The following is a 71641-nucleotide window of genomic DNA, read 5'->3' on the forward strand; positions in this document are numbered from 1 at the left end:
GCAGAGAAAAACGGGGGAAATATGCCTACTTTTTTTAATGAAACACCATTTTAAACCACCATGCTAAAGTAGCTAATGCCTAGTAATTCTAGACCCAGATGTTGGGTATAGCCTTCAGTCAATCAGGTTGCAGCAGTCTTGTTTACCCTTGGCTGCATGCATGGCACAACACCAGTTAGTAGAATGAGCTGTTATTGGTGGTGGGAAATTGTGTTTCATACAGAAAGTACACTTTTTCAGTTTTTTCTGCTTTTTTCCTCCTTCTGGCTGTTAAATTTAGTTAATGAGGAAATCGAGGCCTTGCAGCCTGAATGGAGAGTTGTTTATGTACGAACCGGTCCACAGGGGTTAGGAGTGTATTGCTTGCTGCATACAATGTGTTTTGACGGTAAGATGAAACCATCAATACCAGATCGATATCGCCATCTGCCCGCCTTTGGGCTAGCTATACCTCAAAATTGTAAGACGCGAAATCCAGTGCCGGAGTTTCCGGTATGAGAACGAAAAGGGGTGTAGGCATCTCTCGGATTCTACCATATCTGCACATAGTCGCTGTAGCAGCCTATGGAACAGGCGATGTGAAGTGCTTACGTTTTGTGATGCAAGCACCTACGCATCGCCAAGCGGTGGGACTTTTTCGGCTTTTTACGCAACCTTGAATAGCCGACCACTGCTCTGGGCAGATGAGAGATATTTTTGGTGAAAGTCAGGGCTGTCATAACGGATATCGGGAAACTGTGAGGTAAGCGGGTCTTTGGATCTATTCTACCTTCTTGAATGTTGCGCACAGCGCCTATGATAAACCGACATGTATCCAGTATAAATTATATAAAAGATAACTTAGGCTATCATAGAAGAAGGTGAATAGGAGGGGTACTGCGGAAAGACTGTCGGGCGACGGTTATGTCATCTTGCCTGGAAACCAGACGTTGAATTGTATAGATTCTATGTCGGGCAAAAATGAGCGTTTGAATCAGATAAGTTTCCTCTACATGCCATAACGTTGAATACAATTATATTTCAATATATTTTACCGGTTGTCAATGCGGTTTGCCCTTTTTGGCGGTAGGAATGTGATACAATATATCAACAGGTAAGTATAACTAGGCTACATCAACTTTTCAAAGCACTGGTAGTACATGCCGATTTGTATCACCAATACCATGCGCACAAGATGAAAAATACATGCACGCATACTTGCCTAACTCGTGTACATGTTTACTTGGTTCTGCCTCAGGTGATAGAAATCTAAATGCACTAAGAGTGCTTTTAAAATTGTATGTAATTATACTTTCCTGTGGATATATTGTCTCATATTCCTACCGCCAAGAGGACCAACTGCATGGACAACCGGTAAAGTACCTTTTTAAATGTAATTTTATGCAACATTGGTTTGTTGAGGTCATGAGAGTAAACTTTCCTGACTCAAACGTGAATTTAAATTTCTAAGTGGCCTACTTTCTAAGAAACTTAAGTGGCCTACTTTCAGTCTTACTGACAATGTTGAATCTGACCAAATGGGACTCGTATCTTATTATGAGGATTCCACACTTCTGTTAGCCCATTAGTCATCCCTTTTGGGAGTGTGTTTTGTCATACTGCAACATATCTCTATTCTAGCTAGATTAGTGGACATTTCTAACAATATAGGACATTATTAATGTGTTGGGCAGATGAAACATTGAGAATCTCGATCCTGTTCCCTTTGCTCTCTCTTCCTGGGACAGAGGTGGATATTGGGTATTGTGCTACGATCCTCAAATCAATTAGTTGTATATGTTTATGCAAATTCTGTTTCTCTATTGTTTACCAAACCTCACACTTTCACACAACTTTCGAGGGCTAGGGGAGTATTCCCTAATTTCTCCTTAATAGGTGAGGATTTTAAAAATAATTGTCGGCAGGGTTCTGTTTGTATCATGAGAAAGGAATCTAAAAATGTTACGATCCAAAAATCCTTCAGCTCCACTTTCCTTGAAAGGCTCGTGAAAGCAGATGTTTTTCACTAACGCCTCCATCACACCGACAGTGAGATGCGTTTTGGTACACCAGAAGTGCATTCGTTCCCAATGGAACGCTGCGTTTGCCTTGCAGCATTGCGTTGCAGTGCGTTCTGTGTGGTGCATACATCGAACGTCTGCATCAAATTGTATGTGTAGACGGCTTGACAGAAAAGGTAGCAGAAGGTGAATGTGGAACTTTTGTTGCACACATCCAGATGATGCTTTTGGTGTGATCAAGACATAACACCTGACTTCTTTCAAGCCACAATTCTCCTGCCCTGCAGCAGTAAAATGATTTTAAATGCAGAATGAAGTTATCCCTTCAGCTGTTGAGGCCTGTTGTCTTTCACTGGCCTCCTGTGACATAACAGTTTGAATGGTGACACTGTGAGCATTGTTCCAAAAAGCGCTTGGTTGCAGTTAACAGTATGTGCTGGGTGAACAATGTCCTTCTTAGACCTCTGACAGTGCTCTTTGTGTGAACTCGCAATGGCAGCTTGGGCCAAAAACGTTGTGACAGTATGTTCCATGCATTATCTAACAAATGAACAAGCCTTTCAAGGGCTTCACCAAGTGTTGTGCAATCTCATCTGTGGCAGTTTAAAAAAAACTGTGAAGCCTGGTAATTTTATGGATTAAGCTCACACCTTGTGTGTTGAGGAAACAAGTTGAGACTCAAGAAGCTACACTTTTGGACAATATGAAAGGGGCTTGTCAAAACAGACCCTTAAAATTCCTGCGTTTTATTTTTCCTGTTTATTTTTTAACCTGTTTGAAAGTAAAAGTGACTATTCCGTTTCTCAACTGGAACTGAATTTGAGGAAAATATAATGCATGATAAAATGGCAGAAAACAAAGATTTGTGTGTCAACATATTGTATAACGTGTGTCAAACTCATTCCACGGAGCATCGAGAGTCTGTGGGCTTTCGCTCCTGCCTTGTACTTGATTGAATTAAGGTCACTAATTAGTAAGGAACTCCCCTCACCTGGTTGTCTAGGTCTTAATTGAAAAGAGAAACAGGCAGTCACTAGGCCCTCTGTAGAATGAGTTTGACACCCATGTTGTACAATGACCCAGCTTCTGACACACACTTTTACAATGCCCCCCCACACACACACACACACACACAAAACGCACCTCTGGCTGCTTTTTTTGGAGACAACCAAGACATGTCACAAGATTGTCTCCACAACCTTGGCTCCTATCAACTTGATAAGTGGCGTCTCGCACAACTCAGATGGCCATTGTGTGTGAAGTAATGGCTCAGGGAAGCTGTCCCTTAGCCTTGACCTTAGCTGTGTTTGTTGCTGTATCTGTGATTGGGGTTTATAATGGCCAGCCTGCCCTCCAGACGGTTGCAGTTCAGCAGAACCGGAGCAAAATGACCTTATTAATATCATGTGACCAGTATCTTTAAACTCAGGGGTCTACCAAGATCTTGGCCCCTTTGTTATGTAGGCAAAGCATTCTTTAAAATATGTTTAACACTCCAGTTCGGTGAAAGACCGGCCTTGGAAACTGCTTACAATGTGCAAGAGCGCTCTCTCTGTGAATGTGCTGTTTGTTTGAGTGAATAGGCCTATATGAAAGGGGAAGAGCAAATGTGTTTTTGAGCATGTTAAATGTACATTAAGTTTAAATGCAGTATGTGTAAGTCATTATAACCTACTATGACCAGGGTTAAATACTATTGACCTCCGATAATGGTGATCTGTTAACTCTGACAAATAGATTTTATGGAGGCAAAGGCATTTCATTAGTCTGGTAGGCATATGTATAGCTGTTCCATACGAACACAACAGAGGATCTAAGACCAGGCTAGAATCTCATTACAATGTTTTGTCCAAACCTTTTAAGTGATTAGATAGTATCCTACTACATTATTGCATTCTAATCGTCCTGATGCTTTGTTTACCCTTCTCATTTTAATTAAATAGATTGATCGTGTGCTTTAGTATAGTATTCACGTACACAGTCTGGGTCCACAATGGTGCCCCTGAGAGTGGCTTCCTCACTATGGCCAAATGGAGCAGAGCACAGCTAGGAGATGAGGCGCTGCTCTCTCTTTCTCTCGGTCAGTCATTATCTTCACAGACCAGTCATTCAGTTGGCACTGCTACCCCCTCTTTCTTTCTCTCTCCCCTCCTCTCGCCTTCCTTTCCTCTTCTCTCTCTCTCTCTCTCTCTCTCTCTCTCTCTCTTCTCTCTTCTCTCTTCTCTCTTCTCCTCTCTCTCTCTCTGTGTGTGCTATTGTGAGAGGCATCTGTCACCACCCAGAATGCACTCTGTTCAGGCTCAGCAGAGCCCCGATCAAGTTGGTTGGACCAGCTCCTCTCGCTCTGCAACCCTGACGTCATGTGACATTATATTGTTCCCGCTGGTGCCTTTTGTGGCTTCAATTCGGTATCACTCTACCATTGTATACTTTGTATGCACGTTGAGGTCAGCTATTGTGTTCCGTACGCTGGCAGAAGGGAGGCGTGGTTTTGTTTTTGTTGCAGAGTGATCTATGCACAGTCGCTGACACCAAACGTTAAAGGAAATCCTCTGAGTGACTGACGCTCAGGCTCCTCCTGTGCACGCAGTGGTGCTACTGTATAGCTGTCTCATAACTAGAACCTACGAAGCTTGAGTTAATGTCAGCGGCATGCAAGTCATGCCCTCTCTCTCATTCTCCTGCTCTGCTTGGCCTTGGCCCTGTCTATCTCCTGTGCCCTCGGGGCCAAAGCCCTCACTGAGAAGCAGCACTTTAATCTGCCTCCATCAGACACCAGCTTGACACACACAGCTGCTTCACTAAAGCTCCCTAAATAGGTTTAAACCAGGTTAACCTCTCTCTCGTCCTCTAGACATGCTACTAAAAATGTCCTCCCTTATTCACACCCTCGCACATCTCCCTACCACTCCTCCGCAGTGGATCAGGATTCATTCATTCCAGGATTCCTCAAAACTAGAAAAGCCTTTATTCCCACGCTGCGTTGCCAACAACAATAGACAGAGTCATTATTTTCTGTCCTGCCCTCAAATGATACGACCGAACTATGGGTTTATCTTATCTCAACTTATTCAACTCCTTGTGTTGGGTCAGCGTAAATAACGGTTTCCGAGATGCTAGTCAAATTAGGCTTAAGGGGTCCCTGGGTTTTTACATGGTCACGGTTGTTTCATGCTAGAGGTTTTCCCCTCCTGTATCAACGCCTGAGTGTTCATAATCCCTATAGATTATGTTTCAGAACATATGAAATTAAGTTCTCTCATGGCGGAGGATTATTCCTGCATGTTTATAAAGCATGCATTTTATAACAGGTTTTGTAATAGTTTTCTGTTCTAATGGCTTTCTTCTGCTTCTTTCTGCAGTTGATTAAAACTGTGGACATAATCCTTTTACCTCACCAAGAAACCTCCTCCGCAGCCAAAGTGTCAACCCTACATCCTGCTCACTGAAGCTCTGTTCCAAGAGAGTGATCTAGGCTTTGTTTGGTACTATTCATCATTTTAAAGCTGACTGCAGAAGTAGCAGTCCTCCCTGCTCACCAGACCTGATTTGACCTGTTAATGGTTTAGCTCAGCCAGCCAGCTTGATTCCTTCTCCCTGTGTCTGATTCAGAGAGGAGCTCTGCCCGGCCTCCTCTCCCCACCACCTCCCCTCACATTGTTGCAAGAGCTGAGACTCTGCTGCCCAGGGAGGGCTCCCGACATGTCCACCAAGGCGCCCATCTATCTGAAGCGGCGGAGCAGGAAGGGGAAGAAGGAGAAGCTGCGGGACATCCTTTCCTCTGACATGATCAGTCCTCCGCTGGGGGACTTCCGCCACACCATCCATATCGGGAGCGGCGGGGGGGACGACGACCTGTTTGGGGACCTGTCCTTCCTGCAGGGGAAGTTCCACCTTCTCCCTGGGCAGCAGGGCCACAACCTGTCTCAGCGCTCCTCCATGTACGCAGAGCCCTTCCAGTTCAGCCGTACTGCCAGCGACAGCGGACACACACCCTCCTCAGAGCGCTCCCCCCTGCTGAAGAACGCCCTCTCGCTGCCCGTTATCGAAGGGGTGCAGGCCATCACCCTACCAGTCACCTCTGCACCCTCCTCGGCCCGCCCCCATCCGCCTCAGAACGCGCCCCCTCCACCCAAGCCTCCCCGACTGCACCTGGATGACGAGATCCTGATGCCCCATCACCCAGGCCTGGACTCGTCTTCTCCCTCAGCACAGGCTCCCAGCAAGACGTCCCAGTTCTGCCCGCCCTCCCCCAGGTTGTCATCAGGCGAAGATGTGTGTGTCCAGGACCCTTATCTGGATGATGGGGACCAGGAGCGCCCCTACCTGTCCCATGCAGGCTCCCTGCTCTCCCTGCACCTGGACCTGGGCCCCTCCATCCTGGACGACGTGCTGCAGATTATGGATAGCCAGCGCCTCAGTGGCCTCAACGGAACCTGTCTGCAGGGAGGGCGGCAGGAGCTCTACACCTGACCATGAGAAGCCCTCGGCCCTCTGTACTCTTACTGACCTCCTTAGCGTATAAGAGGGGGTTCTGACCTCAACCAAGCCTTGCTGGATTACAAGGCTGGATTTGTACAGTAGTACGCTCATATGAAGTGCTTTTTTTCCCCCTGGAACTTAACTTCAGTTGCTGTTAGTGTTTTAATTGGTATTGAATATCTTTCTACACTTTTCCATGCAAATTACTTAATATAGTAAGTACGAAATGAAGTGACCATGAGCCAAAAGCTGACACTGTTAAATCTCCTCTTACCCTTCCTCCAAAGAGGATATGAAGAAACCGGTGAAAGAATATACTGCTGGTCAGGAACTGAGGTCAGCATGTATCTGACTGGGATCATATTTGTCAGTGGGAGTGAAATGGTATTGTAAAACCTGAAGGTCACAGTTTGATTTTTTTTTTTTACTGCACCTGAGCTGTGGACTACTGTCCGTGCTCCTGAGATCACAGTTTGGTGTCTGTGTCACACAGATTTATCCAGCTTACAAAGCTGTTCTGGAACTGACATTCTATTCATGGTTGGATATACATTATCAAAGACACGCTTATGGAAAGATGAACTGTACAACAGGGAGGGTGTCTGCTGAGTGGCGCAGCAGTCTGAGGCACTGCATCTCAGTGCAAGAGGCATCACTACAGACCCTGGTTCGATTCCAGGCTGTATCACAACCGGCCGTGATTGGGAGTCCCATAGGGCGGCGCACAATTGGCCCAGCGTCGTCCGGGTTGGGCCGGGGGTAGGCCGTCATTGTAAATAAGAATTTATTCTTAACATACTTGCCTAGTTTAAATAAAGGTTACATATATTTGTTTTTAAATGTCTGCAAGGACAAAGATCCAGAGTGGTGGTGGAGGTCACATCCCTGAGTCAGATGTGTCATCATCCAGCTTTTGTTATTTTTAATGCAAGAATGTGAATGCTGTAACTTTGCATCAGGAGAGACGATGAGTTTTGGAGAGCTCAGTTCTATATCTTTTGACGTTTCAGCAGATCTACAGAGAGCTGCTTAAACTGGCCCTCATGCTCTGATAATTGAGATGTTGGACACGTTTGGAGATTATCTCACCGCTGTAGCCCTCCAAGTCCTTGTGTTGCTCAAACTATCTCTGTACCAACACAGTGAAGTTCTGAATCAGACTTTTACCAATGTTATTTGGAATTCTTGTTACAAGATACAGGGAGAGGGTTTTAATTTGAGCCAGTTTGCTACAGTAGGAAAATAATACTGCAGCAACAGGAAATGGGAATTATTATGTGGATCATCATTAATGGACATTCTTGTAGGGGTTGATACATTTTAAATCTGCAATTTGTGGAAATTACAAACTAATACAGTACAGGATAGAGTTGCCAGATCACCGTTTGCTTCATGGGGTATACAGTACCAATCAAAAGTTTGGACACACCTACTCATTCAAGGGTTTTTCTTTATTTTGACTATTTTATACATGGTAGAATAATAGTGAAGACATCAAAACTATGAAATAATCATGTAGTAACCCCAAAATATATTTGAGCTTCTTCAAAGTAGCCACCCTTTGCCTTGTTGACTGCTTTGCACACTCTTGGCATTCTCTCTACCAGCTTCATGAGGTAGTCACCTGGAATGCATTTCAATTAACAGGTGTGCCTTGCTAAGTTCATTTGTGGAATTTCTTTCCTTAATAAGTTTGAGCCAATCAGTTGTGTTGTGACACGGTAGGGGTCGTTTACAGAAGATAGCCATATTTGGTAAAAGACCAAGTCTATATTATGGCAAGAACAGCTCAAATAATCAAAGAGAAACGACAGTCCATCATTACTTTAAGACAGGAAGGTCAGTCAATCTGGAAGATTAAAAGAATTTAGAAAGTTTCTTCAAGTGCAGTTGCAAAAACCATCAAGCGCCATGGTGAAACTGGCTCTCATGAGGACCGCCACAGATTGCAGCCCAAATAAAATTCAAGTAACAGACATATCTCAACATCAACTGTTCAGAGGAGACTGTAAGAATCAGGCCTTCATGTTCGAAATGCTGCAAAGAAACCACTACTGAAGGACACCAATAATAAGAAGAGACTTGCTTGGGTCAAGAAACACGAGCAATGAACATTTGACCGGTGGAACTGGTCCTTTGCTATGTCCTTTGGTCTGAGTCTAAATGTGAGATTTTTGGTTCCAACCGCCGTGTCTTTGTGAGACGCAGAGTAGGTGAACGGCTGATCTCCGCATGTGTGGTTCCCACCGTGAAGCATGGAGGAGGTGTGGAGGTGCTTTGCTGGTGACACTGTTTGTGATTTATTTAGGCACACTTAACCGGCATGGCTACCACAGCATTCTGCAGCAATATGCCATACCATCTGGTTTGCGCTTAGTGAGGCTATCATTTGTTTTTCAACAGGACAATGACCCAACACACTTCCAGGCTGTGTAAGGACTATTTGACCAAGGAGAGCGATGGAGTTCTGCATCAGATGACCTGGCTTCCATAATCACCCGACCTCAACCCAATTAAGATGGTTTGGGATGAGTTGGACCACAGAGTGAAGAAAAAGCAACCAACAAGTGCTCCGTAAATGTGGGAACTCCTTCAAGACTGTTGGAAAAGCCCTCCAGATGAAGCTGGTTGAGAGAATGCCAAGTGTGTGCAAAGCTGTCATCAAGGCAGAGGGCGGCTACTTTGAAGAATCTCATATAAAATATATTTTGATTTGTTTTAACACTTTTTTTTTTGCCTACTACATATGTGTTATTTCATAGTTTTGAATTCTTCACTATTATTCTACATTGTAGATAATAGTAAAAAATAAAAGGAAAACCCTTGAATGAGTAGGTGTGTCAACTTTTGATTGGTACTGTATATATTTTTTTCAATGTAGCAATCAACTAGAAAATGATAACGGGTTATTGATTCTTCACAGGGGTGCAAGGATTCACTTTAACATTGTAGAAAATATTCTGGATGATAGATAATATAATATAGAACATACATTGGTTCTTTGATAACGGTGGACCAATGATGGTTAGGTTTATCTTGAGGATGGACAATGATGGTTAGGTTTATCTTGAGGATGGACCAATGGCACAAAACGTTGGATTCCCCATTAACACATACCAAGATATACCATGTTGTAGGAAAACAGACTACATTTGAGCCTAACGCTTTAACATTATCATTATAGTCTCAGATTACATTTCTTGATACTTTGACAAACTCACTAAAGCACTATAAACCTTTTCCTGCACAATAAAATGTTAACATTTACAACTAAACCTGTTGGCAAGCATTGTAACAGCATAGTTCCAGCATTGTTCCATGAATTACAGCTTTTAAACTGCTCTAATTTCTATGTTTACTTTTGGATCTCAACTCATCAGGCCATATCTATCAACATATAATGTTCTCTTCCATAAAATCCACCCTGTGCATGGTTTATGTGATTTCTAAATCAGCTGGAAAAGACTCCATAGCTGACATTTTGGGAAGAGGACTGCATTAGTAGACATACGCTTCAATTCAGAGAGAGAGGGAGAGAGGATGTGATAAGATGTACTGCAGCACAGTCTGTCCGTAGCCCGAGCCTGGTCCAGATACTGGAGCTGTCCTGCTGACTGTGGCCAGGCCAGGACGGTGTTACGTAAGACTGTGTCTGTTTACCCTGGAGCTCTGCTGACAGATATGCAGCCAACTCCTCAGTACAGTACACCAGCCTCCTCTGCATCGTGAAAGACTGATGGACTAATGTTGACACTAATAACCTTCACTGGCTTTTACAATCTAGTTAAAGTCGTTGTGTACAGTATACGACTATGTGAACATACTTTGGTCTTCCTTTTTTATTTTTTTTTAGCTGTGAAATATGCTATGCCTCCTACGATAATTGAACTCAAGTTATTTTGGCATGTTTCACATTGTATCTATCTACTTGTCCTGACCTCCAAGTAGCTGTTGGCTGTTTTAGAAAGGGATTGCAGCATACAGAACCAAACACATATCGGAATCACCAGATATGAGGCTACACGCAGGGAACTATAGGCACCAAACTTATCAAAGTTTTGTAGATGTCTCTTACATCATAACCTTTGCTGATCTTCCATTTTTGCACAATAATTATGTGTTTGATGATGACTTATCATGCTGCTATCAATTGGCGTATTTTACGTACTGGGACAAATTATTTACTGACGTCACAAAATTGATTTACAAGCTGTAATTGAATAAATGCAATATTATGGTTAGAAGAAAAACGATGTCCATGTTTTGTCTTTTCTGTTTGCCATGGCCCATCCAGCTTAATAGCTCTGGGAACACCACTGAGACGGGCCCTGCAGGGGGAGGCTCTCCGAGGAGACGGGGGTGAAACCGCCGGTGCAGATGAGGAGAGGGAGAGACCAAAGATATTTATTTGTAACCTTTTCTCTCATGGTGTATTTCTTATCAGAGCAAATAGTTGCAGCAAACAAGTTAAAAACAACACTGTTTCAACTGTGTTTTCAAAAAGCTTGTTGTAAATTTGTTTTCATCTTGATTTTTTTTTCTGCCCCTTTTTGAGCTTGAGTCTTCAAGGAACTTCAGCGATGGAAATATATTGGGCTCCCGAGTGGCGCAGCGGTCTAAGGCACTGCATGTCAGTGCTTGAGACATCACTACAGACAGCCTGGTTGGATTCCAGTGTCACAACCGGCCGTGATTGGGAGTTCCATAGGGCGGTGCACAGTTGCCCCAGCGTTGTCCAGGTTTGGCCGGTGTAGGCCGTCATTGTAAATAAGAATTTGTTCTTAACTGACTTGCCTGTTAAATAAAGGTTACATTTTTTTTTTAAATACAAAATAATATTCTAGTGCAGGTCACATGTTATTTGACCTTCGTTATACTGTAATAGTTTTGCAAATTAAAACCATGAGAGGAGTTGGGTTTGATGCTTGTGTGCCATTCTGGGAATGCCTGTATGTCCCTATATGCACCGATCCAGATCTTCTACACAAGCGCTTTTGTTTCTCTACAGAGAAAGCGAAAAACACAGCGATTGGTGCACCAGCAAAGACATGCCTGGAGATTTCCAAGGTGACCTCCAGAATATACTTGTGTCGATTCTTGAACCGCACAATCTATTCCTCTCTAAGTTAATAATACTCAAAACCTCACGCTACAGTATAAGTGGAATGTGTCCCCACTGGCCTGGATAAATGATGTAACTGCAAAACAAAAACACCAGTGGCATTCGAAGGAGACCGCTGGTAAGTTTCGCAATCAAACAAGTGTTGTTTTTCACCGTGTCCCTCATTGCCTAGGAACAACAGCTGTGTGTCTAGGTCTAGAAGCATGGTAGACACAGATGTGTTGAGGGGATAAGGATGATGGAAAGGCCTGCCGAGTGCCCATGCCAGCCTCTTTCTCCCTGGCCTGAGTTTGGACCTCCGCTGGGGTGGTATAGCGGGATGAGGTTGTCATGAATAGAGGAAAGGTTTTAACATGAAAGATGCAATTGTGGGGCACTGACAGGTCTGAAATTGGGTAGCATTCAGTGAGTTTGACGGTTTACATGTCAGAAGAGCTACCTGAAATCTTTGGCCAGAATGATCCTTTCCTTCCACTTGGTTACATCTCCATCTGCTGGACATTTTAGTATATCACTAGAAGTAGTACATTAATAAGTTATAATAGTAACACTGAAGTCTAAATTACATTACACAAGACATGATTTAATCATGTTGCCTGAAATTGCATAGTGCCTAAAACCCATAGCTGGCTATTGGACCCCCCTCCCGCGCAGGCGCAAACTATCCACGTCAAAGCAAACCAAGATGGCGGCTGTTGTTGAGAATGTTGTCAAACTGTAAGTACTGTTCTTTTCCACCTAGTTAAAGTACGCGAATGTGTTTTACGTTTAAATATAATACAGGTCGGTGGTAGCAGAAACATGTATATGTTATGGTAAATTGCCGAACATGTTCGTTAAAGGAACCGAGTAAACTCACTTATCAAACTGAGTAGTTGAGCTTTGCGGACTATAGGAAATGGCTAGCCTGTGGTGTAATACACCGATTATCTTGCAAAACGTTGTCTGTTGCAACAGAAACCGTTTACTCCAAACGGAAAATGCAAACGAGAGTTTATATTGGAAAAATCTAGTTAGGTCCCTCCCCGTTTTGTTTTTAAACGGCAAACGTTATCCGTAATGAATTTAACCCCAGCTAGCTAGCCATCTGTGTCAGCACAGAGTCAACACTCAGCAGGTCAGCTAGCTAACGTTTTGTCAATAGTTGTGGTTAATGAACACATTGAAAGGAACCAAATCTCAATATGTAACCAAACATCGGGTACAAGTTAGCAAATATACATGAAGAATTGCAGTCATCGTGGTAGCGATCTAATGTTGCTAGCTAAAACGATTGTAAACTAGATAGCTAGCAAGTCACTGTCCCGGTTTACTTTCACGGTGGGTGTTTTCAAACTCCCCTTGGAATTAGTCGGATTACGGATAGGGAGTTGCGGATATCCCGTTGGCAATTTGGTTGTTACGTTTAGCTTCTTAGAGTGCATAGAGGCTGTTGTTGTAGTATGTAAGGTTGGGCCTACTAGTTAGAAATTAGTCCAGGTCTTGTACCATATGTGTTCTGAATTTATCATCTGACACTGTCTGCAGATGTTGTCCTGGCATACTTTTATGTGGAATGCATGTTTTGTTGCGCTTTCCAACAGGAAATCCATGTGTCACCACAATACATTAGTCACTATAAAAGTCATGTCTTTGGGGCAGTGTTAAAATAACTTTTGCCGAAGGAGTTTGGTGATATGAATCAGATGTGGTTTTCATCAAGACAATAAAACCAATTTCAGAAAATTCCCATGAAACAAATGTAGTTTAAAACACGAGAAGAGTTATTATGTATATTCCCCTAAAGCTTTCATATCACTTTGCATAAAATAGATTTAAAATGATAGTACCATGAAGCTTTCAAGACACCCCACTGAGCATTTAGTAAAAAAAATGGGTTTCACTCATGCTGATTTGTGTTGAAAATCTGAACCAGCAGAGGCTGTGCTTCCTCTACCAGGTAGACGCTGTTGCCAAGCCAACGAAAGAGCACCTGCTGACACATTCTCACCAGTTACTAAGTCCAGGGACACAATTACATAGTTTGCTTGCCTGCTGCTCCCCTGAGGTGTCAGCATAAAAGGGACAACAAGGGTTTTAGCTGAGGCTGTGATAAAGGCTTTGAAGTTTTAATTATTTTAAGCCTATTTTACAGCATAGTAGAAAGGTTGCCTAGAATTCAGACAGCATGATTTGGCTTAAAGAGGTAGTAGGACCACATACCACACCTACCTCTATGGCAGAGAAGCGCACCAGGTACTGTCAGTTGTTGAACTGATGCATGAATGTATACTTCTTATCACAGTACACACAGGCAGTCTATTTGCTAGTGCTAACTTGTCCCTGGCTGCTGCTCTCTGTGTGTGGGTGCAGGCTCGGAGAGCAGTACTACAGAGATGCCATGGAGCAGTGCCATAACTACAACGCCCGGCTATGTGCCGAGAGGAGTGTCCGAATGCCCTTCCTGGACTCTCAGACTGGAGTGGCGCAGAGCAACTGTTACATTTGGATGGAGAAGAGACACAGGGGACCAGGTTAGAAATACTGTGCGCACACACACTAACTGAAGTCGCGTAGGAGGTTTCTTTCAGAACTACTGAGTTCACAGATTCGAGTAGTAGGCTATATCATTCACCACCTTCTCATGATCTGGAGATGAGAACAAGAGAGCGCTGTAGTTCAAGCCCTCTGGAGAACTTGGGTTGAGCTATGTGTGCTGAAACATTAAACCAAGTCCTTTAGATATGTCACAGTTAACGCCTTTTTGATAGGTCTAGAACGTATTTAGTTGTAAGTACACTTCAAATGTATTATTTTCACATGCTTCGTAAACAACTTTTGTAGACTAATACCGTACCCAAAACCGTCCGCGCCATTGTGCGCAAATTTATTTTGTCCCCCCCACACCAAACGGGATCATGACACACAGGTTAAAATATCAAAACAAACTCTGAACCAATAAAATTAATTTGGGGACAGGTCGAAAAGCATTAAACATTTATGGCAATTTAGCTAGCTAGCTTGCTGTTGCTAGCTAATTTGTCCTGGGATATAAACGGTGAGTTATTTTACCTCAAATCAAATCAAATGTATTTATATAGCCCTTCGTACATCAGCTGATATCTCAAAGTGCTGTACAGAAACCCAGCCTAAAACCCCAAACAGCAAGCAATGCAGGTGTAGAAGCACGGTGGCTAGGAAAAACTCCCTAGAAAGGCCAAAACCTAGGAAGAAACCTAGAGAGGAACCAGGCTATGTGGGGTGGCCAGTCCTCTTCTGGCTGTGCCGGGTGGAGATTATAACAGAACATGGCCAAGATGTTCAAATGTTCATAAATGACCAGCATGGTCGAATAATAATAAGGCAGAACAGTTGAAACTGGAGCAGCAGCACAGTCAGGTGGAAGTTGAAACTGGAGCAGCAGCATGGCCAGGTGGACTGGGGACAGCAAGGAGTCATCATGTCAGGTAGTCCTGGGGCATGGTCCTAGGGCTCAGGTCAGTTGAAACTGGAACAGCAGCATGGCCAGGTGGACTGGGGACAGCAAGGAGTCATCATGTCAGGTAGTCCTGGGGCATGGTCCTAGGGCTCAGGTCCTCCGAGAGAGAGAAAGAAAGAGAGAAGGAGAGAATTAGAGAATGCACACTTAGATTCACACAGGACACCGAATAGGACAGGAGAAGTACTCCAGATATAACAAACTGACCCCAGCCCCCCGACACAAACTACTGCAGCATAAATACTGGAGGCTGAGACAGGAGGGGTCAGGAGACACTGTGGCCCCATCCGAGGATGGGAAATGCCTGAAATGCACAAGATCCTCTACTCCCGACAATTAATTAAAATACAAAACGGTCAACTGAATTGTTTCTAGTCATCTCTCCTCATTCCAGACCTTTTCTTCTTTGGACTTTATATGGCAATTGGTATTTAATAGTATTACCATGACCACGACCGACCTCAGTTTGTCTTTCATTCACCCATGTGGGTATAACCAATGAGGAGATGGCATGTAGGTATCTGCTTCTATAAACCAATTGAGGAGATGGGAGAGGCAGGCCTTGCACGGCATTCAGCGTCACAAATAGAACTGACTTCTACAGTGGCTTGCCGAAGTATTCACCCCCCTTGGCAATTTTCCTGTTTTGTTGCCTTATAACCTGGAATTAAAATGTATTGTTTAGGGGGTTTGTATCATTTGATTTACACAACACTTTGAAGATGCAAAATATTTTTTCTTGTGAAACAAACAAGAAATAAGATGAAAAAAACAGTATTTGAGCGTTCATAACTATTCACCCCCCCCAAAGTCAATACTTTGTAGAGCCACCTTTTGTAGCATTTACAGCTGCAAGTGTCTTGGGGTATGTCTCTATGAGCTTGGCACATCTAGCCACCAATCTTCAAGGCAAAACTGCTCCAGCTCCTTCAAGTTGGATGGGTTCTGTTGATGTACAGCAATCTTTAAGTCATACCACAGATTCTCAATTAGATTGAGGTCTGGGTTTTGACTAGGCCATTCCAAGACATTTAAATGTTTCCCTTTAAACCACTCGAGTGTTGCTTTAGCAGTATGATTAGGGTCATTGTCCTGCTGGAAGGTAGACCTCCATCCCAGTCTCAAATCTCTGGAAGACTTAAATAGGTTTCCCTCAAGAATTTCCCTGTATTTAGCGCCATCCATCAATTCTGACCAGTTTCCCATTCCCTGCCGATGAAAAACATTCCCACAGCATGATGCTGCCACCACCATGCTTCACTGTGGGGATGGTGATGAGAGGTGCTGGGTTTGCACCAGACATAGCATCTACCTTGATGGCCAAAAAGCTCAATTTTAGTCTCATCTGACCAGAGTACCTTCTTCCGTATGTTTGGGGAGTCTCCCACATGCCTTTTGGCGACACCAAACGTGTTTGCTTATTTTTTTCTTTAAGCAATGGCATTTTTCTGGCCACTCTTCCATAAAGCCCAGCTCTATGGAGTGTACGACTTGTGGTCCTATGGACAGATATTCCAATCTCCTCTGTGTAGCTTTGCAGCTCCTTCAGGGTTTATCTTTGGTCTCTTTGTTGCCTGTCTGATCAATGCTCTCCTTGCCTGGTCTGCGTTTTGGTGGATGGACCTCTTTTGGCAGGTTTGTTGCAGTGCCATATTCTTTCATTTTTTAAATAATGGATTTAATGGTGCTCTGTAGGATGTTCAGACTCTTGTTGGTGCACGCGAGCAGTGTGGGTGCAATAATTCAATAACATGTATGTTTCAATTTATTTGCGACACGAGCGGTGTGGTCAGCATGTAAGATTGAAATGCTTACTTACGGCCCTTCCCAACAACGTAGAAAGAAAAATATAGAAAAGTAGTAAATACACAATGAGTAACGATAACATGGCTATATACAGTGCATTTGGAAAGTATTCATACCCCTTGACTTTTTCCACATTTTATTACGTTACAGCCTTATTCTAAAATGGATTAAATCGTTTTCCACCTCATCAATCTACACACAATACCCCATAAAAAACAGGTCTTTAGAAATGTTTGCAAATGTATTAAAAATGAAAACAGAAATTACATTTTATATAAGTATTTAGATCCTTTACTCAGTACTTTGTTGAAGCACCTTTGGCAGTGATTACAGCCTCGCGTCTTCTTGGGTATGACGCTACAAGCTTGGCCCACCTGTATTTCAGTTGTTTCTCCCATTCTTCTCTGCAGATCCTCTCAAGCTCTGTCATATGGTGTATTGTCTGTAGATTGACAACAATTTTTTTTATTTAATACATTTTAGAACACGGCTGTAACAAAATGTGGGGGGAAAATCAAGGTTTCTGAATACTTTCTGAAGGCACTGTATGTGCTGTCACTGTGGGGACATAGGGTGCTCACTAACATGCAACTATCTGTCATCTCCCAGGCGTGGCCCCAGGACAGTTGTACACCTACCCATCCCGCAGGTGGAGGAAGAAACGACGATCCCACCCCCCAGAGGATCCCCGACTCGTCTTCCCTCCTCTAAAGTCAGGTACGTCCTTATCATGGCATACTGCTCTGCTTAATAATACTAAAGCTGTGTTGACATGTTTGTGTGCCCCTCTGTTCATCATTTTTCTGTTTGTTCTTCACTCATTTGTAAAGGTTGTTTGTGGTTCTCCCTGTCTGTAGAGCTGGACTTGGGGTTGAAGAAGGATTCCCTGTCCTCTGATGGCAGCAGTCTGGAGGCCCTACTGAAGGGAGAACCCCTGGACAAACGGGTTCCTCCGGAGCTCCGAGGGCCTGAGGAGGAGTCCAGTCTGACAGACTACACTGGTGGGGCGGTCACCCCTGCAGCACGCGTCAGAAAGGTACCGTAGCCTGCTGTGGTTGGATGGATTGTGTGTGATACCTAGCTTGTTTACTACTCCTCCAGTGACACTAGCTACTAAAGCTACATGCTTTCCTCTGTCAACACAGAGAGTCCTGGAGCCAGATGACTTCCTGGATGACTTGGAGGATGAGGACTATGAGGAGGACACCCCAAAAAGAAGAGGAAAAGGAAAGGGAAAGGTGAGAGAAGCTATTCTAAACCAATAATTGTTAGTGATGTTAAGGGCATGTCATCTGAAATGGTGTCCAGTGTGGCAACATGACTGTAACTATGATATTGGGGATGGTGTGTTATGACGACGTGTTTGTCCGCAGGGTCGTGGGGTAAGCAGTGCCAAGAAGAAGCTGGACGCTGCGGCAGCTGCGCTGGAGGACAAGGACAAGCCCTACTCCTGTGACAGTGAGTCCCAGGGGGGTGCAGCAGAACCTGGGAGGGAAACAGTGGGAGTACAGATGGGCTTTTGCAGAGGTGGGCTACTCTCTAGGAGCTCTGTTGCTGGGAAGCAGTCAAAGTCTGTTGTTTTTAGCTCCTGAAATTGTCATCTCTTGCAGCTGAAACTCAGACACTCTGGCGCATTGCCTTTCTGATTCTCTCTGTCTGTGACCGTACTTCTGAGTCTTTCTGTCTATGCTCTCTCTTCTCTCTTTCAGACACTTTCAAACAAAAGCATATTTCAAAACCTTCTGAAAGAGGTATATTTCTCTCGCATTCCTTTTTCCTCTGCCTCCAGTCCAGTCTGCTTAATGCCTGTTTGTTTTTCTCTCTCTGTGTGTGTTGGCTCAATGTAGAACACTGAGATTAGTTGAACCCATAGACTAGGATAAATGTAGAACACTTTGAGATTAGTTGAACCCATAGACTAGGATAAATGTAGAACACTTTGAGATTAGTTGAACCCATAGACTAGGATAAATGTAGAACACTTTGAGATTAGTTGAACCCATAGACTAGGATAAATGTAGAACACTTTGAGATTAGTTGAACCCATAGACTAGGATAAATGTAGAACACTTTGAGATTAGTTGAACCCATAGACTAGGATAAATGTAGAACACTGAGATTAGTTGAACCCATAGACTAGGATAAATGTAGAACACTGAGATTAGTTGAACCCATAGACTAGGATAAATGTAGAACACTGAGATTAGTTGAACCCATAGACTAGGATAAATGTAGAACACTTTGAGATTAGTTGAACCCATAGACTAGGATAAATGTAGAACACTGAGATTAGTTGAACCCATAGACTAGGATAAATGTAGAACACTGAGATTAGTTGAACCCATAGACTAGGATAAATGTAGAACACTTTGAGATTAGTTGAACCCATAGACTAGGATAAATGTAGAACACTGAGATTAGTTGAACCCATAGACTAGGATAAATGTAGAACACTTTGAGATTAGTTGAACCCATAGACTAGGATAAATGTAGAACACTTTGAGATTAGTTGAACCCATAGACTAGGATAAATGTAGAACACTTTGAGATTAGTTGAACCCATAGACTAGGATAAATGTAGAACACTTTGAGATTAGTTGAACCCATAGACTAGGATAAATGTAGAACACTTTGAGATTAGTTGAACCCGTAGACTAGGCTAAATGTCGCTGCCTCCCCTCATCCACTAAATGGCTCTCATTTAAGGTACAATTCAATTGACTTGAAGTCAAAGTTAACTTGATATTATTGAGAGTGGATTGTAAATGTGTGTAGATGCCTTTTCTGTGCTTGGTTTCCACCACAGTTTAAGTAGCAGTGTAAATTTGTGTTATTTTATCCTAAATGACATTTAGGCTACTCCAGCAGTAGTTTGTCTTCAGGACTGTCTTGGCTCTGTATGGCACACTTATTATTACACACACTACAGCCAATCAACGGTTGGCTATATGCTTGCCATAATCTGGCTTTGTGTCTCTTAATTTAGTATGTCTCATTTGCATTTCTTTAAAAAAATAGAGGGCCGCACACTCATTTGCATTTCTTAACTCCATTTATTTTTTCTTAACTCATCTACGTTCTGTCCTGTCTCGTCCTCCTCACCCGTTTCTTTAGAGTGAAATAGTGCCTCTGCGTTTGTTTTGAACCACCAGTTTGGGGCTGTGTGGGTCCTGGTGTGAGAGCGTCTATGCAATGCCGGTGGGGGGGAGGAATGTTGTTAAGAGCCTTGTCCATCCAGAAGTATACTATCCTGGGCTCTGCACCATGGCCTTTGACTGGCAGGCTGGGACAGGGAGCTGACCTAGTCAGTTATCTTGCCCCTCTAGAAATCAGCTGAAGAAATGAGGGTGATTGAGTGAGTGGAGGGATTAAGAGAGCGTGGGAGGGAGGAAGTGTTTGGTCTGCTGGTACATCTTATGCTAGACCTGAGGCTGGGGCAAAACACTGACATCTTTGTTTCCACGACTCAGACAATCCCACCACAAATCCATCTATTTATAACCCTGGGTATTAGTCTAGTCTAGACTCCTCATGCCATTCCCAAAGCACCAGAGTTCTAGTCTGGCACAGGAAGAGTAATCTTCATTCAAATTATTAGTACTAATCTAAACTGTTTGGTCCATTCATTAAAACAGACTCCATCAGGCTAAATTCTAGAAGCTAGATTGAGATCTCTCCTATGGTTTTGTCTGCTGAAAAGATTCATTCCCACGACCGGATCTTGCCTTCTCCGCTCCAGTTGAAATTGAATTGCACAATTGTCATTCAGGGCCACAGATGGTCTCTCGCCTCCAGCTATTGAGTGCAAATTGAAACGTCTGGAAACGTAATACCACTCTTCCCAGATGAGCCAGTGCAGACTGGAGGGTAGCAGAGTTATGGACGTGCTGAAACTGTTTGACTAAGTGGGAGGATAGGCAAAACAGCAGGCCATTGCAAAGGACAGGTGTGCATGGATATGATTTTTCAGCATCAGCAAATGCCACGGCGAGGTCAGATCTGAGCGATTAGGAAACAATGTTGTACTCTGACCTCGTATGAAGGCTACTTAATAGTTTACGTATGTTTTTGTTTTCACACGTGTTGTGTTTGGGGGGTTTCTCTGGCAGTCTGTGGGAAGCGTTACAAGAATCGTCCGGGCCTGAGCTACCACTACACCCACTCCCACCTGGCTGAGGAGGAGGGAGAGGACAAGGAGGAGCCTGAGGTCCACACCCCCATTCCGCCCCAGCCTGAGGAGCCTAAGAGTAAGTGACCAGTCATTGGTGACCAGTGGGGTCATTGGTTGGCCGTGTCCGAAATCTGTCTTGCCTACTACTTACTAAAAATAAATACTGTGTATAATCGTGCTACATACTATTTAGAACGTACTGTTTAGTACAACATAATGCAGTAAGCAACAAATATCCACATCCTAGGCTTTCCAATCCTGAGAATACATCATCTAATACGCAATTGTCTTGATTCCCGCCATTCGTTCATTTGTGTACAGTGCGTCCCGTTATCTCATTATCAGCTGTAGTCAAACACACGCGAGTCTGGAAAGACGATCCTCTTCCTCAAGTGTGCAGCAAATTTTACTAGATGAAAATCGAAAATTAGTATGAATGACATCCTGGCATTTTAAAGCATACAATATTTTCCGAATTTCACATAAAATGTTATAAAATGTTTGTTTTTTCCGCATACCGAAAATGCCTTCTATATAGAACGCAAGTATAGGTATTCGGACACGGCCAATGACACTGGATCCTTGTTAATCAATAACCTTTGAATGCGTTCTTATACGTTGTTTTATTCTGTCTCTCTCCCTCACAGCACCCAAGAAAGGTCCAGATGGTTTGGCGATACCCAATAACTACTGTGACTTCTGCCTGGGAGACTCTGCCCTCAACCAGAAGACGGGCCAGTCAGAGGCGCTGCAGTCCTGCTCAGACTGTGGACGTTCAGGTAACCGCTCCACCCCTGGCCTTTACACTGAGAGACCGGGATAACCTCGGCGATTTGAGGCAATTTTGTATGGGCGTGTGTGAGTGGTAGACTTTACTTTAAGATCCGTGTTGAGTGTGTTCAGAGTCAGACGCATGATGACATAGTTACAAAGACCAGCAGTAATGACAGTGGCAGACAGGGTTTGTCCTGTGAGACCCATTCTCTGTGTCCAACCCAGGCCACCCGTCCTGCCTGCAGTTCACCCCCGTGATGATGGCTGCAGTGAAGACCTACCGCTGGCAGTGCATCGAGTGCAAGTGCTGCAACATCTGTGGCACCTCAGAGAACGACGTGAGTTGACCTGCAGGCGTCATGCTTATTACTGTGGGATAAATGAAGTGCACTGTATATTTAGAATGAAGTGGTGCACTGAAAAACTGCGTTGTATAATGAGCCTGTGGTCTTTTGTCCAGGACCAGCTTCTCTTCTGTGATGACTGTGATAGAGGCTATCATATGTACTGTCTCAGCCCCCCTATGGCTGAACCTCCAGAAGGTAAGAGCAGGATGTGAACAATATGTCCCACAATGTTGGTTTAAATGGGCTTTTTTTACACAGCCACTGCCCCATTTGCCTGTCTACTCTTGAGTCAACAGCTTTTTTGGTAACGAGTGTTTGTGGGTTTCCTCTCCGTAGGGAGACAGATTTATCTCAGTAAATTTGGCAGAGCCGAGTGTCCAAGTAGAGCTCTCAGGCAGCGTAGCCAGATAACGATAGCATGGCCAGGTGTTTTACTGATGAATCACCTCGTTCAGCACTAAGCTAGCGTTGAAATGCTTCATCAATGCAAAGTGTTAGATCACAGAATAGCCTCTACCTTGAGACCCACTGACTTCAACTGGGCTAATGACATGAGGTGGGTCCAATGAAGAAAGACGATATTTATAGGACTAAAAATTTGAGTCATTCACCTCTGTTTTCTTGTGTCCTCTAACAGGGAGCTGGAGCTGCCATCTGTGTCTGGACTTATTGAAAGACAAGGCGTCAATATACCAGACCCGTAATGTCCCTCCGTCGTGATGGACCCCCATCCTCACATACAACCCTCCCTCCACAGTGAGGTTCATTCTCTGTGGTCAGTCAAGCGGAGGGGGTGGGACAGATGACTTGTGAAAAGGGAAACGTACCCCCCCCCCCACTGAAACATGCTTAGGTTTGGTTGTTCTATGACTGTTACACAGTTCCAAGCTCAAGTGACCCATGTAGGCTTTTGTTTTCAACTATTTGTCAATATATCAAACTCAATGTGTAATATCCTGAACTTGACAATACATCAAGTATGTTTCTTTTAAAAGTGGCTTAAACCACGAACACAGCTTTTACCAGCCAAAGTACACACAATCTCACACACATACACACTTACAGTGCATTCAGAAAGTATTCAGACCCCTTCACTTTTTCCACATTTTGTTACGTTACAGCCTTATTCTAAAATTGATTTAAAAAATACATTTTCCTCATCGATCTACACACAATACCCCAGAATGACAATGCAAAAGTTTTTTTTAGACATTTTTGCACATTTTGTAAAAAAACAACTGAAATAACTTATTTACATAAGTATTCAGACCCTTTGCTATGAGACTTGAAATTGAGCTCAGGTGCGTCCTGTTTCCATTTATCATCCTTGAGCTGTTTCTACAACTTGATTGGAGTCCACCTGTGGTAAATTCAATTGATTGGACATGATTTGGGAAGGCACAGACCTGTCGATATAAGGTCCCACAGTTGATAGTGCATATCAGAGCAAAAACCAAGCCATGAGGTCGAAGGAATTGTCCATAGAGCTTCGAGACAGGATTGTGTCGAGGCACAGATCTGGGGAAGGGTACCAAAAAATGTCTGCAGCATTGAAGGTCCCCAAGAACACAGTGGCCTTCATCATTCTTAAATGGAAGAAATTTGGAACCACCAAGACTCTTTTTAGAGCTGGCCGCTCGGCAATACTGAGAAATTATGGGAGAAGGGTCTTGGTCAGGGAGGTGACCAGGAACCCGATGGTCACTCTGACAGAGCGCCTCTGTGGCGATGGGAGAACCTTCCAGAAGGACAACCATCTCTGCAGCATTCCATCAACAAGGCCTTTATGGTAGGGTGGCCAGACGGAAGTCACTCCTCAGTAAAAAGGCACATGACGGCCTGCTTGGAGTTTGCCAAAAGCACCTAAAAGGACTCGGATCATGAGAAACAAGATTTTCTGGTCTGATGAAACCAAGATTGAACTCTTTGGCCTGAATGCCAAGCATCACGTCTGGAAGAAACCAGGCAACGCTCATCACCTGGCCAATACCATCCCAACGGTGAAGCATGGTGGTAGGAGCATCGTGCTGTGGGGAAGTTTTTCAGCGGCAGGGACTCTGAGACTAGTTAGGATCGAGGGAATGATGAACGGAGCAAAGATCCTTGATGAAAAACTGTTCCAGAGCACTCAGGACCTCAGATTGGGGCGAAGGTTCACCTTGCAACAGGACAAGTCTCTGAATGTCCTTTAATGGCTCAGCCAGAGCCTGGACTTTAACCCGATCTGATATATCTGGAAAGACCTGTAAATAGCTGTGTAGCGACGCTCCCCGCTCCAACCTGACAGGGCTTGAGAGGATCTGCAGAGAAGAATGGGAGAAACTCCCCAAATACAGGTGTGCCAAGCTTGTAGCGTCATACCCAAGAAGCCTATAGGCTGTAATCGCTGCCAACAAAGTACTAAGTAAAGGGTCTGAATACTTATGTAAATATGATATTTATGTTTTTTAAAATTTTAAATACATTTGCAAACATTTCTAACAAACTGTTTTTACTTTGTCATTATGGGGTATTTGGTTGTCGATTGGTGGGTGGGGGGGATACATTTTAGAATAAGGCTGTAACGTAACAAAATGTGGGAAAAGTTAAATTGTCTGAAGAATCCGAAGGCACTGCACATGCACACGACTGCTCCGAATCCTACTTTTATTCTGCAAAATATCTGTTTTGTGTGGAGAGGAGAGAAATAGTTGAAATCAATTAGCATGCCAATGCTTGTTCATAATCAGAAAATGTTTAAGGTTTTGTATATTTATATATTTGTATAGCATATTAAAGGTGTGAAATGATTTAAAAGCTGCAATAATAGGTTGGTTCTGTAGTCTTTGTGTAGTGCCCATCTTCAATATTAATGAATAATCTTCCATCTCCTGATGTGGAGGCAACACAGAGTTGGGAAAGCATAGAGAGGGCCTTACCATTACTTAGTACCCATCCATCTCTATACCTCAGAGAGAGGAACAGGACCTTGGCGTAACTCTTTTTAAGGAATTGATATTGAGTGTTTACGGCATTGAAGGAAAGTGAGTCAAGTGGTTGCTGGTTGGTTTAAGTGAATTTGAGTGTATTCTACAGTCGTGGCCAAAAGTTTTGAGAATGACACAAATATTAATTTCCAGAAAGTTTGCTGCTTCAGTGTCTTTATGTTTTTGTCAGATGTTACTATAGATTACTGAAGTATAATTACAAGCATTTCATGTGTCAAAGGCTTTTATTGACAATTACATGAAGTTGATGCAAGCGCCAATATTTGCAGTGTTGACCCTTTTTTTCAACAAGACCTCTGCAATCCGCCCTGGCATGCTGTCATTTAACTTCTGGGCCACATCTTGACTGATGGCAGCCCATTCTTGCATAATCAATGCTTGGAGTTTGTCAGAATTTGTGAGTTTTTGTTTGTCCATCCGCCTCTTGAGGATTGACCACAAGTTCTCAATGGGTTTAAGGTCTGGGGAGTTTCCTGGCCATGGTCCCAAAATATAAATATTTTGTTACCCGTGCCACTTAGTTATCACTTTTGCCTCATGGCAAGGTGCTCCATCATGCTGGAAAAGGCATTGTTTGTCACCAAACTGTTCCTGGATGGTTGGGAGAAGTTGCTCTCGGAGGATGTGTTGGTACCATTCATTATTCATGGCTGTGTTCTTAGGCAAAATTGTGAGTGAACCCACTCCCTTGGCTGAGAAGCAACCCCACACATGAATGGTTTCAGGATGCTTTTCTGTTGGCATGACACAGGACTGATGGTAGCCCTCGCCTTCTCCAGACAAACTTTTTTTTCCGGATGCCACAAACAATCGGAAAGGGGATTCATCAGAGAAAATGACTTGACCCCAGTCCTAACCCTGTACCTTTTGCAGAATATCAGTCTGTCCCTGATGTTTTTCCTGGAGAGAAGTGGCTTCTTTGCTGCCCTTCTTGACACCAGGCCATCCTCTAAAAGTCTCTGCCTCACTGTACGTGCAGATGCATTCACACCTGCCTGCTTCCATTCCTGAGCAAGCGCTGTACTGGTGGTGCCCCGATCCCGCAGCTGAATCAACTTTAGGAGATGGTCCTGGCGCTTGCTGGACTTTCTTGGGCGCCCTGAAGCCTTCTTCACAACAATTGAACCGCTCTCCTTGAAGTTCTTGATGATCCGATAAATGGTTGATTTATGTGCAATCTTACTGGCAGCAATATCCTTGCCTGTGAAGCCCTTTTTCTGCAAAGCAATAATGACGGCACGTGTTTCCTTGCAGGTAACCATGGTTGACAGAGGAAGAACAATGATTCCAAGCACCACCCTCCTTTTGAAGCTTCCAGTCTGTTATTCAAACTCAATCAGCATGACAGAGTGATCCCCAGCCTTGTCCTCGTCAACACTCACACCTTTGTTAACGAGTGAATCACTGACATGATGTCAGCTGGTCCTTTTGTGGCAGGATTGAAATGCAATTGAAATTTTTTGATGGAGATTCGGTTCATTTTCATAGCAAAGAGGGACTTTGCATTTAATTGCAATTCATCTGATCACTCTTCATAACATTATTGGAGTATATGCAAATTGCCATCATACAAACTGAGGCAGCGGACATTGTGAAAATTAATATTTGTGTCATTTTCAAAACTTTTGGCCACGACTGTATACCTACAGCCAGCATTTTACCAACAATAGTTACATATTCCATTGGTAGGCAACACAGGTCATAGAGAGCTGCACTAGTCCTGAACCCGACCCCTTGTTATGTGTTGGGAAATGGCTACCGAGTACAGGACTTTGTTTCCCTTCCCATACCGGCTCAGAAGTCTCATCCCACCCTGCTCTAACCTGCTCCACTGGGGCCTCACGTGACTGTCATGATCTACACTCCCCTTCAGTTATAGCCACAGGAGGGCAGTAAATGAGCAACACAAGTGCTCCTTGGACTGTCAGGGGGATAATGTTATTGGAATGATGGGGAGCCATCAGAGGATCTAGTCAGACTGGTGTGTTAACACAAACTGCAGACTGGTGTGTGCACCTGCATTTGCTATACTGTAGCATTTTCCTTAGAGGAAAAATGTATTGACATTGTCATATATAGGTCTACATTTATATCATTTGTAAGATGGGCACAAAGGGATTCTAAGGTGAACCTTAAAAGGCACATTTCTGAATCAATTGCATGTCTGAGTTGTTTGTCTCATGGAAAGGGAACACCTGTTTTTTTCCCCTTGTATTTTCTCTATGCTCTTCTCCCCCAAAGCTGGGCACAATGCTCTCCACAGGTCTGGCACACAAATTACACTAATTACAATTAGCGAAGATGTTTTTACCTTAACTAGTGACAGTAAAAAACACAGGATACATTGACAGACATGGTAAAAAAAAAAATGCAAAACAGTCAAGCAAGTGCATGATGAATGTGTGCTAATGGTATGCTCAGATTTGAATTGATCAAAGTGTAAAGGGAAGTTGTGTAATATAATTTAGCTATACTATCATGTTATATCAATAGCCAACTAACAAATACTAAAGCGTTAAACAAGTATTTCTCATGACACTTTGGGGTGTTTGTTTAGAGGCGGTTTCCAGGAACAGAACAGAACGGTTTTTGTTTTGCCGTCATATTCAGCAATGATATTGATTCAGTTGATGTAGAACAGTTTTGGGACTTTATTTGAGTTGTGAATGAATATTGCCTTTATGGTAGAAAGTTTTGTCTTTTTTTTTTCCCCCAGGAAAATAAAATATTTGTCACTGGCTGTATTTGGTGCCGTGTCCTCTTTTCTCTATTGCAGCAGTGTGCATTCAGGATCACTGAAGCACTATAGTATCACTGATGGAATCTTTGTCTGTTATATTGTTACCTTTTTGTATTGCAAGTTCCTGGTGATGATTTAACATTAAGGCATATGGACCAATTCATAACCCTGTTTCAATAAACATGTCATAAACAGAAGCCATTTCATGGCTCTGGCCCGAAGTCAAAACGGGCAGACCAACAGCTCCATGGAGAGCAACTGAAGGGGAGGGTGAGGAAGGAAGGTTTGAAGACAGTCATGGGCAAAAACAGACTGCATGATTATCATAGATGTATGCAATGTAATGTTCTTAAGAAAGACTACTTTGAGGCAATACCCTGTGTAGGTTTTCTGCTATTGACTGTTATGCACGTCAATGCCCATCATACTTAGCATGTCTGTTTCTTTTTCCTTTTTACCGAACAGTCAAAAAGCAATTCCTCTGCCTTCAAAAAAATCATCCCCTTGCATGGATTGTCTTTTACTAGGGCAGGTCTGACTCTTCTTAAGCTAGAGGTTAGTGTCTAGCTTTGAAGAAGTTCAGACAGTACTGCTGGTCTTGTGTGTCCTGAAGGAGGCATGGTTGGCGTTATAAGCCATTCCCCAGTTCCTCTGTCCCGGCCTGCAGAGCAGCAGCGTCTTAAAGGTGACTCTGAAGTGCTCGTTGCAGAGGGCGTAGCAGACTGGGTTGACGGTGCTGTTGATGTAGCAGAGCCAGTAGCCAAGCTGCCACAGCTTCTCGGGCACGCAGTAGGAGACGGACACCAGCACCATGATGTTGTACGGCGTCCAGGTCAGGATGAAAGCCAGCAGGATGGCACACAGGGTCCTGGCTGCCTTCTTCTCCCTGACAATTGTGTTCCTCCTCCTCTTGGCTTTGGGCTGCTTGTGGCGTCTGGAGTCTGATGTGGAGCCCCTTAGGGGGGGCTGCCTGCCCTGTGGACCTGCTGTACTGTCCTCTGCCCTGGATGTCAGGGGTTTGATGGCCCCTACGGTGTCTCTGCCCTGGGCGTCTCTGAGTGGGATCATGGCTTTAGGGCTTGTGTTAGCGCTCGCCCCCTGCTGCGTCTGCTCTGGTTCTTCCTCTGAGGAGGAAAGGGAGACAGTAGGCTCTTCCTCATCTATGTTACAGGTGCTGTCTCTGCAGCCCTCCCTGTAGGCCCCCTTGGTGGGAGACAATGACAGTGTTGCTATTCTCCTCTCACTGCTCTGTTTAGGCTCCTCTCTCACAGGGAAGCAGCCTTGGGACACCTTGCTGGTCTGCTCCCTGCCCACAGGCACCTCTCTGGAGCTGCTCACACTGCTCTTGGTGCTGCTGGAGTAGACATCCCTTCGCGCAGACACCTGGGAGGCCCCTCCACTGCTCCCAGACCCCATTAGCCCCTCCAGACCCTGGGCTCGCTTCTCGATCTCCCAGTAGATCTTCCAGTACAGGATTCCCATGATGGTGACAGGAAGGTAGAAGGCAGCGATGGCCGTGCCGAATGTGAGAGCAGGCTCGGTCAGGAACGGGATAGAGCATTCCCCCGCGTCCTGTGCTTCCCTGCCCACTACATGGGGCCAGAACAGGATGGCTGGCCCCCACAGGATGAAGGACACGGCCCAGGCCAGGCCGATGGCTGCGGCTGCCCGGCGTGTGGTGCGCTTGGCTCGGTAGGTGAGAGGTCTGGTGATGGAGTAGAAGCGGTCGAAGCTGATGACCAGCAGGTTCATGACGGAGGCGTTGCTGGCCACATAATCCACAGCCAGCCAGACGTCACAGGCCAGGTTGCCCAGGGTCCAGCGTCCCATGATAATGTAAACAGCGTAGAGGTTCATAGAGACTGCTCCCAGGATCAGGTCCGCCACCGCCAAGCTCAGCAGAAAATAATTGCTGAAGGTGCGCAGCTGCCTGTTGACCCGGAAGGAGATCACCACCAGCAGGTTACCTATGATGGTGACCAGGGAGAGAGGCCCTGTGATGAGTACAATCACCACCACCTCCCATATCTCATGGCCCCCCAGTGGATCTGCTGTCACATTGGTGGTGTCACTGGTCTGGGAGAGACAGGAGTGGTTCATCTTTCACAGAGCGACGCAGAGTTAAGCTGTGGAGCAAAAGTCATTCTTCTTCACAACAGGGAATCGCTGATGTTGACATCTGGCATGGAGTTACCGTCTCAGGGCCAACTGGAGAACAAGAGAACAGTCATGAGATGGAGCACATTGCTAACAACCATGACCTTTATACACATATTTTGTCAATAATTTAGAGAATTTGTTTAACTGGTCCATTGATATAATTAGAAAAACGTCATCCCGGTAAATGACATTGTCATATCTCCAGTAAAGGCAGTTCTGAGAAACTCATTAAGTTTACCCACCATGTTCAGTTTACCCACCATGTTTGATATCCTGCCTTTCTGTTGACTCACAGACTAGGTGACATGCTGTAACTATGATACATTTTTCATAACTTTTAGTGCTTAATGAGTTTACTGCTGAATGCAAACAAGAGGATATACTGAACAAAAATATAAATGCAACAATTTGAAAGATTTTACTGAGTTACAGTTTATATTAGGAAATCAGTCCATTTAAATAAATAAATTAGGCCCTAATCTATGGATTTCACATGACTGGGAATACAGATATGCATCTGTTGGTCACAGATACCTTTCAAAACAAAAAGGTAGAGAAAACCAGTCAGTATCTGATCATTTCCCTCATGCAGTGTGACACATCTCATTTGGATAGAGTTGACCAGGCTGTTGATTGTGGCCTGTGGAATGTGGTCCCACTCCTCTTCAATGGCTTGCTGGAAATTGGTGGGAACTGGAATGCTCTGTCGTACACTTCAATCCAGAGTGTCCCAAACATGATCAATGGGTGATATGCCTGGTGAGTATGCAGGCCATGGAAGAACTGGGACATTTTCAGCTTCCAGGAATTGTGTACAGATCCTTGTGACATGGGGCTGTGCATTAGCATGCTGAAACATGAGGTGATGACGGCGGATGAATGACACAACAATGGGCCTCAGGATCTCGTTACGGTATCTCTGTGCATTCAAAATAGGCCATTGATAAAATACAATTGTGTTCATTGTCCATAGCTTATGCCTGCCCATACCATAACCCTACCGCCACCATGGGGCACTGGTCACAGCGTTGACATCCGCAAACCACTTGCCCACATGTGGTCTGCGGTTGTGTGGCCGGTTAGACATACTGCCAAATTCTCGAAAACCACATTCGAGGTGGCTTGTGGTAGAGAAATTAACCTTCAATTCTCTAGTACCAGCTCTGGTGGTCATTCCTGCAGTCAGCATGCCAATTGCATGCTCCCCCAACTTGAGACGTCTGTGGTCATTGTGTTGTGTGACAAAACTGCACATTTTAGAGTGGCCTTTTATTGTCCCCAGCACAAGGTGCACCTGTGGAATGACCATGCTGTTTAATCAGCTTCTTGATATGCCACACCTGTCAGGTGGATGGATTATCTTGGCAAAGGATAAATACTCACTAACAGGGACGTAAACAAATTTGTGCACAATATTTGAGAGAAATAAGCTTTTTGTTGATATAGAACATTTCTGGCATGTTTTATTTCACGTCATGAAACATGGGACCAACACTTTACATGTTGTGTTTATATTTTTGTTCATTGTAGATTAATAGGGAGAGGAATGTGTTGAAATTGAAAATCAGTTTACATCATTTTTGTAAATAGTGCAGGTATGGGGGCAGTTGTCATAGTTTTGACTACTTTGAGTTGCATTGATTGTAGGTAGAGCTACTGCAACTATCGTAGTAAAATAGATAGTGTGAAATCTCCCAGTAAGCAAAATGATGTTGAAAAGACTTTAGACGTCTTTTCCAGACAACATCATGTGTATTTCAGGTGCTGAATGAAAGTTAGAAGACGTCTTTTCCGGATGCGAAGAATACATCTTTATACGGATGTCGAAAATAGGTATTTTCCAGGCGTTGAACATACAGTACCAGTCGAAAGTTTGGACACACCTACTCATTCAAGGGTTTCTCATTATTTTACTATTTACTGCATTGTAGAATAATAGTGAAGACATCAAAACTATGAAATAACACACATGGAATCGTGTAGTAACCCAAAAAAAGTGTTAAACCTATCAAAATATATTTTATATTTGAGATTCTTCAAAGTAGCCACCCTTTGCCTTGATGATAGCTTTGTACACTCATGGCATTCTCTCAACCAGCTTCACCTGGAATGCTTTTCCAACAGTCTTGAAGGAGTTCCCACATATGCTGAGCACTTGTTGGCTGCTTTTCCTTCACTCTGTGGTCCAAATCATCCTAAACCATCTCGATTTGGTTTAGGTCGGGTGATTGTGGAGGCCAGGTCATCTGATGCAGCACTGCATCACTCTCGTTCTTGGTCAAATAGCCCTTACACAGCCTGGAGGTGTGTTGGGTCATTGTACTGTTGAAAAACAAATGATAGTCCCACTAAGCACAAACCAGAATGCTGTGGTAGCCATGCTGGTTAAGTGTGCATTGAATTCTAAATAAATCACAGTCAGTGTCACCAGCAAAGCACCCCCAAACCATCCCACCTCCTCCTCCATGCATCACGGTGGGAACCACATGCAGAGATCATCCGTTCACCTACACTGCGTCTCACAAAATCGCACATTTGGACTCATCAGACCAAAGGATAGATTTCCACTGGTCTAATGTCCATTGCTCGAGGTTCTTGCCCACAGCAAGTCTCTTCTTGTTATTGGTGTCCTTTTGTAGTCGTTTCTTTGCAGCAATTCGACCATGAAGGCCTGATTCACGCAGTCTCCTCTGAACCGTTGAGGTGTTTGTTACTTGAACTCTGTGAAGCATTTATTTGGGCTGCAGTTTCTGAGGCTGGTACTCTAATTACCTTATCCTCTGCAGCAGAGGTAACTCTGGGTCTTCCTTTCCTGTGGCGGTCCTCATGAGAGCCAGTTTCATCATAGCGCTTGATGGTTCTTGCGACTGCATTTTGAAAAAACGTTCAACGTTTTTGAAATTTTCCCTATTGACTGACCTTCATGTCTTAAAGTAATGATGGACCCATTTCCCTTTGCTTATTTGAGCTGTTCTTGCAATAATATGGACTTGGTCTTTTACCACATAGGGCTCTCTTCTGTATACCATCCCTACCTTGTCACAATACACCTGATTGGCTCAAACGTATTAAGGAAAGGAATTGCGCACATTAACTTTTAACAAGGCACACCTGTTAATTGGAATGCATTCCAGGTGACTACCTCATGAAGCTGTTTGAGAAAATGGAAAGTGTGTGCAAAGTTGTCATCAAGGCAAAAGGTGGCTCCTTTGAAGAATCTCAAATATAAAATATATTTTGATTTGTTTTACACTTTTTTTTGGTTACTACATGATTCCATATGTGTTATTTCATACTTTTGATGTCTACAGTATTATTCTATCATGTAGAAAATAGTACTGATAAAGACAAACCCTGGAATGAGTAGGTGTGTCAACTTTTGACCGGAACTGTATAGTTCAGTCATTGATTATATGGCGAAATTTCAACTGCTATACCTTCTCAACTAAGAAAGCATTATATCACAATAATAATTTGTCACACCTCTTAATAGAAAAGAGGAGCCAACTGAAGATTACAAGATGGCGCCAACAGACATTGTCACCCTGTTCCTAGCATACTGCAGTATTTGTTTTCGTGTGTAATTTCTTACATTATTTGCTCTTAATTCCTTTCTTTTTATTTTTGGGGATTTGTGTGTATTTTTGTTGTGTGTGTTGTTAAGTATTACTGCACTGTTGGAGCTAGAAACAAGCATTTCACTGCACCTGCGATAACATCTGCAAAATATGTGTACGCAACCAATACCATTTTGGTTTTAGTTAACAACAAAATATGTGTTATTGCTCCCATCTATCACATGGACTTATGTTAGCTTTTTCAAAAGCTCTAACACTGGCAGTGAGGATTTTTTAAAAGTAGTCCAACATACAGAATAAACCAATAGACCACAACTACAATAACATTCTGAGTAACTGTTACAGATATTTTCTTCTTGCTATGACTGTGATGTGTTGTTGTTTATCTACCTACATTGAATGCAGTGACTGTAAGTCACTCTGGATAACAGAAGAGTACAGTACAATATGGTAAGGTGTGGTACAATACAGTAGAGTGTCATTCAGTAGAGTACAGTACAGTACAGTAGAGTTTAATTCAGTGGAGTAGTCAGTAGAGTACACTACAGTATGGTACAGTACTGTTTAATTATAGTAATGAACAGAACAGTATAGTTTAATTCAGTAGAGTACAGTATAGTTTAATGCAGTAGAGTACACCACAGCACAGTATAGTTTAATGCAGTAGAGTACAGTCAGTAGAGTAGAGTATGGTACAGTAAAATGTAATTAATTAGAGTAGAGTACATTAGACTACAGTAAAGTACAGTATAGTTTGATTCACTAGAGGTACAGTTTAGTTCCGTAGGGTATAGTACATTAGAGTAAAGTTGAGTACAATACAGTACACTACTCTACTTTTCTTTACTGCACTGTGTACTGTAATGTACTGTACTCTACTGTCCTATATTGTACTGTACTCTGCTGTACTGTGATGTCCAAACTTGTGAAACATAGATGTCTATGATTGGTTCAGATTTGGTCCGGTGCGGCCTATGTTTGGGCCAAATATCGGCTGGTCCGGACCTGATGTCTGTTAACGTCTATGATTGGTTCAGATTTGGTCCGGTCCGCACCAAAAATCAACTCCTGTGGAAGGTGAAGTCAAGGCGGGTTCGCAACAAAAAAATGACAAAAAAAATAAGTCCAAAAGATGTCGCCTGACGTCAAATACTTCGTGGGCTGCAACTCAACTGCACGCTCTAATAATATACCCCTTTATGCAACAACACACCTTGTTAAGAAACTATTTATGGTCACGATTGCTGCCACAATAAGTAATAACATTTACGACACTGCTTGAAACAACTGTTTATAGTACATGCTTCAACACTTACCAACTAAGTCTTGGATGCTGTCCATATGCCCACAATAAAACAACAGGTTTCCCCATCCTTAACGGTACATTCTCGTGGCAATGAAAAGTCAATGCGATGGTCCATTCATGTAGCTGAAGTCGTAAAGTTACAGTAAGAAAAATAGTTACTCATCATGGTCCATCCAATGAGAGAAACTTCGGCGCTCTGGTGTCTCTTTTGTTCAAACTTACTACAGTGTCCGCTGTTCGTGCATGTAGTTTAATTTATTATGCACATTAATTATTGCTCCTCATATGGCTTGGTCATAAGGTGCGACATGGTGTGTTCTTCGAAGAGAAAAACGCAATAGGAGGACAGAAACAAATGAAACCAGGGCTCCTGCCATAACTGGCGTAAATAATGTGTCAGGCAGACTACTGTACAAACTCAAGCAGCTGACATTCGGCTACCATCTCCCCAATCATTCCTTCAACTTATTTCCTGTCCTATACTCCAGTAATTGAACACATTTAGATAAACATTTCTCAATGTTTACAGATGGCAATAAGGCGTTAATAAAGCTGAAGGGCAAAGTAATCACCCAGGACATCTTGATTGGGTTCGCACACTGACACACAACATGAGAACAAACAGAGAATTATATTTAGAATATTTAGTATATTTGGGTTAAACTGTAGGTCTACATAGTTATGTTCTCCCTCACACACAAGCACACACACTCTCTGCCTGTCCACCTGCCTGAGCATCAGTCATTCAGAATTTCATTCCAAACCACCTATTTCTCCTTGTCTTTTGCAGTGTGGTTTGCAACACCATATTTTTACAGTTGTTATACAGTATTTGAGAGCTGTGAGTGCTGGCACAGTGGGCAAGGATTATATAACTGAGCCACAGCAGGGACTGGCCCTTATGACAGATGGAATGACTTTTACAACACTTTCAGCTACTGTTTCGTACCTGCACGGGATTGTTTAGTCTTGTACTTTGATAACATTGAACAGTGAGTTGTATTGTTGTACAGTAGGCCTGTCCTACAATAGATTAACACAATATATTCTCACATTTCTCTTCAGACTTAGGAAATCTATGCTTTTCCTATTCAGACTTACACAATATATACAAAAGTATGTGGACACCCCTTCAAATTAGTGGATTCGCCTATTTCAGCCACGCCCATTGCTGATAGGTGTATAAAATTGAGCGCACAGCCACGCTATCTCCATAGACAAACACTGGCAGTAGAATGGCCTTACTGAAGAGCCCAGTGACTTTCAATGTGGCACTGTCACAGAATGCCACCTTTCCAACAAGTCAGTTCGATCAAATGTCTGCCCTGTTAGAGCTGCCCCAGTCAACTGTAACCGCTGTTATTGTGAAGTGGAAACATCTAGGAACAACATGCCACTGTGAAGTGGAAACGTCTAGGAGCAACAACGGCTCAGTTGTGAAGTGGTAGGCCACACAAGTTCACAGAATGGGACAGCTTCTGTCCTTGATTGCAACACTCAGTTCCAAACTGCCTCTGGAAACAACATCAGCACAATAACTGTTCGTCGGAAGCTTCATGAAATTAGTTTCCATGGCCAGGCAGCTGCACAAAATTCTAAAATCACCATGCCAATTGTTGGCTGGGGGGGATGTAAATCTTGCCGCCATTGGACTCTGGAGCAGTTGAAATGCGTTTTCTGGAGTGATGAATCACCCTTCACCATCTGGCAGTCCGATGGACAAATCTGGATTTGGCAGATGCCCCAATGCATAGTGGCAACTGTAAAGTTTGGTGGATGAGGAATAATGGTCTGGGGCTGTTTTTCATGGTTTGGGCTAGGCTGAATGGAAGCAAGTCCCCGCAGCAATGTTCCAGTATCTAGAGGAAAGCCTTCCCAGAAGAGTGGAGGCTGTTATAGCAGCAGAGGCAGGACCAACTCCACATTAATGCCCATGAGCAGGTGTCAACATACTTTTGGTCATGTAGTGTACCTTATGCTAGTGCATTACAGGCTTTGCAGGCATGGTTCCCTTGCATGCTCTGAATAAATTGAATTCAACCACTGAAAACCCTCCCTCTTGCTGGCCAACATAATTCCTCGTGGAGTTTTCATTCAATAGTGTTTTCAGTACATTTATCTAAAGCCATCCCTTTTCATTTGGTGTACCTTTTAAATAGAAATTTCTCGACAGACCAAAATATATAAAAAGAACGTTCATAATATTAGGGACCAGTGACAGAAGCCATGTAAATACACATTTATTCGTCTCCTTTTCATCACCAATTGGTGGAATTAAAAATACTCTGATCTTGTATATTATTTAGGGTTAGGAAAGTACAGTGCCTTTAGAAGGTATTCATGCCCCTTGACTTTTTCCACATTTTGTTGTGCTACAGCCTGAATTCAAGATAGATCACCCATCTACAGACAATACCCTATAATGTGAAAACATGTTTTTAGAAATGTTTGCAAATGTATTGAAAATTAAATACAGAAATAGAAACATGTACATAAGTAGTCACACCCCTGAGTAAATACTTTGTAGAATCACCTTTGGCAGCGATTAAATCTGTTAGTCTTTCTGGGTAAGTCTCTAAGAGCTTTCCACACCTGGAGTGTGCAACATTTGTCCGTTATTCTGTTCAAAATTCTTCAAGCTCTGTCAATTCGGTTGATGACCATTGCTAGACATCCATTTTCAGGTCTTGCCATAGATTTTCAAGAAGATTTATTAAGTCAAAACTGTAACTCGACCACTGAGGAACGTTCACTGTCTTCTTGGTAAGCAACTCCAGTGTAGATTTGGCCTTGTGTTTTAGGTTATTGTCCTGCTGAAGGTAAATTCATCTCACGGTGTCTGGTGAATACAACCAGGTTTTTCTCTAGGATTTTGCCTGTGCTTAGCTCTATTGCGTTTATTTTTTATCCTTAAAAACTCCCCAGTCCTTAACGATTACAAGCATACCCATAACATGATGCAGCCATCACTATGCTTGGAAATACTGTATGCAGGACAAAAAGTGAATTCCTTTGCCACTTTTTTGCAAATACATTAAACTCAGTTTTTCACAATTCCTGACATTTAATCCTAGTAAAAATTCCCTGTCTTAGGTCAGTTAGGAGCACCATTTTACTTTAAGAATGTGAAATGTCAGAATAATAGTAGAGAGAATGATTTATTTCAGCTTTTATTTCTTTCATCACATTCTCAGTGGGTCAGAAGTTTACATACACTCAATTAGTATTTGGTAGCATTGCCTTTAAATTGTTTAACTTGGGTCAAACATTTCGGGTAGCCTTCCACAAGCTTCCCACAATAATTTGGGTGAATTCTGGCCCATTCCTCCTGACAGAGCTGGTGTAACTGAGTCAGGTTTGTAGGCCTCCTTGCTCACACACGCTTTTTCACTTCTGCCCACAAATGTTCTATAGGATTGAGGTCAAGGCTTTGTGATGGCCACTCCAATACTTTTACTTTGTTGTCCTTAAGCCATTTTGCCACAACTTTGGAAGTATGCTTGGGGTCATTGTCCATTTGGAAGACCCATTTGTGACCAAGCTTTAACTTCCTGGCTGATGTCTTGAGATGTTGCTTCAATATATCCACATCATTTTCCTTCCTCGTAATGCCATCTATTTTGTGAAGTGCACCAGTCCCTCCTGCAGCAAAGCACCCCCGCAACATTTTATTTTATTTTTATTTCACCTTTATTTAACCAGGTAGGCAAGTTGAGAACAAGTTCTCATTTACAATTGCGACCTGGCCAAGATAAAGCAAAGCAGTTCGACACATACAATGACACGAGTTACACATGGAGTAAAACAAACATACAGTCAATAATACAGTATAAACAAGTCTAAATACGATGTGAGCAAATGAGGTGAGATAAGGGAGGTAAAGGCAAAAAAAGGCCATGGTGGCAAAGTAAATACAATATAGCAAGTAAAACACTGGAATGGTAGATTTGCAGTGGAAGAATGTGCAAAGTAGAAATAAAAATAATGGGGTGCAAAGGAGCAAAATAAATAAATAAATAAAATAAATAAATACAGTAGGGAAAGAGGTAGTTGTTTGGGCTAAATTATAGGTGGGCTATGTACAGGTGCAGTAATCTGTGAGCTGCTCTGACAGTTGGTGCTTAAAGCTAGTGAGGGAGATAAGTGTTTCCAGTTTCAGAGATTTTTGTAGTTCGTTCCAGTCATTGGCAGCAGAGAACTGGAAGGAGAGGTGGCCAAAGAAAGAATTGGTTTTGGGGGTGACCAGAGAGATATACCTGCTGGAGCGCGTGCTACAGGTGGGTGATGCTATGGTGACCAGCGAGCTGAGATAAGGGGGGACTTTACCTAGCAGGGTCTTGTAGATGACATGGAGCCAGTGGGTTTGGCGACGAGTATGAAGCGAGGGCCAGCCAACGAGAGCGTACAGGTCGCAATGGTGGGTAGTATATGGGGCTTTGGTGACAAAACGGATTGCACTGTGATAGACTGCATCCAATTTGTTGAGTAGGGTATTGGAGGCTATTTTGTAAATGACATCGCCGAAGTCGAGGATTGGTTGGATGGTCAGTTTTACAAGGGTATGTTTGGCAGCATGAGTGAAGGATGCTTTGTTGCGAAATAGGAAGCCAATTCTAGATTTAACTTTGGATTGGAGATGTTTGATGTGAGTCTGGAAGGAGAGTTTACAGTCTAACCATTTGTAGTTGTCCACGTATTCTAAGTCAGAGCCGTCCAGAGTAGTGATGTTGGACAGGCGGGCAGGTGCAGGCAGCGATCGGTTGAAGAGCATGCATTTAGTTTTACTTGTATTTAAAAGCAATTGGAGGCCACAGAAGGAGAGTTGTATGGCATTGAAGCTTGCCTGGAGGGTTGTTAACACAGTGTCCAAAGAAGGGCCAGAAGTATACAGAATGGTGTCGTCTGCATAGAGGTGGATCAGAGACTCACCAGCAGCAAGAGCGACATCATTGATGTATACAGAGAAGAGAGTCGGTCCAAGAATTGAACCCTGTGCCACCCCCATAGAGACTGTCAGAGGTCCAGACAACAGGCCCTCCGATTTGACACACTGAACTCTATCAGAGAAGTAGTTGGTGAACCAGGCGAGGCAATCATTTGAGAAACCAAGGCTGTCGAGTCTGCCGATGAGGATGTGGTGATTGACAGAGTCGAAAGCCTTGGCCATATCAATGAATACGGCTGCACAGTAATGTTTCTTATCGATGGCGGTTAAGATATCGTTTAGGACCTTGAGTGTGGCTGAGGTGCACCCATGACCAGCTCTGAAACCAGATTGCATAGCAGAGAAGGTATGGTGAGATTCGAAATGGTCGGTAATCTGTTTGTTGACTTGGCTTTCGAAGACCTTAGAAAGGCAGGGTAGGATAGATATAGGTCTGTAGCAGTTTGGGTCTAGAGTGTCCCCCCCTTTGAAGAGGGGGATGACCGCAGCTGCTTTCCAATCTTTGGGAATCTCATACTTATTTTCCACCATAATTTGCAAATAAATTCATTACAAATCCTACAATGTGATTTTCTGGATTTTTTTTCTCATTTTGTCTGTCATAGTTGAAGTGTACCTATGCTGAAAATTACAGGCCTCTCTCATCTTTGTTAAGTGGGAGAAATTGCACAATTGGTGGCTGACTAAATACTTTTTTGCCTCACTGTATATAAAAAGGTATGCGAAGAAAGTTGTAAATATATATATATACGGGACACGACAAGACGAGGACAAAAGACGTCTGAACTGCTATGCCATCTTGGAGCGAAGTGTATGAAGGCTGTGTGGTCCAATGGTGTTTATACTTGCGTACTATTGTTTGTACAGATGAACGTGGAACCTTCAGGCATTTGGAAATGTCTCCCAAGGATGAACCAGACTTGTGGAGGTCTACAATTCTTTTTCTGCGGTCTTGGCTGATTTCTTTTGATTTTCCCATGATGTCAAGTAAAGAGGCACTGAGTTTGAAGTTAGGCCTTGAAATACATCCACAAGTGCACCTCCAATTGACTCAAATGATGTCAATTAGCCTATCAGAAGCTTCTAAAGCCATGATATCATTTTCTGGAATTTTCCAAGCTGTTTAATGGCACTGTCAACTTAGTGTATGTACACTTCTGACCCACTGGAATTGTGATACAGTGAATTATAAGTGAAAGATTACTTGGGTCATACACAAGCAAGATGTCCTAACCGACTTGCCAAAACTGTAGTTTGTTAACAAGACATTTGTGAAGTGGTTGAAAAACAAGTTTTAATGACTCCAACCTAAGTGTATGCAAACTTCCAACTTCAACTGTAGCTACTTCACTAAACAATGGAAGGTGCACAATCCATAGCTGGCTAGTTAGCTGTAGCTACACTGTAAACTACCTTGACGTAATAGATAGTAATATAAACAAGTTGAGAAAAAGGGAAAAGACCCTTAAAACAATTCCTTTAGGTAAGGGGAAATGATTCCTTAAGGGAAAGACTGAAGATGCTTTAAGGTAAAGACTGAAGATGCTTTATGCAATCGGGTCTGGGTTTCACCAAATTATTTACCCAACACTTCCCTGGCTGCCACTGCTCTTGCTCAACAAAACATGTTTTCTGTGTCATCACAACTTTTGTAGATATTTAAACAAAACAATTATGTGTTAAATTGATTTTTTTTAAAAATAATAATAATAATTTGTTTTTAAATATACAAGTAGGAATGCCTTAAGATAAATAATCAACTTGTTTAGAGAGAAACATTTAGATAGTTTTGTCGTAAAGGTGTAATATGTTGGATGACTGACTAATTAGTTGAGTTACTGTTATTAAATGTTAATACATTTTGAGGTATTTTACCTCCTTTTTCATGAGACCCAATTTCGATCTTGTCTCATCACTGAGGGGTGAAGGTCAAGCCATGCATCCTCCGAAACATGACCCACCAAACCACGCTCCTTAACAACACCCGCCAGCTGCATCAACATGTGGGAGGAAACACCTTTCAACTCACCACCGAAGTCAGCCTGCAGGCGCCCGGCCTCCACAAGGATTTGCTAGAGCGCAGTGAGTCATGAAATAACTACAAAAGTATAAACTGTAGCCATTTATTTATCTTTATGCTTTATTCACCTAAGCATGACCTTCATCCACATACCAATTTTTTCCCAAACATTGCTTTTTTGTGTCAGCGATTAGACATTGCTAGTTACCACCTAGTACCCTATAACTGATGGTGGCTATCGATAGTGGCTAATATTTAACAACATACAAATTGTAAAAAATACTGTGAAAAGTCCAGGCATATAATTACAACATTATAGAAATCATAAATCAACTCTGTAAGTTTGGCGCTAAACTGTCATTTGTGCTTGGCACATTTCATATCTGCAAGGCCAGCATTTCATAAACTTCACTGGGGAAAAGGTGATATGTTGATATGCTTCGGTTTGCTGCCATGTGACTGGTTTCACATTTGTCTCCAGGGATCATAAGGTAATATACATATAAAACACAATCCCCTTATCCAAAGGACTTACTCATTTACCTAGCTGTTACATAGCCGAGGGAAGTTGTGGAGCTGAGGGTGATAAAATAAATAAAAAATATTTAAAAAATAAAAAAAATAAAAATATATATATATATATATATACACACTGTATATAACTAGGCCGTTATTGTTCCGGTATCAGCGGCCAAAAATATTCCTCAGCAGTTCAAGGTCAGAATATGCGAGAGAGAGAAAGGCGCATAGGGAATTACGTTTCATTTACACACGCTTAACTCGGGTCGGAATTTCCCCTAATTGAAAATGTTTCTATTAACTGCATCTCTGTCGACTGTCGAGTATTTGTAATGTACATAGTAATTTAGGAAATTACCACAAAAAACTGACAGCAGCAGGCAGGAACACAGTATCATATTGGATGATGCCATATCACACTGGACATGTCGTTAGACATCTATTGTTATACAAGGGATAACTTCATTAACTCCTTCTTTTCAATTTCCTTTGTCTACCCATGGCCTCTCATCTGTGGATCCAAATTAAGATAAAGAAATGGGGTTTTTAGTCCCCACTATGCTCATCATTATGACTGTGACTGGAAATGCTGTGTGTGTGTGTGTGTGTGTGTGTCAATTGCAGTGTGTAGCATATGGTAAGCAGAGATGGGTTGTTGTCTACATGGCTCCCTCTGGATTCTAATCAGAAGGAGGTGCTTGCTTTGAGAGGCTCAGATCCCAAGACCACAAGTGGATATACACTACAGAAGGCGGACTTCCTCTGTGGGTGGAACGCAACGAAAAGTCCACTGCCCCCCCCAAAAAAACTCCACCGATGTGCACGCACGCATGTAGATCAACAGAGTGGAGCGTGTAAGCGGCCTTAAAAGCTTACTGCAGCTCTTCACGGGTTAATGAGTAAACGACAGGTCTGGAGTCAGCAAAGGAGACAGAGACCCGATGAGGCAGACAGAGAGAGAATGAGAGAGGTATAACCGATCGGTGGTTCAACTATGCAATTCTGGACAAGATCAGTGAGTGTCTGTGTAGCTTCTCCTAGAGCCATTTTTTTGTTGCCTCGTAGACAGACTTGGCTCTCACTTCCCTTTTGAGTGTTTTTTTTTTCATTTCCACTGTGAGACTACAATCCCTTTGATGAGGAAAAAAACACTGGGACTGTTTCCCCTGTCCTCATCCACCCATCATTTCTCAGATCTTTACAGCTGTACTTACTTTAAGGACTTAAGGAGAGAGACATGGATTGTTATTGCACAAATTGTATTTATTGCATTCAACAACATACAAAAGTTCTCAATGATCAGAGGTCATCTGTAAAGAAACTAATCTCAGTGCTAGAATAGCTGGTGGCTCCAACCTAACAGAACAAAACATTGAGGAAGAACACACTTCAAACACAGCTGCTTCATGACAGAACTAAATCAGGCTTCTATTTGGTGCTCTGACCTGCTCTGTTAACAGAGTCAGGATTTATAAGAGGTTGGTTGGTAGTGGGGACTCCTTGGTGGTCTTCCTATCGAAGTAGGTACTTATTAAAGGCCTACACTGAAAATACGACAGGTAACTACACCTGGGATAATTAGCAGCTCCAGCAACCAGTGTGTACAACACTCAACAGTCTGCTCACTCCTCTTCAACATACAGTACCAGTCAAATAGTTTGGACACACCTACTCATTCAAGGGTTTTTCTTTAGTTTGACTATTTTCTACATTGGATAATTATAGTGAAGACATCAAAACTATGAAATAACACTTATTGGTCATGTAGTGACCAAAAAAAGTGTTAAACAAATCAAAATATATTTTAGATTTTAGATTCTTTAAAGTAGCCAATCTTGGCTTTGATGACAGCTTTGCACACTCTTAGCATTCTCTCAACCAACTTCACCTGGAATGCAACAGTCTTGAAGGAGTTTCCACATATGCTGAGCACTTGTTGGCTGCTTTTCCTTAACTCTGTGGTCCAACTCATCCCAAACCATCTCAATTTGGTTGAGGTCGGATGATTGTGGAGGCCAGGTCATCTGATGCAGCACCCCATCCTTCTTGGTAAAATAGCCCTTACACAGCCTGGAGGTGTGTTGGGTCATTGTCCTGTTGAAAAACAAATTATAGTCCCTCTAAGCCCAAACCAGATGGGATGGCGTATCGCTGCAGAATGCTGTGGTAGCCATGCTGGCTAAGTGTGCCTTGAATTCTAAATAAGACAGACAGTGTCACTAGCAAAGCACCCCCACACCATCACACCTCCTCTTCCATGCTTCACGGTGGGAACTACATGTGCAGAGATCATCCACTCACCTACTGAGTCTCACAAGACATGGCAGGTGGAACCAAAAAACTCAAATTTGGACTCATCAGACCAAAGGACAGATTTTCACCAGTCTAATGTTCATTGCTTGTGTTTCTTGGCCCAAGCAAGTTTCTTCTTCTTATTGGTGTCCTTTAGTAGTGGTTTCTTTGCAGCAATTCGACCATGAAGGCCTGATTCACGCAGTCGCCTCTGAAAAGTTGATGTTGAGATGTCTTAACATTTTCAGAATTGACTGACCTTCATGTCTTAAAGTAATGATGGACTGTAATTTTTCCTTGCTTATTTGAGCTGTTCTTGCCATAATATGGACTTGGCCTTTTACCAAATAAGGTTATCTTCTGTATACCAACCCTACCTTGTCACATCAAAACTGATTGGCTCAAACGCATTACGAAGGAAATAAATTCCACAAATAAACAAGGCACATCTGTTAATTAAAATGCATTCCAAGTGATTACCTCATGAACCTGGCTGAGAGAATGCCAAGAGTGTGCAAAGCTGTCATCAAGGCAAAGGGTGGCGACTTTGAAGAATCTCAAATATAAATATATTTTGATTTTGTTTCCCACTTTTTTGGTTACTACACGATTCCATATGTGTTATTTCATAGTTTCGATGTCTTCGCTGCTATTCTACAATGTAGACAATAGCAAAAATAAAGATGAGTAGGTGTGTCCAAACTTGACTGGTTCTGTGTGAGCCTCCTTTAAAATGTTAAAAATGCTTGAGTGGCTGAGAGCAAACAACAGAACTAATAGTTCTATGACACACAGAGTATTTTCTGCAGTCCTTTCATTTGGCAAAAATGTTTGAGTCATTTGATCAGATCTAAAATCTAAATTATATTTAATAGGAGTTACCATTGTGGTAATGAAAGAAACCATTTTCAAAATAAATAACAGGTTTTGAGAATATACTATTTTGAGGAGCAAACCAATGCTTATTGTCATCACAAGAAATATGCAAAATCTCGGAAATAATAAATAACGATACTAAATCAAGGGGGTCAGGTGCTGAAAAAGGATCTAATCTGGGTTAAATAACCTAATAGTGGAATAAAAAGGGACATTCAATATAACCCTATTCTCCTTTCATTAGATCTAGGTGGAGTGTGCTGATCTGACGCGTTAGTCTTCTTTACCATCACTTTACCAAAGTGACAAAAAATATACGTCGTCTTTCAGTTACAACATATGGTATTCTCACAAATATCATAGGAAGAATATTATCTAGTTCTTACAAATATCAAAAACATCACAAATCTAGTCTCTGTCTGACATTCATTTTTTGAAAAACTATGTAAAATATTTAGTAAACATTTAGAAACAGTAAAAAGTATGGTCTTGTTGACTTAATAATTGTTATACAGTAATACTAAAAAACAAAAATGTACAGAAATATATATTTTTTTTACAAACATTGATCATACTTTAGCATAGTGAACTATTACAACAGACCCGTACGCATTTAATCAGGTTATGACACTCATAGAAACATGTCGCCAATAGTAATAACACTTCTAAAAACGCTACAAATCATAGATTTCACGGTAGCCTATTATTTACTTAGTTTGTAACAATACTTGTTTAAAAGCAGTGAGGCAAAAAAAAACTTTAAAAATCATTCATAAATCCTCTTTTTGGAGGAACTCGGTCAGTTATAGTCACAATAATCTGCATCTCTTATTAACATTTTCTCCATCATAAGTCTATGCTGCCCATTTGTCCTATTGCTATGTCCCTAGTTCCTGACAGACAGTTCTATGCGCCACTGTACCCCAGCACTGCTACACATTAGCACAAATGTACATACTGAATCCCCACACAACAAGGTAACATCAGCTAGGGCGTACATTCAAAACAAACACGGCTGTTCCAAACTTAAGGTTAAAGAAACAAGAGTACTAGTCTATTGTATTATTTCTCCATGGTGACAGCTGAACATTATGAGTTGCTGTGTATTAAAACACTGCACTACAGTGAGTGTTTGGGTATTATGTGTGTGTGTGTGCGCGTGCAACGTCATCCGAGCATATTCTGTCAGTGCTACATCACGTTAACTTTTAGCACAATGTAGCCGAGACTGTTGTTTCGTTTTAGGGGCGAGGACCTCTGGGAGACAGAGGACTCCTGGACGTGGCAGCTTACAGGAAAGCGAATCAGGGTTGACCTTTGACCCCCAGTGTCAGCCTCACATCTGCCCAAAGAAGATGGAGCAGAGCAGGAAGATGGCATAGAGGAATATCAGCCCCAGGCCCAGCCGGCGGTCCAGCTTCCAGTGGTTCAGATGAACACTCATCACCTGGAGGGGGAGGAGGTGAGAAGGGGCAGAAAGGGAGGTGGAGAGAGAGAACGGGATGGGCAGATGGAGAGGGGTTCAGTGGAAAGGGAACGGGGGGTGCAAGAGGTAAAAAGGAATAGCTTTGCTATGACTGGATGGTTGGTGGAACCGCACAATTAAACGTGTCTCGAACCGAAACAGTAAATGGACCAAAACCCTTCTCCAGAAAGACTGTACTAATCTTGCCCTGCCTTCCGCCACCCTGCTTATGGTCCATAACAAATGTATTGTAAAAAGTGCAATACCAATAAAACTATAATCGCCCTGTGTGTTTGTGGTCCATAACAAAAGACTTGTAAAAAGTGAAACGGCAATAAAATTGTAATATGTATACAGCAAGGCCTGTTACGTGTTTGAATGACGCTCAGAACCAGATGTGTAGCACAACAGTCACTCATGGTGAACTCCATTGTGGCACGATACATGCATGCAGGCACGCACACACACACTTACTGTGAGGAAGACAGAGGCCAGCAGCAGGACAACAGAATACACCAGGCCCTTGTTGTTAATGTAGACCTGTGAGGAAGAAGAGGGTGAGGGGGTCAGATGCTGGGCTTATATTTGATCTCACGTGGCTCTTATGTATTAACAGGCATGTGTGAATTGGATTTTTTTGTTTTGTTTGTTGCATATCCCAACTCTCCTTGAGACACCCTCGTGAGAGAGTGGGGTCGCGGCCAGGGTCTGCCATTATCAACGGCAACCCTGAGAGCAATTTAGGGTTAAGTGCCTTGCTCAAGGACAAATGGACAGATTTTCAGTTACTGGCCCAACGCTTTAACCTGCTAGGCTACCTGTCGCCTGAATAATATGCTGATGGTTGTTAAATGTACATAGGGATAGTTGTAATAAATAAGTGCCCACCGACGATCCGTTGTCTACCACCAGAGTGCGCAGAGCCCAGGGGAAACCCAGCCCCAACAGGATGTCAAAGATATTACTGCCAATGGAGTTAGACACAGCCATGTCCCCCATACCTGAGGAGAGAGGGAGAGTAAAGTCAAACTGACACAGTCTACGCTACACCACCAGGACGTTGAAAGGCTGGTCAGGAGTCAGGAGTCTGAGGAGAGAGGGTGACGGGTACCTTGCCGAGCTACAATGAGGCTGGCCATGCAGTCTGGCACGCTGGTGCCCGCTGCCAGGAAGGTGATACCCATGATGTAGTCTGGGATGTCTAGTGTGTAGCTGACGATGGTGACCTGGTGGGGACACACAGCTAGTTCAGAGACACCACACACACACACACACACTCACCTTCTTAAAGCTGCAACATGTCACTTTTTTGGGGCGACCCGACCAAATGCACAAAGAAATGTGGGTTATAGATATGCCAGTCACACTGAACGCAGGTCTAAGAAGCTGTAGATCTGTTCTATGTGCGCTATTTCTATGCTTCCCGTTCTTAAGATTTGTTTTTGCGTGTTTTACTTTCGGTTTTGTACACCAGCTTCAAACAGCTGAAAATACAATATCTTTGGTGATGGAAAATACATTTCACAGCGGTTTAGATGGTAGAACTGTTCTACCTGCGGCTATGGAATCCTGACCTGTTCACCGGACGTGCTACCTGTCCCAGACCAGTGGTAGAGATACTCTTAATGATCGGCTATGAAAAGCCAACTGACATTTACTCTTGAGGTGCTGACTTGCTGCACCCTCGACAACTACTGTGATTATTATTATTTGACCATGTTGGTCATTTATGAACATTTGAACATCTTGGCCATGTTCTGTTATAATCTCCACCCGGCACAGTCAGAAGAAGACTGGCCACACCTCATAGCCTGGTTCCTCTCTAGGTTTATAATCTCCACCCGGCACAGCCAGAAGAGGACTGGCCACCCCTCATAGCCTGGTTCCTCTCTAGGTTTATAATCTCCACCCGGCACAGCCAGAAGAGGACTGGCCACCCCTCATAGCCTGGTTCCTCTCTAAGTTTCTTCCTAGGTTTTGGCCTTTCCAGGCAGTTTTTCCTAGCCACTGTGCTTCTACACCTGCATTGCTTGCTGTTTGGGGTTTTAGGCTGGGTTTCTGTACTTTGAGATATCAGCTGATGTACGAAGGGCTATATAAATACATTTGATTTGATTTACAATGATTCTCTACACTATACTTGCTTATTTTGTCACAAACGGAAATTAGGCTAAATATTAGAATTTTAGCAACCAGGAAAAGGAGGAGCGATTTCTGCATCTTTAAATGCCATCCTATCACTTCTGGAAGGCAACAGACATTACAACGTTGTAGAAAGCCTGGCTTAGCAGTTCCGATATGGCCTTTACGGCTCTGCTGTTAGTCCTTACCATCCACACCATGAGGTAGGAGAAGATGGCTATCCACAGGGTGGAGGCCACGAAGGTGACCATGAACCAGCGGTGCCAGCGGGGGAACACACAGTTAGGCACAGTGCAGTACAGCAGCAGGCCCAGGGGCCACGAGATCAGCCACTTGACCCGTGCACAGCAACCATCTGCCACACACACACAATAACAAGAATATACCAGAGTTGACATGCAGTGTTTCCCTCGAATGCAATTTCAGCGAAAATTGCCTTTAAAAGGTCAAGTGCAGTGCGATGTTTGTACAGTGTGTTTTTTTTAAAATCCCGACCTCAGTCAGGCACATAGCACATGGCAAGAAAAAAAACATCCTCACCTGGCCAGTGCAGAGGCCTGAACGGCCCATCATCATCCTCCTCTTCCTCAGCCTGACAACCCTCCGCCCCTGGCTTCTCCCCTGCGTCCCCTAGCCCTGCCCCCTCGGGGGTCTGTCTCTCCACACTGCCCCCATTCTCCAGACCTCCAGAACCCTTCAGAGGGGTGCCCCCTGCCCCTGCGCTGGTCTCTCCATCCAGCTGGCTGTTGGGACTCCTGATCAACCTCTGTCTCTGTGTGGGAGAAAATAAATGAGTGCCTCATAGTGACTAAAGTTGCTGATGTTCCTCCAACCTGAGTCAACTACCTCACTGATGAGCATGCGGCCCGCCATTCTGAGCCTGGTGCGAGGGGAGAAGTGGGGGGTAATCATGATGCGCAGGCCAGCCTCGGAAAAGGACAACTGGTGGGGGTTGAGGATGAGGAGTTCGTCCACCATCATCACCGGAGGAAACTCCTGACCCTGGGGTTGGCCTGCAGGATGAGAGAGTGATAGAAATAGGGGTAACACTTTACCTAAAGCCGGCAGGCAGGTATAATGCATTATGATGCGGTTCTAATTAACTGTGAGACATTTTGATGAGCTAAAAAAATAAATAATCTACGAATGAATGAATGAATGAATGAATGCAGGCAGGCAGGCCTGTAATGAGCTCCAGACAGACCTTTCCTGAGCAGCACCATGTTGGTGTTGCAGGTGGGTCTGTCCTCTGCCATCTCCTCATCTCGGTGTCCCTCACTAGCCAGGCAACACTGACCCGGACCACCAAAACAACGAGTCACACACCCCAAGAGCTGGGAGTTGAACCTGAAACCACAAAACAGCTTTCACATGAGGAACACAAGCACAATCAGACACTGCTGTACATGCTCTGTGGATTGAGGACTCCTGTGAGATGGGGCTAAGCAGAATACTCACTTCATGATAACAATGTAAACTCCATACATAGTCATCAGAAGCACGGCCTCCCACCTACAATCAGAGAAATACGCCGGTCAACTACCACCTAAAACCACTAAACTGCTATTTTACTGTACTTTTACAATTCTGACATAAGTAACATTGAGACTGTTGTCACGAAAGTAAATGATGTGTAGGTTCATTCAAATAATTGGGATAGAACTCACCAGACAACTTTTGCATCAAAGATAACCTACAAAGAGAAAGCTAACGACTTAAACTAGTCACTGCGGCTTGCAGTTTATTCAGCACTGTAATCGTAGAACACAAGTAAGTGACTGTATTTAAAAGCATGTGATTGTATGGTCTTCATTTCCCCTCCTCTCTCCTTTGTCTGCCTCACCAGGATGAGAGCCAGCACAGAGAAGATGTAGTAGGTGGAGTCCCTGAACAGAGACCACCACGTTAGAACCACCGTCTGCAGAGGGGAGACAGAGAGAGAGAGTAAGAGAGATACACTACTAATAGACAAGCAACACATAGCTGCCTCCTCATGTTCACTCAGCCAGTGTGTGTATAGGGAAACATGTTTCCATGTACTCATGAGGTCTTCAGCCATAGCCACACTGTTAAGGCCATAAAGGTGTGTAGTGCCAGAGGTCTATACCTGGCCCGCAAAGATGCCACACACACCAATGATGACCAGGATGTTGAAGACCGCTGAGCCCACGATGGTGCCGACCCCCACGTCTCCTTTAGTGATAAACACACCTGCACGAGATAAGAGAGTTGTAGTGACAATTCCATTTTAGAGGATGAAACTAATGGCTATGTCAATTGCCTTCCTATACCTTCGATGTAGACTTAAAGACTATTCATATTGACTCTGCTGACATCTGATGGATATTTGTGGCATTACATGATACGCAAACAAGGTCATTGGGATGGATTGCAAGATCCATAGTAAGATGGTGAAAGACGTGCGTCATATGTATCAGTCAGTGTTGGGCATATGTATAGCGTTCACCGACCCAATTTATTGGCCACTGCTAACACTACTGTTTTAAGAGAAGAGAAATACAGAGGGATTAAGAACTGACCAATGAGAGAGGTGAAGAGCTCTGGGGCTGAGCTTCCTGCAGCCATGAAGGTTGCTCCTGCCACATCCTCACTGAGCTGCAGGTTCTGAGAGGGCCAGAGCAAAGTGGGAACCTTCTCACACAATCATAATACATGATCAAGAAGCACTACGTCTTTGTAGAAAAACGTTTATATTTGGAATGACTCAACTAATAGAGTGTTAAAAAGCAGCATATGGTGCCACCGTCTTCCTGTATTCAAAGTGAAATTGGTGCTGTTGGTTCTCTCACCTCTGATATCTTCTCCAGGGAAGGAACAAAGTAGTCATCACAGACAATAGCAAGAGCGTAGAACATGTAGATAGCCTAAGAGGTACAGTGAGAGACGACAACAGAGACACGGTCCGTAAAGGATTTGATAAGGAAGTGTTTAAGTAATTCAGAGGCCATTCGGGCAGGAAGGACATTAATACGAGAGTGTGGTCGGCGGATCAATTCTATTATGAAGTCCCGTCGCATCTGAACAGGCGGCATTGCACGAAGAATGTGGCTGCAAAACTGCGGAATCAGGGTATCGCGGATGTTTTTGTGAGGTGTTGTTAAACAGGAATGTTTTCTGCTGGGCGCGTGACAGGACACTCACACACAGCACATGTAACAGCACTGCTCCTCTTTTCAGCTCCTCCTTGGTAAATATATCTTCTGGAAACTCATGGATGGCTGAGGGAGAGAGAGAACAGTAAAACATCACAGTTAGACACAGGTCTTACCTCTGGAGAGAGAGAGAGAGAGAGGGGGGGGAGAGAGAGAGAGAGAGAGAGAGAGAGAGAGAGAGAGAGAGGGGGGGAGAGAGAGGGGAGAGAGAGAGAGAGAGAGAGAGAGAGAGAGAGAGAGAGAGAGAGGGAGAGAGAGATGGAGAGAGAGAGATGGAGAGATGGAAAAGGATATTCAACAACAGCAGAGAGGGAAGAAAATCAGAGTCTTGCACTACTGCTGCCCAACGATCAGAACTAGAAAAGTAGAGCACAAACATCAAACTGCCACAATGGTTGGACACAAGCAGTCGATCACTAGGCAACAAACAGACGCTATATTTCTCACACTGGGAGGAATACCATTCCTTTCCTGTCTCATCTCATCATCCTCTGTAAAGGACAGGTGCAAAACACAGAATTGGTATATATATATAGATATATAACTGAAGGAGGCACCTTGAGGGTTTTTCAGATCCCCCCCCCCATTTGACTCCCATAAATCTCACTTCTCCGACTGACACACCACAGCTTAATAACTATGATCTCCTATTGAACTGCTTCCTCCAAGCAGCCACACACCTGCACAGGCTAGCAGATTCTAGACCCCTGGGCCGGGTAGAGAGAGAGGGGCAGAGGAGCAGAGCACTGAGGAGGAGGAGGTGTGGAACAGCTGCTTCCTGCTCCTCCCGTCCTCAGGTGTGAATGAGCTTGTTAATGAGAGCCCAGCTTCCCCTCGTTTCCCCCCGGCGTGATGAGAAGAGGAGAGGAGGCTGCAGCCTGGAGAGCACAATTGCAGCGCTGCTAAATCAGTACTCAGACGCAGGGGAAAATGAACTTTAACGACTGGGGAGCTCAACCCTATTAATAGCGCTGTTGCTCTGAAGCAGCGCTGGGAAGCCTACACAGTCAGTCCCACAATGCAGACTGTCTGACGCCGCACAACACATGCTGCACGACTTATTCCACACCACACGCGCTTTCTATAATGCACATTTTACACATTACGTGGTGGACGACACACGCTACCAAACACAGGCTTCATGACACTTTCCACACAACACAGTACGCACACTGCATGCCATGTCCTGCGCTGTAAACCTACAGCAGCATTCTGAACCGTCTCCCTGCGGATTAAGAGAGCACGCCTCCCATGTGATCAAGGATATTCGATTTTGACCCTTGAATCTGTAGTGTGAACCGGAGAGGACAGGGGGCCATATGGTCTACTCTAGATGGCTGGAAGTTGACAGTATGCTTGGCCATGCCCTTCTATACTGTGTAATCAACATCCTGAATCTGAGACTTAGAGGGTGAGGGTCGCTGTCTCTGGTCGTTTAATATTCCCGCCTCCCAGAGAACTGTGGAGACTGTGGAGAAAGGAGATTATTTAATTTCTGGACAGCTGTTGCAGGACCTGTTCCCGAAACCATCTCAGTGTAGCATGTCAATTTTCTGTCAGATTATCATAAGAAAGAGTGAGGCAGAATCTCACTAAAGAAGGTGGGTAGACATCTGCATCCTATCAGGGTCAGGACACCTGCGCTCTAGATGTGGTAGTTCTATTATTTCCTGTTTTCGTTATCCTATAGCTGGGATCTGGAAAGCAGGCCAGATCCGGAATCTGCACCAGGTCCCCAAGATATTTAGCCCCAATACAAAATGCCCCAGTTTCTATGTACAGTGCCTACAGAAAGCATTCACATCCCTTGACTTTTCCGCATGAATTTCAAATGGATTAAATTTAGATTTTGTGTCACTGGCCTACACACAATACCCAATCATGTCAAAGTGGAATTATGTTTTTAGAAATGTTTACAAATGAATAGAAAATGAAAATCTGAAATGTCTTGAGTCAATAACTATTCATCCCTGTTGTTATGGCAAGCCTGAATAAGTTCCTGAATAAGTTCAGGAGTAAAAATGTGCTTAACAAGTCACATAATAAGTTGCATGGCCTCACTCTGTGTGCAATAATAGTGTTAAATATGATTTTTGAATGAGTACCTCATCTCTGTACCACACACATTACAGATAATTGTAAGGTCCCGCAGTCGAGCAGTGAATTTCAAACAGATTCAACCACAAAGACCAGGGAGGTTTTCCAATGCCTCGCAAAGAAGGGCACAAATTGGTAGATTTTGAATACCTCTATGAGCATGGTGAAGTTATTAATTACACTTTGGATGGTGTATCAATACACCCAGTCACTACAAAGATACAGGCGTCCTTCCTAACTCAGCTGCCAGAGAGGAAGGAAAACACCCAGGGATTTCCCCATGAGGCCAATGGTGACTTTAAAACAGTTACAGAGTTTAATGGCTGTGATAGGAGAACAACATTGTCGTTTTTCCAAAACATGCATCCTGTTTGCAACAAGGCACTAAAGTAAAACTGCAAAAAAATGTGGCAAAGAAATTACATTTATGTCCTTAATACAAAGTGTTGTTTGGGACAAATCCAACAAAACACATCACTGAGTACCACTCTTCATATTTTCAAGCATGGTTGTGGCTGCATCATGTTACTGGTATGCTTGTCATCCACAAGGACTAGGGAGATTTTTTTTCTTTTTTAGAGAAGCACAGGCAAAAACCTGGTTCAGGTCTGCTTTCCACCAGACAATGGGAGACCTAAAATCTATGGCAAAAAAACTTGAGTTTGAATAATTTAAAAAAGAATAGTGTGCAAATATTCTACAATCCAGGTGTGCGTAGCTCTTAGAGACTTACCCAGAAAGACTAGCAGTTGTAACCACTACCATAGGTGACTGTAACATGTATTGACTCAGGGGTGTGAATACTTTGAAAAGAGATATTTTTGTATTTGCAAATTTTTCTAAAAACATGTTTTCACTTTGTCATTATGGGGTATTGAGTATAGGTGTAGGTGTGTGAGAAAAAAATACACTGCTCAAAAAAATAAAGGGAACACTTAAACAACACAATGTAACTCCAAGTCAATCACACTTCTGTGAAATGAAACTGTCCACTTAGGAAGCAACACTGATTGAAAATAAATTTCACATGCGGTTGTGCAAATGGAATAGACAACAGGTGGAAATTATAGGCATTTAGCAAGACGCCCCCAATAAAGGAGTGGTTCTGCAGGTGGTGACCAGACCACTTCTCAGTTCCTATGCTTCCTGGCTGATGTTTTGGTCACTTTTGAATGCTGGCGGTGCTTTCACTCTAGTGGTAGCATGAGACGGAGTCTACAACCCACACAAGTGGCTCAGGTAGTGCAGCTCATCCAGGATGGCACATCAATGCGAGCTGTGGCAAGAAGGTTTGCTGTGTCTGTCAGCGTAGTGTCCAGAGCATGGAGGCGCTACCAGGAGACAGGCCAGTACATCAGGAGACGTGGAGGAGGCCATAGGAGGGCAACAACCCAGCAGCAGGACCGCTACCTCCACCTTTGTGCAAGGAGGAGCAGGAGGAGCACTGCCAGAGCCCTGCAAAATGACCTCCAGCAGGCCACAAATGTGCATGTGTATGCTCAAACGGTCAAAAACAGACTCCATGAGGGTGGTATGAGGGCCTGACGTCCACAGGTGGGGGTTGTGCTTACAGCCCAACACCGTGCAGGACATTTGGCATTTGCCAGAGAATACCAAGATTGGCAAATTCGCAAACTGGCGCCCTGTGCTCTTCACAGATGAAAGCAGGTTCACACTGAGCACGTGACAGACGTGACAGAGTCTGGAGACGCCGTGGAGAACGTTCTGCTGCCTGCAACATCCTCCAGCATGACCGGTTTGGCGGTGGGTCAGTCATGGTGTGGGGTGGCATTTCTTTGGGGGGCCGCACAGCCCTCCATGTGAGGTAGCCTGATTGCCATTAGGTACCGAGATGAGATCCTCAGACCCCTTGTGAGACCATATGCTGGTGCGGTTGGCCCTGGGTTCCTCCTAATGCAAGACAATGCTAGACCTCATGTGGCTGGAGTGTGTCAGCAGTTCCTGCAAGAGGAAGGCATTGATGCTATGGACTGGCCCGCCCGTTCCCCAGACCTGAATCCAATTGAGCACATCTGGGACATCATGTCTCGCTCCATCCACCAACGCTACGTTGCACCACAGACTATCAAGGAGTTGGCGGATGCTTTAGTCCAGGTCTGGGAGGAGATCCCTCAGGAGACCATCCACCACCTCATCAGGAGCATGCCCAGGCGTTGTAGGGAGGTCATACAGGCACGTGGAGGCCACACACACTACTGAGCCTCATTTGGACTTGTTTTAAGGACATTACATCAAAGTTGGATCAGCCTGTAGTGTGGTTTTCCACTTTAATTTTGAGTGTGACTCCAAATCCAGACCTCCATGGGTTGATACATTTGATTTCCATTGATAATTTGTGTGTGATTTTGTTGTCAGCACATTCAACTATGTAAAGAAAAAAGTATTTAATAAGAATATTTCATTCATTCAGATCTAGGATGTGTTATTTTAATGTTCCCTTTATTTTTTTGAGCAGTGTATATACTTAATCCATGTTGAATTCAGGCCATAATACAACCAAATGTGGACTAATTCAAGGGGTATGAATACTTTCTGAAGGCACTGTAAATGCAGTCCTGAAACACATGGCTCAGATGAACGTATTGACAAGTTGCTTCAGTGAAAAGCAGTTGCCACGGAAACCCTCTCCCTGGGGGCAACGGTTTGTTGACAGGCGGCAGTGGGAAGCCAATGACGGCTGCGTGAATGGTGAGAAAGGGGGAGGGGAATGTGTGTTTCCCATGGTCTTGGCTTATGAAATATGAAAAAAGAGAAATGACAAGCAGCTCTGGAGCGAAATTTCTAAAAATATTTATCTTTCCTTGCCAAAGCTCAGGAGAGGTTCTTTGAGAGAAAGCCCGAGAGAGAGCATACAAGAGGGTGTTGGCCGGGAATTTTCTTTGTGAGGATGCCCTTCCTCTATTCCCATATACCAGGCTTTTGTCACTGCATGCAGCATGGTTTTGCTTATTGACTAGACCAGCTGTAAGCTGATTTGGCTTTCAATTCTGGACAGGACACGGGACATAATCAGCTCTCATGAAGTTGACAGCATTCTGATCACAGATTCAGCGTGTGCCCTTAGCAGTGACAGTGAGTGCTCACGTCAGCCTCAGCCTGCCTGGGGACTGAGTGACTCCATCCACTCTAGCCTTGGGGGAGGCTACAGCAGCATTCACGTGTTGCTCCTCTGGCATCACAGGCTGCCCCAGCCAGCCAGGCACATCTCCCTGCTCTAATTACATCTATCACCTGGTCTCCTATAGATACAGTAGATCTCCTTTTATATTCACACTGTCTGAGGCTTGATCTAATTTCATTTCACCGCTGATCCCATCAAGAATCTGGAGAAGGGGTCAAAATGGACATGTGATGTAATCATCCTGTGTGTGTGTGTGTACACCAATGAGCATGCTTGAGCGTGTGTAATGCCATATCAGTCCTGATTAAAAGTGAAACCCCTACTAAATGAAACCACTAAAGCTGTGAACAGTTGAGATATCCATTTGAGTCACTCTGCTGCAGGGGACTCAAATGGACTGCAATTGTGACCAAATGGCAGGCAGAGGGAAGGAGAGAAAGATATGTTATTGATTCTGCAGGGTATCTTGGAGTCAAGCTAAGGTATTGAGTGAAACACAGAAAACGAAAGCAGTCTCACACACCAACAGAAACAGCACCACTACATAGAATAAACCACTGCAACAAACTTTTGCATTTTTTTAATGAAGAATCCAAACATTTGCTTTCATCCATGTAATGAAAATTCAATATGGAAATATTTTTCATTCTTTGATTTTATGACATAGTCAGTCATCTCTTAGAAAGGCAGATAAGAGCAAACCCAAAGGTGGCAAGACAGGTTCGAAACTGGTGTGTCAAAATGTGTAAGTGCCTTTTCTGGGGCCTGTAGTTTTACCTCATTACCTGGTCAGGTAAAACTCTGATTCCCACATTAATATTCTTTTTTCCCCTATGGACATGGTGTAGTTTTTAAATGCATTGGGGTTATGCAGGGACTATAGGTTGGCATGCTTTCTCTCTATATGCAGCTATTAATAAGTTATATTTGGTTGTTATGATATTTATTACAAAGCTTTTTAATATAAATTAACACAATAAGTCATTACTCTATTCTTTAGAATTGCATTGTATTAATGGCTTTCATTTTTGTTTCTAAATAGGACGCTGCCCATAATGGCTACATAATGGCTTCAAAAGAGATATCAACCTGGCTGCTGTAGGCTAGCCAAGGAACGCTAAAGCAGGGCTTGACATTAATGCGTGTCCTCTTGTCCCGGACAAGTAATAAATAAAACAACAGAAATCACAAAACAGAAATCACAAAATCACACAAAAATCACAATTACTCTGATCAGAATTGGATCAGAGGCCAACATTGGAATAATATTCCAATCTATTTTCATGTACATACAAAGCCTACAGGACAAAGAATCAAGCCTTTAGAGGCTAATGTTCATTATCTGGCGTTGAGCCCATATTTATGAAATTAAAAGTCTCATTAAAGTTTGGCTACATTTTATGCCGCGTCCCTCGTGTCAGCATCGGTCTGGACATGAGGCTGTAGCCAGTATGCAAGTCACCTATAATGTAGGATAATCAACATTAACCTCTAAAGGCTTGATTCTGTCGACATACTCAAAGCACAAATGGCCACAAGTCCGGAGAGTAAAGGACAATGTCTGTTGCGCAACGCATTTTGAAACGAATTGTTTAACCCAATGAGTCCAACCGTATCACCGGCGTGTTTTGGAATTCTGCCATAACCGATATCCACGTCTTCGGCGCCCGGGGAACAGTGGGTTAACTTGCCTTGTTTCAAAGTGGCCTAGCCAAAATATGACCATATAAATGTTGAGGGAATGGGACATCCTTCATTTCGAGCCCTGGAGGGAATTATTTTATAAAGATATACAAAGTAGTTTGTTGTCATTTATTGTAATGTTGTAATATTTTATAGGCTTCCACTACCAATTCTCTATGGTAAGATAGATAATAATATATCTTATTTTGTAAAGTGGTTCCTTACAATGATGTAAATTGTTACAGACCATTCTTTTGTGGGCGACAAGTACAAATAAAAGTGAATGTCAAGCCCTGTAAAGTGTATTTTTGTAGCTTTCTTTTTCCAGACTATTAACATTAGCCAGCATATTGCTAGTATGTTCACTATTGAACGTTTACTTTTGTTAATTACTACCCCTAAAATAAATAAGCTCTGCGCTTCTTTTTGCTCAGGACAGCTTGCGTGTGCTGTGTGAACGTAGCTATCGACGTCTGTACTGCTACGAGTGCTCGAGAAGTTTCAACTCGGGAATGCGTAATGGTGCTTGAATAAACGGCCAATCATATTGCTCAAATACAAACAGCACACATTTTCTGCGTCGTCTAGTCTTCAATGGTTTTCAATGGTAAGACTACAACACAGCAGATAAATGTTTAACTGGAACGCAAAAATGCGCTGACAAGTTACTGACCCAGTTCTGAACAAAGCCAATCCAGCCATACAAATCCCACCAACACTCAATAACCATCCTTCATCCAACAAAACAGTGGCTGTAATCATTTGAGAAATCCTCAGAAGACCTACAGTGGGAGTGCAATCGATAAACTTCACTCCCTCACCGGTGATTACTCCACCTCTTCAGACACGTAACATGGTACCATCCATCCATCATCTCAAAGAGTCAGAATCAATGTTATGTTGGTGGGCTGGGAAACACAGGACGCTACTGAAGTAAAACAATTAGCCACCACTAATATTCTATCTGAAATCAAATCAATCAAATATAATGTTATTCGTCACATGCTTTGTAAACAACATGTGTAAAATAACATTGAAAGGCTTTCCCAAAAATGCAGAAAGAAAAGAGAGAAATATTTGAAAAGTAATAACACTTTATAATAAAAGTAATAATAAATACACAATGGGTGTTTCTGAAAATGCATTCTACCGTGGCCATATCTTTTCAGCCTCCTGAGGGGGAAGAGGCATTGTCGTGCCCTCTTCACGTGTTGGTGTGTGTGGACCATGATAGATCCTTAGTGATGTGGACACCGAGGAACTTTAATCTCTCGACCCGCTCCACTAAAGCCCCGTCGATGTGAATGGGGGCATGCTCGGCCCTCCGTTTCCTGCAGATCTCGATCAGCTCCATTATCTTGCTGACGTTAAGGGAGATTTTGTTGTCCTGGCACCATACTGCCAGATCTCTGACCTCCTCCCTATAGGCTGTGTCATCTTCATCGGTGATCAGGCCTAGCACCACAGTGTCGTCAGCAAACTTAATGATGGTGTTGGAGTTGTGCACGGCCAAGCAGTTATGGGTGAACAGGGAATATAGGAGGGGACAAAGCACTCACCCATGAGGGTGCCCCCGTGTTGAGGGTCAGTGTTACAGATGTGTTGTTGCCTATCCTCACCACCAGGGGGTGGCCCATCAGGAAGTCCAGGATCCAGTTGCAAAGGGAGGTGTTCAGTCCCAGGGTCCTTAGCTTTAGTGATAAGCATAGGTGTTCCTCTTGTCCAGGTGGGAGAGGGCAGTGTGGAGTGCAATAGAGATTGCGTTATCTGTGGATTGCATCATCTGTTAGGGCATTGTGCAAATCTGAGTGGGTCCAGGGTGTCTAGGATGATGGTGTTGATGTGTGCCATGACCATGGCTTCTGGTTGGGATATGTACGTATGGTCACTGTGGAGACATCATTGTTAATGAAGCTGGTGACTAATGTGGTAAACTCCTCAACGTCATCAGATAAATCCTGGAACATATTCCAGTCTGTGCTAGCAAAACAGTCCAGTCGCTCAGCATCCGCTATATCGGACCACTTCCGTATTAAGCGAGTCACTGGTACTTCCTGTTTGAGTTTTTGCTTGTAAGCAGGAATCAGGAGGATAGTTTTGGTCAGATTTGCCAAATGGAGGGTGAGGGAGAGCTTTCTATGCATTCCTGTGTGTAAAGGTGATCTAGAGTTTTGGCTCCTCTAGCTGCACATGTGACATGCTGGTAGAAAGTAGGTAAGACGTATTTCAGTTTCCCTGCATTTAAATCACAGGCCACTAGGAGCGCCGCCTCTGGATCAGCATTTCCTATTTGCTTATGGCCCTATACAGGTCGTTTTGTACTGTCTTAGTGCCAACATTGGTTTGTGGTGGTAAATAGACAGCCACAAAAATAGATGACAATTCTCTTGGTAAATTGTATAGTCAACAATAGTCATGAAATAATTTAACTCAGGCGAGCAGAACCTCGAGACTTCCTTAATATTTGTCACGTCCTGACCTTAGTTCCTTTTTTATGTCTCTATTTTAGTTTGGTCAGGGCGTGAGTTGGGGTGGGCATTCTATGTTTTGTTCTGTGTGTTATATGTCTAGGTGTTTGGCCTGGTATGGTTCCCAATCAGAGGCAGCTGTCGATCGTTGTCTCTGATTGAGAACCATACTTAGGCAGCCTGTTTTCCCACTATGGGTTGTGGGTAGTTGTTTTCTGTGTCTGTGTTTTTCCATACAGAACCGTTTCGGTTTTCATTTATTTATCTTGTTCTTTTGTATTTCAGTGTTCAGTTATATTTCATTAAAATATGGACACTTACCACACTGCGCATTGGTCCGATCTTTCATACTCCTCGTCAGAGGAAGAAGAAAAACATTACAATATTAGAGATCGCTCACCAGCTTTTATTTGCGAACATAGTTTTGTCAGGGTGCTCGCCGTCGGCGTCTTTTCCTTTTCCGTGGCTCGGGGACCAGGGCCTGGCCCGGGGTGAGCAGTATGTCCTGCGCCGCCGACTCGCTGAAGTAGAAATCTTCATTTAAAGGGAGGTTAGTGACCGCTGTTCTAATGTACAGAAGATTTTTTTGGTCAAAGGAAGAGATGGCTGAAACCTTTATGTACAAAACAAATTATGATCAGCTCAAAAAACCTATCAAAATAGCAGAATTGGTCAGGAACCCATAAAACAGCAGATCTCCATTGCAGCGTCATTCTACATAAATGTAGACGGTATATATGAGCCATATACTGAAAAGTTGTTTTATGTTCAAACACACAAAGATCTGTCTGTGAGTGTGAGTCTGACCTCCATCCTTAACCTCTGATCTTTAAATTACCATCAGAAACCAATGTGAACCCAGAGAGGACAAGGGTTCTAGAGAGACGGGAGGGAGTGATGGAAAGCTAAGAATATTTCCCCCAATTCCCAAAGACTTCAGACAAAAAGAAAACTACTCCCATGTTTAATGGTTGCATTAATAGCCATTTGCTTTATTTGACAGCCATAATACATTACTCCCCTGACAAAACTCAGATTCTCTTTCTGCCAGATTCTCTTTTTCAGTCAACCACTAAAATATATCTGTGGAAAAATCATCCTCAAACGTTGTTTGCCAAAACTAACAAACGTATGCATAAAAAAACACATGAGCGATCGTTATCGACACTTGTAAAAATCCACGAGCTTATCTTCTCCTGCTGGTTTATTTTTAGCTCGCTGTGGTTGTTAATTCTGTCTCGGCACTTTGAATGCTTGAAAGACAGAATTTTCTGGGTTTCAACATTTAGCATTCAGTTGCTTAGCAACGCTGGCCTCAAAGGGTTGACGACGGAAGGCAGACGTTGCCGTCTCGGTCTTGTTAAGCAGGGGGAATGGAGAGCGAGACCTCCTTTACGCTATCCCAAAGATAATATTCCTTGAGTTCCGAGCTGGCCGTTTGATCCCACTATGGATTATGTAATTATTACCAGTAACAGTAAGCAGGGGCTGACATGCAGATAAAGAGGAGTAGCCTGCCCTGAGCCTGTATTATAAAGGAGTAGCCTGCCCTGAGCCTGTATTATAAAGGAGTAGCCTAGTGCAGCCCACCTGATCAGTTTCTCATACTTGCCCACATCCTTACCAAAATAAATGTAGTTTTGAAACTGTAGTAAAAGTGCAGTAACTGCAGTCGACTGTGGTATACTGCACAGTAACTGCAATTACACTGAACTTACTGTAGTGAAAAAAAATGTTCTTTTGGACACAGTATTAGCAGCATAATGCAGTTATACTGCGGTGTACTGCAGTTATATTGCACTCTGACGGCAATCTTTTTTCTTAAGGGCAGATCCATCAGCCTCTTGTTTTACAACCTGTATTTACTTTATACAGGGGTGCAACTTTCATGTCCCCCCCCACACACATTCTGAAGTTGCATTTTGCCCCCCCCAATATCATTGGAATGTGATACAAACAAGACAATGGTGTGCTTTAGGACCATGCGGAAGACTCCGAGCGGTCGGGTAGGCTGTTCGGAGTGTTTATCTGACCAAAAAAAGTATAATAATAATAATTATGTCCCGCCCACTTCTAAAACCAAAGCTGCGTCCCTGACTTTATCACCCCATCTATATGGGAGATGTGTCGTTGTCAAAGATACCGAGGTCTGTTTGTAACAGAAAGACAACACATCTGGTGCTTGATATACTGGTGTAGTAGGTACACATCTTGCATTAATGGCTCTCCTTTGCCAAGCGTAAAAATATAATGATTGTGGCAGCCTGGCAGGTGTCCTAAGGGACATAGTAGTATCCAATGCAGTTCATTATTTTTCATACTGCAGATTGAAGTCAAAGCACTGTGTGTTGCTCAGTCCTGTTGTCCTGCTGCAGAGCTCTCCTCCCAAGCTGTCTTCCCCCCCATGTCCTCCACTGTGTTTACTAACGGTTTATCTATTGCCTTGATTCTTCCATTGCACAAGTCTGGCATGGTGCTCTAACCCCTCCAGACAGAACCTTTCCTCTGGCCCGGCAGCCAAGTTTGAGACACAGTTTACAGAGCAGAGATTCCTGACAACCACTGCACTGCAGCCTCGGCCCACATGACCTTTTCAGTTAACCCGCAGAGGAGAGGGAGAGCCAGGGTTCACCAGCACACACACAGACTCCACTGCCTACCCCAAACACGCATAAACATAAACACACACTCAGTCACATCTACACAGCTAAGACACACTTGGAGCCCCCTCAAGTGTCCCACAAAGTTTGGAAAATAAATCTTTAGCCGAGAGACAGTTTGTGCATCACGTGTGTCTTCAGGACTTGTAGGGCTCCTATGGAATCTCATTAATAATTGAATGCATAGTGGAGCACTATTAAGTTGCTCTGTATAAGAGCATCTGCTAAATGACTAAACATGTCATGTAAAATGAGTACAAAGAGACTATTGAGTTTGAAGGTGGTCTGCATCAGTTGTAATTCTCTGAGGAAATCTAAATCTGTGTGCCAGAGGACATGGCTGGAAACTTTTGGCTAGCAGGGAGGTCAGTTAGCATCAGCGGCAAGGTGGAAGTGAGAAAGATTTGGGGCTGAGAGGCTGACTCACCTGGTCTAGAAAGGTCCAGGGTCTGGTTGTCTTCTGTCCACTCTTCCTGCATCAGCCTGCGTCTGGAACGGACTGGAACGCCATCCTCTCCAGAATGAGACCCGGATGACTCCGGCTCTGTTGAAATAGAAGACATTTGGCTTGTAATTTGAGTATTGTGTTGCACTGAGGCTCCTCAAAAGACTGATCAAAAGACACTGTTGGACACAACATTCCAAGGCTTGTGTTCTAACGCAGATCCGACAGAAGATGAAGAGAAATTTGGACACCTTACTATGGAGGATGGAGAAAGAAACTGGAGCGGGTCAGCAGAGGAGATCATGTAATCTTTTATGAGTGAACGCTCATAAACCATTCATCTCTGTAATCGCTTCACGGTGTAAATCCCTGTTCTATATCCCTCTGCTTATAGCCAATCTCTGTATTTGGGCTTCAGCTTTGCACCACTATATAAGGAAGGGCAGCATCCACAGTGAGGATCTCCACTGCTACACTACATGATCTATTTGATTGGACCTTTATTTAACTTTATGTGGACACCTGCTCGTCAAACATCTCATTCCAAAATCATGGGCATTAAAATGGAGTTGGTCCCCCCCTTTGCTGCTTTCCACTAGATGTTGGAACATTGCTGCGGGGACTTGCTTCCATTCAGCCACAAGAGCTAGAGAGGTTGGGCACTGATATTGGGCGATTAGGCCTGGTTCGCAGTTGGTATTCCAATTCATCCAAAAGGTGTTCGATGGGGTGGAGGTCAGGGCTCTGTGCAGGCCAGTCAATTTCTTCCACACCGATCTCGACAAACAATTTCTGTATGGACCTCGCTTTGTGCACGGGGGGGCATTGTCATGCTGAAACAAGGAAGGGCCTTCCCTAACATTTTGCTACAAAATTGGAATCATCTAGAATGCTGTAGCCTTAAGATTTAACTTCACTGGAACTAAGGGGCCTAGCCCAAACAATGAAAATCAGCCCTAGACCATTACTCCTCATCCACCAAACCTTACAGTTGGCACTGTGCATTCGGGCAGGTAGCGTTTTCCTGGCATCCGCCGAACCCAGACTTGCCTGTCGAACTGCCAGATGGTGAAGTGTGATTCATCACTCCAGAGAACGAGTTTTCACTGCTCCAGGGTCCAATGGCAGAGAGCTTTACACCACTCCAGCCGACGCTTGGCATTGTGCATGGTGATCTTAGGCTTGTATGCGGCTGCTCGGCCATGGAAACCCATGTCATGAAGCTCCCAACAAACAGTTCTTGTGCCGACGTTGCTTCCAGAGGCAGTTTGGAACAGAGTAGTGACTGTTGCGCACTATGCGCTTCAGCATTCGGTGGTCCCGTTCTGTGAGCTGGTGTTACCTACCACTTCGCGGCTGAGCTGCTGTTGCTCCTAGAGGTTTCCACTTCACAATAACTGCACTTACAGTTGACTGGGGAAACTCTAGCAGGGCAGAAATTTGACAAACTGACTTGTTGGAAAGGTGGCATCCTAAACAGGAACAGGTCATTCTACTGCCAATGTTTGTCTATGAAGCTGTGTGCTAGATTTTATACACCTGTCAGCAATGGCTATGGCTGAAATAGCCGAATCCACTCATTTGAAGGGGTGTCCACATACTTCCAAAAAAAAATCTATAGTGTATATCTAAGTGATTGTCTCCTATGGAAAAACATAGAGGTAGCCACTACCAACTACTGTCCAGAGCTGAGCAGAGCCAGCCAATGGGGGCCATTACCCTTGGTTGTTATGAGACTGCTTGTTCTCTCTCGGTGTCCAGTCTGTTTCATGATCACTGTCCGCTTTGTTTTACATTACAGTCCAATCAACGTGTTTCACAAGCTCTTTGCTCTAGGCCTGAGCATGGGGGTGTGGCAGCTGTGTGGAGGCGGTGTGGAGGCGTCAAGAGGAGCCTGGGTAATGTGAAATTCTAAAATGGGCCCGTCACAGATGGCGCCGCTGCCGCCATCATTATTACACTCTCACAGCACGACCACACATCACAGAACACGGGGCTTTAATCCAAACCCAGACTGAGACCACAAAAGACAGGGTTTTAACCCAGACTGAGACTACACATCACAGAACACAGGGCTTTAACCCAGATGGAGACTGAGACTAAGACCACAGAACACAGGGCTTTAACCCAGACCCAGACTGAAACCACAGAACACAGGGCTTTAACCCAGACTGAGACCACAGAACACAGGGCTTTAACCCAGACCCAGACTGAGACCACAGAACACAGGGCTTTAACCCAGACTGAGACCACAGAACACAGGGCTTTAACCCAGACTGAGATCACAGAACACAGGGATTTAACCCAGACTGAGACCACACATCACAGAACACAGGGATTTAACCCAGACTGAGACCACAGAACACAGGGCTTTAACCCAGACTGAGACCACAGAACACAGGGCTTTAACCCAGATTGAGACCACAGAACACAGGGCTTTAACCCAGATTGAGACTACAGAACACAGGGCTTTAACCTAGACTGAGACCACACATCACAGGGCTTTAACCCAGACTGAGACCACAGAACACAGTGCTTTAACCCAGACTGAGACCACAGAACACAGTGCTTTAACCCAGACTGAGACCACAGAACACAGGGCTTTAACCCAGACTGAGACCACAGAACACAGGGCTTTAACCCAGACCCAGACTGAGACCACAGAACACAGGGCTTTAACCCAGACCTAGACTGAGACCACAGAACACAGGGCTTTAAGCCAGACTGAGACCACAGAACACAGGGCTTTAACCCAGACTGAGACCACAGAACACAGGGCTTTAACCCAGACTGAGACCACAGAACACAGGGCTTTAACCCAGACTGAGACCACAGGGCTTTAACCCAGACTGAGACCACAGAACACAGGGCTTTAACCCAGACTGAGACCACAGAACACAGGGCTTTAACCCAGACTGAGACCACACATCACAGAACACAGGGCTTTAACCCAGACTGAGATCACACTCTGATCTAAGTCGAGTCTCTTTGAGACACTTTGTCACATCAGGTCATGTCCTTTTGAGGAGGGAAGATTCAAAGATGTGGGGTTCAGATATGGGTACATCCTTCCCTCACTCCTTGGGATGAGCTGTCTGCTGCATTGTAGGCATTGGTGCTATGGTCCATCTCGTACTAGACTGGAATCAGCAATAAATTAAACAGCCTTCAAAAACAACTGGGAAGGGAATACCTAGTCAGTTCCGCAACTGAACGCATTCAACCAAAATGTGTCTTCTGCATTTAACCCAACCCCTCTAAATCAGAGGGGTGCAGGGGGCTGCCTTAATCAACATCACAGCACCCAGTTGTTGATGGGGCAGATTTTTCCACCTTGCCGTCTCAGGGATTTGAACCAGCAACCTTTCTGTTACTGGCCCAAAGCTCTTAATCGCTAGGCTACCTGCCACCCTATAGTGACTAGGATTTTTTATTTTACCCTTATTTTACCAGGTAGGTTGACTGAAAACACATTGTTATTTACAGCAACGACCTGGGGAATAGTTACAGGGGAGAGGAGGGGGAATGAATGAACCAATTGGAAGCTTGGGATGATTATGTGTCCATGGTGGTATGAGGGCCAGATTGTTATGAAGGCCAGATTGGTATGAGGGCCATGGTGGTATGAGGGCCAGATTGGTATGAGGGCCAGATTGGTATGAGGGCCAGATTGGTGTGAAGGCCATGGTGGTATGAGGGCCAGAATGGTATGAAGGCCATGGTGGTATAAGGGCCAGATTGGTGTGAAGGCCATGGTGGTATGAGGGCCAGAATGGTATGAAGGCCATGGTGGTATGGGGCACCATGGTGGTATGAGGGCCAGATTGGTATGAGGGCCATGGTGGTATGAGGGCCAGATTGGTATGAGGGCCATGGTGGTGTGAGGGCCAGATTGGTATGAAGGCCATGGTGGTATGAGGGCCAGATTGGTATGAAGGTCATGGTGGTATGAAGGCCATGGTGGTATGAGGGCCAGATTGGTATGAAGGCCATGGTGGTATGAGGGCCAGATTGGTATGAAGGCCATGGTGGTATGATGGCCAGATTGGTATGAAGGCCATGGTGGTATGAGGGCCAGATTGGTATGAAGGCCATGGTGGTATGAGGGCCAGATTGGTATGACGGCCATGGTGGTATGAGGGCTAGATTGGTATGAAGGCCATGGTGGTATGAGGGCCAGATTGGTATGAAGGCCATGGTGGTATGAGGGCCAGATTGGTATGAAGGCCATGGTGGTATGAGGGCCAGATTGGTATGAAGGTCATGGTGGTATGAGGGCCAGGACACGGGGTCAACACCCCTACTCTTACTATAAAGTACCATGGGACCTTCACTGACCACAGAGAGTTAGGACACCCATTTATTGTCCTATCCGAAAGACAGCATCCTTCACAGGGCAATATCCCCAATCACTGCCCTGGGACATTTGAATCTTTTCCAATGCCCTACCACTAGAATGATACTGTGTGATGAATATGCCAAATGAATGCATTTATAGAGTAATACAAATATGTTGCCATTAGAAAGATACATTAAGTAATTACTCATTGTATTTCCCAAGATTAGACATATTAACAAAGCTATGGGGTAAATAACATGACGGCAGTTATAAGATAGTGAAGGTATAAATAGTGGGGAAAACTGAAGAATACTTCAACAGATATGACAGCTATTAAATCGAATATTAACAGTATCAGAACACTGGTTGTCAGAACGTTGGTGCCATTTTTAGTTAACTAGACAAGTCAGTTAAGAACAAATTCTTATTTACAATGACGGCCTACCAAAAGGCAAAAGGCCTCCTGCGGGGACGGGGGCAGGGAGTACAAATAAAAAAATATAGGACAAAACACACATCACGACAAGAGAGACACCACAACACTTCATAAAGAGAGACCTAAAGACAACAACATAGCATGGCAGCAACACATGACAACACAGCATGGTAGCAACACAACATGACAACAACATGGTAGCAACACGACATGGCAACAACATGGTAGCAACACAACACGGCAACAACATGGTAGCAACACAACACGGCAACAACATGGTAGCAGCACAACACGGCAACAACATGGTAGCAACACAACACGGCAACAACATGGTAGCAACACAACACGGCAACAACATGGTAGCAGCACAAAACATGGCACAAACATTATTGGACACAGACAACAGCACAAAGTGCAAGAAGGTAGAGACAACAATACATCACACAAAGCAGCCACAACTGTCAGTAAGAGTGTCCATGATTGAGTCTTTGAATGAAGAGACTGAGATAAAACGGTCCAGTTTGAGTGTTTGTTGCAACTCGTTCCAGTCGCTAGCTGCAGCGAACTGAAAAGAGGAGCGACCCAGGGATGTGTGTGCTTTGGGGACCTTTAACAGAATGTGACTGGCAGAACGGGTGTTGTATGTGGAGGATGAGGGCTGCAGTAGATATCTCAGATAGGGGGGAGTGAGACCTAAGAGGGTTTTATAAATAAGCATCAACCAGTGGGTCTTGTGACGGGTTTACAGAGATGACCAGTTTACAGAAGATTATAGAGTGCAGTGATGTGTCCTATAACGAGCATTGGTGGCAAATCTGATGGCCGAATGGTAAAGAACATCTAGCCGCTCGAGAGCACCCTTACCTGCTGATCTATAAATTACGTCTCCGTAGTCTAGCATGGTTAGGATGGTCATCTGAATATGGGTTAGTTTGGCAGCTGGGTTGAAAGAGGAGCGATTACGAAAGAGGAAACCAAGTCTAGATTTAACTTTAGCCTGCAACTTTGATATGTGCTGAGAGAAGGACAGTGTACCATCTAGTCATACTCCCAAGTACTTGTATGAGGTGACTACCTCAAGCTCTAAACCCGAAGAGGTAGTAATCACACCTGTGGGGAGAGGGTCATTCTTCTTACCAAACCACATGGCCTTTGTTTTGGAGGTGTTCAGAACAAGGTTAAGGGAAGAGAAAGCTTGTTGTGGAGACTAAGAAAGCTTTGTTGTAGAGCATTTAACACAAAATCCAGGAAGGGGCCAGCTGAGTATAAGACTGCATCATCTTCATTTAACTGGATGAGAGAGCTTCCTACTGCCTGAGCTATGTTGTCAATGTAAATTGAGAAGAGCGTGGAGCGTGGGACATAGCTATGAAAATCATTACTTTAACTCGTACTCTCTCGACCTCCAAATCACGGGGCCGGCCCACACAATCTCACGTATGTACACACGCACACCTCATGATTGAATGCTTTAGCCTGATCCTCGGTTGCTTCCTAGCTGAATATGTGAATCCATCCTCCAAGATGAAACCGTAGACCCAGCTCTGTAGAGAATAAGGCCCCTATAGGGTGAATGTTGACCATATGATGTTCATACAAAGGATATGAATAATTGCATCCCAATGTCCTCTTCTGTTCATACACGCATCCTTTAGCACAGTTTACATGCATATCCCTTTTCTGACTGCAGTGCAATTTCCGCCATCTGTCTTCAGTGTTACTTAATGCAGTGCTTGATGGAGACGTATTCTCTGAGTTCCCTCGGGTGATTATCTGCGGTTCTGTGCAGGTTATTGGCCGAGAGTATGCCAGGTTGGAGCAGGGAAAGGGGGATGCCTAGTCAGTTGTACAACTGAATGCATTCAACTGAAATATGTCTTCCCGCAATTAACCCAACCCCTCTGAATCAGAGAGGTGATGCTGAAAGTATGCTCCCAATGTGAAGCAGGTGTCACACTCAAGGTGCTAATATTGGGGGAGGGGACAGG

General features: G+C 43.7%; 4 protein-coding genes across 12 annotated transcripts in view; 2 read left to right on the plus strand and 2 right to left on the minus strand.

Moving 5' to 3' along the window:
* Window positions 1-530: 530 nt before the first annotated feature.
* On the plus strand, window positions 531-7988 carry LOC112228844 (cdc42 effector protein 2). The gene is made up of 2 exons (XM_024394532.2): window positions 531-742; window positions 5363-7988. The coding sequence occupies exon 2, from the start codon at window positions 5703-5705 to the stop codon at window positions 6471-6473; it is 771 nt and encodes a 256-aa protein (XP_024250300.1). The 5' UTR covers window positions 531-742; window positions 5363-5702; the 3' UTR covers window positions 6474-7988.
* A 3290-nt stretch (window positions 7989-11278) lies between these two features.
* On the plus strand, window positions 11279-23326 carry LOC112228843 (zinc finger protein ubi-d4). Of its 7 annotated transcripts, none has more exons than XM_024394525.2 (12): window positions 11417-11549; window positions 13957-14117; window positions 17498-17605; window positions 17746-17924; window positions 18034-18126; window positions 18262-18346; window positions 18598-18639; window positions 20998-21135; window positions 21707-21838; window positions 22059-22171; window positions 22294-22375; window positions 22818-23325. In XM_024394525.2, the coding sequence occupies exons 1-12, from the start codon at window positions 11434-11436 to the stop codon at window positions 22898-22900; spliced, it is 1332 nt and encodes a 443-aa protein (XP_024250293.2). In that variant the 5' UTR covers window positions 11417-11433; the 3' UTR covers window positions 22901-23325. The 7 variants fall into 7 exon arrangements, 6 of the variants coding, with proteins under 6 accessions (XP_024250292.2, XP_024250293.2, XP_024250294.2 ...); XM_024394528.2 differs by lacking the exon at window positions 11417-11549 and adding an exon at window positions 12258-12321 and having other exon boundaries at window positions 22818-23323; XM_024394524.2 differs by lacking the exon at window positions 18598-18639 and having other exon boundaries at window positions 11413-11549; window positions 18262-18415; window positions 22818-23326.
* A 3425-nt stretch (window positions 23327-26751) lies between these two features.
* On the minus strand, window positions 26752-35381 carry LOC112228842 (muscarinic acetylcholine receptor M3-like). The gene is made up of 2 exons (XM_024394523.2): window positions 34962-35381; window positions 26752-30115 (listed from the first exon to the last, which is right to left on the minus strand). Exon 2 carries the CDS (start codon window positions 30005-30007, stop codon window positions 28487-28489), a length of 1521 nt encoding a protein of 506 aa, XP_024250291.1. The 5' UTR covers window positions 30008-30115; window positions 34962-35381; the 3' UTR covers window positions 26752-28486.
* Window positions 35382-45363: 9982 nt separating this feature from the next.
* Window positions 45364-71641, minus strand: part of LOC112228841 (sodium/potassium/calcium exchanger 3) — a 27473-nt gene continuing 1195 nt past the window's right edge. For 2 of the 3 annotated variants that reach the window (XM_024394521.2, XM_024394522.2), the window contains exons 2-17: window positions 64861-64977; window positions 52373-52449; window positions 52021-52095; window positions 51751-51835; window positions 51318-51421; window positions 51054-51128; window positions 50878-50903; window positions 50669-50722; window positions 50415-50557; window positions 50057-50223; window positions 49751-49982; window positions 49399-49565; window positions 48180-48294; window positions 47957-48069; window positions 47543-47608; window positions 45364-47050 (exon numbers count right to left, since the gene is read on the minus strand). In XM_024394521.2, the coding sequence (XP_024250289.1) occupies window positions 46940-47050; window positions 47543-47608; window positions 47957-48069; window positions 48180-48294; window positions 49399-49565; window positions 49751-49982; window positions 50057-50223; window positions 50415-50557; window positions 50669-50722; window positions 50878-50903; window positions 51054-51128; window positions 51318-51421; window positions 51751-51835; window positions 52021-52095; window positions 52373-52449; window positions 64861-64977 (1727 nt within the window). In that variant the 3' untranslated portion in view covers window positions 45364-46939. Of the gene's footprint in view, window positions 47051-47542; window positions 47609-47956; window positions 48070-48179; window positions 48295-49398; window positions 49566-49750; window positions 49983-50056; window positions 50224-50414; window positions 50558-50668; window positions 50723-50877; window positions 50904-51053; window positions 51129-51317; window positions 51422-51750; window positions 51836-52020; window positions 52096-52372; window positions 52450-53063; window positions 54203-64860; window positions 64978-71641 lie in introns of those variants that run through there. The other variant, XM_042309324.1, reaches the window with a different exon arrangement.

Source organism: Oncorhynchus tshawytscha, linkage group LG30 (assembly GCF_018296145.1).
Source record: "Oncorhynchus tshawytscha isolate Ot180627B linkage group LG30, Otsh_v2.0, whole genome shotgun sequence".
NCBI lineage: Eukaryota > Metazoa > Chordata > Actinopteri > Salmoniformes > Salmonidae > Oncorhynchus > Oncorhynchus tshawytscha.

Coding starts and splice junctions, on each gene's coding strand:
- LOC112228843 (XM_024394524.2), top strand. CDS start 11,434: ATGTCCCTATATGCACCGATCCAGATCTTCTACACAAGCGCTTTTGTT. Junction 11,550..13,956: donor CATGCCTGGAGATTTCCAAG/GTGACCTCCAGA, acceptor GTGTGGGTGCAG/GCTCGGAGAGCAGTACTACA. Junction 17,925..18,033: donor CTGCAGCACGCGTCAGAAAG/GTACCGTAGCCT, acceptor CTGTCAACACAG/AGAGTCCTGGAGCCAGATGA.
- LOC112228842 (XM_024394523.2), bottom strand. CDS start 30,007: ATGAACCACTCCTGTCTCTCCCAGACCAGTGACACCACCAATGTGACA.
- LOC112228844 (XM_024394532.2), top strand. CDS start 5,703: ATGTCCACCAAGGCGCCCATCTATCTGAAGCGGCGGAGCAGGAAGGGG.